This window comes from Lycium barbarum, chromosome 9 (assembly GCF_019175385.1).
Source record: "Lycium barbarum isolate Lr01 chromosome 9, ASM1917538v2, whole genome shotgun sequence".
Classification (NCBI taxonomy): domain Eukaryota; kingdom Viridiplantae; phylum Streptophyta; class Magnoliopsida; order Solanales; family Solanaceae; genus Lycium; species Lycium barbarum.
In genome coordinates this window covers 5,988,050-6,060,138 of record NC_083345.1, presented here as the reverse complement: position 1 = coordinate 6,060,138, position 72,089 = coordinate 5,988,050, and the positions used below count along the sequence as shown (strand labels likewise).

Below are 72,089 nucleotides of genomic sequence, written 5' to 3'. Positions count from 1 at the left end.
TTGTAGGAATTAAAAATCTGAAGAAAGTTTATAACTTATACAATTGCAACTAATAAATAAATAAACGGAATTAAGAAAAAAAAAAGTTTAGCGTATATGTTCATACTCCATTTTAAAAAGAAAAAAAGATTTGCACGTTTTAATTAAATTATTGAAAGCATACTACAACCATTGGCTCCTCCAAAGGTCTAATGATTTAGGATCCAATTAATTAATGTAAATTGAGTCTATTTTTTTTTTCTCTTTCCTCTTCTATAATTTTTTTTTAGCAAAATTAAGTTTAAAAAATGATTTATCTAATAATGAGAGCGGATGTTATATGGGGCTATAATGTTCGAATTCATAATTCCATAAATACAATATATTTAGTGACAATAATTGTAAAATTGAACTCATCAAGTTTAAATTTTAGATTCGTCTTTCATTAAAATAGTACTCGGAGAGCCGGAGTTAATATTTCACTGCACCGTTGTGGCGATCCAAGCCAGTTAGTTCTGCTTAATCCGTTATGTAGATAACTTATATACTCGATCAACATATCTAATATTATATGAGTACTTTTTGTTTTGTTTTGTTTTTGTGAAGGAGGTGTAATCCACGATTTGGAGAAGGGGTAGAAAGTAGGAAATAGCAAGTGTGCTAAAATTTTCAAGAATATAGAAACTGAGAAAAGCCATCGTCTCTGACTCATAATTATTATGTTGAATAATTGAATGGTGTAGTACATGTTTTTCTCTTATTTTGTAGCTGGAATTTAATTATTTGCTTCGGTTGATCGAAGAACTCGATTGTTAAATGGGCTTTCTTTTAGGTTTCCTATGAAATACCCTTGATGTTAACACCTAAATATATGATAGATTGCTGACAACTAAGCAAATAGAATCAGAAAAAATGAAAGAAAGAAGGACCAAGTTTGTACCGTCACAATAAGTTGAATTGATGAACGGGTTATGATTCAATTGACTTAATATTTGACACGAGATAAGTTAAAGAACTGATCATAAATATTTAAAAATAGTCCCTTTTGTCATTTTGTTAAGGCCATAGTGTATGATTATTGATTAACTTCAGTCATATTATTGTGTGGTCTGCATTGCAGCAGATCTACAAACCGTATCCGTATGTATCAATGTCTTTATGGATAGTGGAATTTTAATTATATATTGTTGAGAGGTGTTTTGGTCCGCAAGTTTATAAGTGGTTATACATTGACACTACGATTGATGTGAGAGCCAACTTTAATTATTCCAACAACTTCAATATTACTATTTGCGTATAGCGCTAATTATATTTAGTAGTAGTAGTATTTAAAAAAGAAATGGAACTGTTAAGCTCAAGAGTCAAGAGTGTTTGCCGATATTATTGAAGACCTGAGTGACTGTGATAATTGAAGTGCTTTAATTCTCTCTCTCACACACACTGTATTCGTATATATAAAAGTCAAAATTTTATCTAGATAAAATTGATTATTTGAACAATTTGAGGTTCCTTGGCAGTTCTCCTTTCGTTGTAACTTCTATAATATGTACTCTTTTTATTTTTGACACGATCCAAAATACTTGACAGTGATTTAAGACTAATGTTATTTTAAACGGCAAAGGGTCATACATACCCCCGTACTATCTCAAAAAAGTTGTAACTGTCCTCCGTTTGTTTTTTCGATAATATATACCCCCACCGTTATCTTTTTTAGCATATATACTCCTACGTTTAACGGTCCCGTTTTCAGAAACACATGGCATGATCTGAAATACCCCCACCGTTATCTTTTTTAGCATATATACCCCTACGTTTAACGGTCCCGTTTTCAGAGACACATGGCATGATCTGAATGCCCCAACCTTTTTTTATTTAATAATTAATAATTCTAATACCCAAATTAAACCCCCAATTCTAATACTCAAAAAAAATATTGACCCATAACCGTAACCCACTAGAAACCCATTCTTCTTCTTCTTAACCACTGGTATTGCTACAAGCTATGCAAAAATTGTTCAAACACAATCTTCTTCTACAACATTATTAACAGACCCACCACCTTCACCACCCCTCCACCGCGATACAGATGCAGAGAATTGAGCCAAAATTAACAGTAGTAGGAATTATAACAATGATTTTTTCAATCACATTCTTGCTCCTCTTACACGCAAAAAAGGGTAACAAGGGTCCTCTCGGAACCAACGCCTCCGGCAGCTGAGTTCCACTGCATTTGTTGAGCTTACAGTAAAACTCCGGCACTAGCCGGATGGTGATTAAATTTTTTCCTGTTTGATTTCACGTGAAAATGGTCCTTGTTATCCTTCTGATTTCACATGAAAATGGTCCCCAATTAGAAAGAAAATCTATTTCGGGTATGGGTTTCTAATGGGTTACGGGTAGGGGTCAATATTGGGTATTAGAATTGGGGGTTTAATTTGGGTATTAGAATTATTAATTATTAAATAAAAATAAAAAACGTTAGGGCATTCAGCTCATGCCACGTGTCTCTGAAAACGGGACCGTTAAACGCAGGGGTATATATGCTAAAAAAAGATAACGGTGGGGTATATATCATCGAAAAAGCAAACGGAGGACGACTACAACTTTTTTGGGATAGTACAGAGGTATATATGACCTTTTGCCGTATTTTAAGTAGGTTTTCATAAATTCAAATTTATTGTTATATAGCAAACTAAACTCTTAACTATTACGGTTAAAAAAGAATATGACTGACGGAATAATAAACATTTATCATTGCATAAAATCATTTAGTAGAAGGCAAGTTAGTCTCATGAAACCTAAAGTTAATGGTGTATGAATCAGACGAAGTAAGAAAATCAGTACATAACACACACACATAGAGTGCATTAACTGAGGCAAAAAGAGAAGGTGAGGAGAAGAATTGTAGAGAGAGTATTTCTTATTAGATTGTATTGAATTCAATGATGTAGAATACACTATATATACAAGATGCTAATCTACTAACTTCTCTTAACAGTCTAATTAACTTTTGGAGGGAAATAACTAAATAACTCACTCTAGGAAGTGCAGTCAAGTCTCTTAACCGCTTTTGTATATTTCAGGTATATCCGTGTATATCTCAGGTATATTTTCATTATTCTACACTCCTCCCCAAGCTAAGTGGAGGGAAGATATTCAATACACCTAGTTTGGACACTAAGTACTCATGTTGTACTTTACTGAGTCCTTTAGTTAGAATATTTGCAGGCTGGTCTTTTGTAGGCAAGTACTGAGTTGTGATCAGTCCTAGTTGTAGTTTTTCTCTCACAAAATGAAAATCGATTTCTATATGTTTTGTCCTTTCATGGTAGACAAGATTTGCAACAATTTGAATTGCTGCTTTGCTGTCATTATAGATCTTTATAGGCAATGTAACTTCTGTGTTTATTTCTTTAAGCAATCCAGTGAGCCAAACTAGTTCAGATACTCTTATTGCCATACTTCTGTACTCAGCTTTAGCTGAGCTTTTTGGGTCAGTTGTTTGTTTCTTAGCTTTCCAAGACACTAAGGAGTCACCAATCTTCACAATAAATCCTGTTACTGATTTTCTAGTTAGAGGACAGGCAGCTCAGTGAGCATCACAATATGCTGAAATTGTAGTATCTGATTTGCTAGATAGTAAGGTACCTTGCTCTAGTTAAGATTCACATATCTTACGACTCTTAGAGCTGCTTCTAGATGAGATGCTTTAGGTTGTTGTAAAAATTGGCTTAGTGTCTGAACTACAAAGGCAATATTTAGTCTAGTCATAGCTAGGTAGAGTAACTTGCCTATTAGCCTTTGATATTGTGTTTGATCAGTTAGAGGATCATTAAAGGTTTGGTTTTATGTAATAATGTGATCATCATACTGTTTTGAGGTTAGTTTCACATTGATGTCAATAGGTGTTTTAGCTGGTTTGGCTGCTGCTAATCCTGCTTCTGAGATTAGTTCTAATGCATACTTTCTTTGATGCATAGTGATTCCTTTACTTGATTTGGCAAACTCTATCCCCAAGAATTATTTCAATTCTCCCAAGTCTTTTATCTTGAAAGCCTTTTGTAATTCTTGTTTGGTTTCCATGATCAGATCAAGGGTACTTCCCCTTTTTAACATATCATCAACTTACACCAATACTATGGTTATTCCTTGATTAGTTTTCCTGATGAATAAGGAGTAGCCATATTATCTTTGATGAAACTGTAGTTTGATCAGTGCTTTTGAGAGTTTAGCATTCCATTCTCTAAGAGATTGTTTTAAGCCATACAAGGATTTAGTTAGTCTACATACTTTCTCCCCTTGACTAGCAAATCCCTGAGGCATAGTCATGTAAATTTCATCATGTATATCACCATGTAAGAAGGCATCATATACATCCATTTGATGTATATGCCATAGTTTAGAAGCATCCAATGCTAGGATGGATCTTACAATGACCATTTTCACTACTGGAGGGAAAGTTTCTTTGTAATCTATTTCTTCCTTTTGGCTATACCCTTTAGCTACTAAGCTAGCGTTAAATCTTTCAACTTCTCCTGAAGCTTTATATTTAATTTTGTAAATCTATTTGCAACCAATATATTTTTTCCTTGTGGTAGTGTGAATACTTCCCAAATGTTGTTGTTTTCTAAAGTATCTATTTCAGTTTTCATTGCATCCATCCATCTAGGATCTTTGCTTTCTTCACCAAAGCTTACTGGTTCTGTTAGACATGAAGTAACAACTATATATGCTTGATAGGTAAAAGATATATGATCATAACTGATATAGTTAGCTATATGATATAGTATATCTTTATGCACATTCAAGGATATAAAGTATTTCATCCACACAGGTGGTTGCTTGCCCCTACTAGATTTCCATGGTTCTTGTACTGAGGGATTTATAGGTGGAATTTCTTGTTGAACTAAAGTGTGAGTTGGATTCTCTATAGTTTGTGGTATATCAAGAACATTATGCTCACTTTCATCATGATCATGCTCATGATACTCTATATCTATAAGTGTGGTCTCAGCTGAGTTTGTACATCAGTCTAAGCCTAATCAATCACAGAGGGGTCAGTTGTAGATTGCATCAGTGGTCCTGATCTAAATTGATAGTTTTCATGCAGTTGCTGATATAACATATTTCTTAATTCAGTATCAGCTAAAGGATCTAGGAAGATATAGTCTTTCTTGGATTTCCACAATGAGAACGGAAATACATTCTCCATAAAAATAGCATCTCTACTTACAAATACTGTCATTTGATTTGGATCATATAGGACATTACCTTTTTGAGTTTCTAAGTATCCAAGTAACGCATACATTTTTGCTTTTGGTTTTAGTTTATCAGTTTCTGTCAGTGATTTTGCAAAACACAAACAACCTATTACTCTTAGATGAGTTAACATAGAATTTCTTTTATATGATCTTTCATTTGGTATTTGATCATTAAGTACAGAATTAGGCATTATGTTAATCAAATACACAGCAGCTAAGACACAACATCCCTAGAATTTGATAGGAATCTGTACTTGAAATCTAATTGCTCTAGTCACTTCCAAAATATGTCTATGTTTTCTTTCTGCAACCCTCATTTTGTTGGGGTGTTTTAACACAAGATCTTTGGTGCATAATGCCTATTTGTTTGAATAAAGAGTCACACACTGAATTGACAAACTCTGTGCCATTGTCTGATCTGATAATTCTCAATTTCTCACAGTTTTATCAAATTGTGTTTTCACAAATGTAATGAACTGTTGCAAAGCAATACACACATGAGATTTTTGTTTAAATAAAAAGATCCAACATATTCTACTGAAATCATCTACTGTAGAAATAAAATATCTATTACCATCAATAGTAGGTGTTTTGTAAGGACCCCATAGGTTTACATGAATCAAATCGAAGCATGCAACACTTCTATGTTGGAAATTTAACTCTAGTCTATTTAGCATGAAGACAGACTGTACATTGATCTATATGAGTAGTAATCTGTTGTAAGCTTGCTGACAATACTTTCTTTAGAACTATAGATGATACATGGCCTAATATTTGATGCCACAACTCTACATTTGCTGAATTTAAACTTCCTTGTTGATTTGGCAAATTCTGCATATTCAGAGAGGTGCTTCTTTCCAACTGTTCAGTTAACTTGTTTAGTAATAGGTATAAACCTCCTTGTTTTTTGTTACACCTCGTAAAATCTTCCGTTGGTACGCAAGTGAATAATCTAGTGAAGAGTACGAGTAGCGGGTTAATGACGACTTAATGATGCTGTGGGAAAGAGTTATAACGTCCCTTAGATTGATAGTGAAGTGCTAAACAAGTTATAAGAAGGTTCCATGAAGATTAGAGACCAAACGAAGTGTCGAGAACAAGTTCAGCGGACTGATGGGTTATACGGCTCATTATACGGACCGTATAATGGACCGTAGAACCATCACTGTGAAGATTGCTCACTGGTGACATTATACAGTCCGTATAATGGTCACAGTGAAGTGAAGGGTGCAGGAAAGGCTCATTTCACGGTCAATTATACGGACCGTATAATGAACCCAACAGATCAGTGATGGGTTATTAAATAAGGGGCCAAGTTCATGAAATCATTCCCACATTTCATCCTTCTCTCTAAAACATCTCTCTACATTTATTATACAAGTTTTCAAGGATTATTAGTCATCAACAACATAAATCAAGTGAATCGAGAGTAAGGAAACCCATTAAAGACCATCCAAGTCAAGAAATCCAAATGGAGGAAAACTAGGGTTTTGCTCAAAGTGGAGTATTATCAACTAAGGCTCATTCCTACAATATCTAAGGTAAGATTCATGATATTTATATGTTGTTTAAGGTATTTGAGAGTTGAAATGCTTGGTCATTAGAAGAGTATAGCAAAATGGGTCATGAATGATGAATAATGACATTTTGAGAAATAGTTTGAATTGAATCATGATTGTTGTTGTGTTGTGATATGAATGGGTTATAAACGTCGTTAAGATCATGAAATAGACATTGTATATGAATGGACGAGGTCGGGGGTTATGACCATGAATATGGGTGAATTAGGAGAAAATTGAGAAATCTAGATAATGTGAATAATGTGGATGATTAATGGCTATTGTTATGATATTGTGAGTGTATTGTTGACGTTTGGGAGTTGAATTACGATATGGGAAAATGTTGTATAAATAAAGGAGATGCTGCCCGATTTTCTCTAGCTTTAGTCATGTGTGCTATTTATCGATTCTAATGATAGTATGACCTTAATGAAGGTAGAAACCTGAGCATCAGAGGAGTACGTGCAAGTGTAGAATAGTTCAACAAAAAAGTATGTAAGGCTAACCCTTCTTTCATAAGGCATGGTTCTTTGGCCAATCATTTATCCTTCTATGAGCTCATGATGTGCTCCATATGATTTTATTATCAAAAGCTACTGAGCCTATGATCCTTGCTGTGTACTACGATTGTACTATGTTTCTCATATGACGAGTAAGCCTATAATATAGACGTAACAATAATGATGATGATAGAAATGAGGATGAGAGTAAAATAATGCTAGAGATGCTTATGAGTTATTATATGTATGTGTGCCTATGAAGGGGTATGATGAAACCCCGAGTGTATAATCCCGGGTAGAATATATGTATATGACTATGTATAGAATATGTATATGATTACGTAACGCGCGTACACATCTGCAGATGGTACGGATAACCCTGATGCCTTGGTAGGGCCAGGTAGATATAACCTTGAGCCTTGGTTGGCCAAGTATGTATGAAACACCGAACCTTCATGGTCGGGCACACTATGTATATATGTGTATATATGTATATGACATCATTAAGAGTACGAATATGTTATGTATATGAGATGTAAATGATTGTGAGGGAAATTAAGTACGGATATGGATGTATGTATGCGGATACGTAATAGAAACGAAATGTCCATATGCAAAGCAAGTAAGTGCCATGATGATGATATTATTGTCTCCCCTCCTATGCTACTTCATATGTTGTCTATTATGTTTCTATATCGATGTTGATCATGCTTTACATATCCAGTACATTCTTCGTACTGACGTCCTTTTGTTTGTGGACGCTGCGTCATGCCCGCAGGTGCGCAGGGAGATAGGCTTGATCCATAGCAGCTTTCTCAGAGATTACATAGCAGAGCTCCATTTCATTCGGAGCCATAGCTTTTGGGTACTTATTCTTTTGTGTACATAATTATGGGCATAGCGGGGCCCTGTCCCGCTCATGTGATATGTTATACTCTTCTTAGACGCTCGTAGACATGTGTATGTGGTTAGACGTAGTTGGCCTTGTCGGCCTATATTTTTGTATGTCATTTTGTTGGCCTTGTCGGCCCATGTACATTGATGTGGCATAGCTGCCTATGATGATATAAAGATGTCGTTGTCCAAATGGGACTAGTTTGATGGATTAAAGGTAATGTATGTGTAATGGTGTGGCTCACCTAAATGTAAGCATATGTGTAAGTTAAGGGGGTGCATGGGTGGGCTAGCATCGGGTGCTCGTCGCGGCCCCCTAGTCGGGTCGTGACATTTTTACTAACCTCCTTCACCTTTCCAGTGTAAAGTTCCTTCCACGTTGTGCATTTGCTGAGCTTGCATCAGTTTGAGTTGAATTGTTTCCTAGCAAAGATAAGATCTGCTCATACTGGTCCTTATTGAAAGTGCAGTTTCTCAGTTGGGCAGCTATATTTTCATTATTCTGCCCTTGTGCTCCAGCATTTGCACTAGTACTTGGCACGTTTTTATTCATGCCAAAGTTGAAATTAGTATCTTGAGGTGTGCTAGTGTTAACTTCAGACACATTGTAAGAAACACCACTATTGTGATGCACATAAGGCCTCTTCTTTGACTCAGAGTCAAGTGGATATCCCACAATCTTGTAGCAATTCTCTTTGGTATGCCCCTTATACTTGCAGAACTCACACACAACAACATTATAGTTAGAATTATAAGGTCTTTTGTTGTTGTTGAATCTTGAACCACTTCCAAATGAACCTGCATCATTTGAGTGCATTGCATAGACTCAAGACTGTTATTAGACTGACTTATATTCATGCTTAAGGCTCCAGTATTTGCAAAGGAAGCCTTTTGCCCCTCATCACCTACTACCATGGCAAAGGCTTGGTTAATGGTAGGAAGAGGGGTCATCAATAAGATTTGACTTCTTGCTTGTAAGTAAGAGTCATTAAGCCCCACAAGGAACTGAAACAACTTTAATCTCTGCAAGAAAGCTACAAAATCTCTTGACTTTTCATAGTTGCAACCTGGTGAGGGAACCAGTAGTTCAAACTCATCATATAGTTCCTTGATTCAACAAAGCAATCTCTCTATGAAGATTAAAAGTCCTAAAACCATCTACCCTATTAAATCTTTCTTTAGGATCTGCCCAGACTTCGGCAGCTTCTGATGCAAGTGCAATTCCTCTTAGCAAATTTTTGTCTATTGCATTCATCAAACAAGAAAACACCATTACATTCACTCTTTTCCATTGAAACCACAGAGTTTCTGGATATCTTTCCTTCTTACATGAACCATCTACCAATCCCATCTTATTTCTACCTAATAGTGCGAAGCTCATTGATCTACTCCATACAGTATAGTTCTCAGAACAAACCAATTGAAAGGAGATTAGGCTAATGCCACTAATATTAGCAGGACTTAAAAAGGGTGGATGATTGTAATCAATACCCTATCCTCGTCCAGAATTCTGACCTAGATTTCCATTGGCATTGTCAAAGGAATTAGCAGTTTGATAATTTTATCCATTGTTCATATTGTTGTTGACATATGTTACTAATTCACACCAATGTTGTTAAGCCCTTGGTTCAAATCAACAGCTGCATTTTCTCCATTTGTCCCTATTTTCTTGATCTTGAGGTGAAGTTTATCAAGAACTGTTAACTTGACTAACTACCAAGATTATTATTGTGGAAGCTATGAGATTGTTTAATCCACATGATCAAGCTCTGATACCATGAAATTAATGATGTATGAATCAAACGAAGTAAGAAAATCAGTACATAACACACACAGAGAATGCATTAATTGAGACATAAAGAGAAGGTGAGGAGAAGAATTGTAGAGAGAATATTTCTTATTAGGTTGTATTGAATTCAATGATTACAATGATATAGAATACACTATATATAAAAGATGTTAATCTTCTGACTTCTCTTAACATCGTAACTAACTTTTGGAGGGAAATAACTAACTAACTCTAGTGCAGTCAAGTTTCTTAACTGCTTTTGTATATTTCCTGTATATCCGTGTATATCTCAGGTATATTTTCATTATTCTATAGAGCCAACAGTAAAACTATTACTACCTCGTCAATTTATGTGACCACTTTTGGATTTCAAAAGTCAAATGATTTTTTCTTTGATCGTGATTTTTTCATATGTCTTTTAAATATTTTAAATTATCAATATTGTTACTTATAATATTTTTTACGTAGTTTCAAACTAAATAAATTTTATTTAAAAGGAATTAAAGATTTCATGTCCAAATTTACAGTCAGAATTAAAAAGTTTGACCCTTCAAATCCAACGTTGCATCATAAATTGCCATAGAAGGAATATCTAATTAACCCACCACAATTTTTTTTGTTTTTTTGGTATCATTACACAACAAATAATTATTAGTGGTGGAGGTTTAGTAATAGTAGCTAGTGGCCCCCAGTGGTTGAGTAATAAACAAGAAACACTAATTTCTTCTTCAAACTAGTGCAGCAAGGTGGAGGGGCCAGTTGGGCCAATAAACATATATAATTTGATTTCATGTCAATTTCAAGGTCTTTTAATCACAGTTTGGTGTGATTGGTAATATAACAACCAAAGTGGAGACTAAGATTATGACTAAACTTGTCTAACTATGGTTTCTTCAGTAGTGGTCATTGAAATAGCAGTTAAAGTTGCTCTGCCGAAAATTGTTTTTTTACAACAAAACAAAGTTTTAATTGTTATCAACCCCCCCCCCCCCCCCCCCCCCCCCCGAAAAAAAAAAACCTATTTTGGGTGAAGAAGTTTTCTGAGTTTAGTCTACTCGCAATGCTACTGTTATAAAAACAAGTCTCTTTAGCAAAACCGTTTTTGCAAAAAACCTTTTCCTAAATTATCCAGCGATATAGCATGCCATGAGTTAACATATACACTAAAAAATAAATACACAACCAAGTTTGGCCTGTTATCACCCCTCTTATTTATCAATTCGATCAGATTGGAATTGGAATACCACTTAAACCGACCTGTCAAAATTTCCATTAGAAGTTACATGAACATGGTTTAATTTTGGTATCCTTATTTATAATTAATCGTACCAATTAAATAATTGGGAAGTTCTTTTCACCGTGAAATTAAAGTAATTATCTTACTTGTTGGTCAATATGAGTTACAAAATTCAAAATTTAGAAATGAAAGGCTAAGAACCAAGCAATTAATGAAAAATGCGACTATGCGATTCCAGTATCTCAGAGGAATATTACTATTGTTTTCATCGAATGTCAATTCTATTTTCACTAAAAGCCAACTTAATAGTTCAGACAGATTAATAGTTCTTGGACAAATATATATTACTACTTATTAGAAGCACGAGTTTGGGGCACTTTCGTCATCCGTTGATGGGCCCCATAAAAAAATTATGGGCCCCATATATATTAAACAACAAATGTAAGAAAAAATTATGAGCTCCATATATATTAAACAATAATTAATATTAAAAAAATAGTGCAAATTAATAATGTCAAAAAGAAAAGTACACCCCATATTAAATAATCAAACAATATTCATGTAATTTTCAAGGTATCTCATTGAGTCAATAATGATGGATTCATTGGCACGTGCGCATTCGTAGCAAACACTAATATAATAAAGTTTTAAATACGAAACATAAACACAATGTTATATTAGTAGTAATATATATGCACGAGTTTGGGGCACTTTCGTCATCCGTTGATGGGCCCCATAAAAAATATTATGGGCCCTATATATTAAACAACAACAAATGTATTAAAAAAAATTGTGGGCCCATATATATTAAACAACAACTAATATTAAAAAAATAGTGCAAATTAAAAATGTAAAAAAAAAAGTGCACATCATATTAAAAAATCAAACAATATTCATGTATTTTTCAAAGTATCTCATTAAGTCAATAATGATGGATTCATTGCCACGTGCGTTTTCGTAGCAAACACTAATATAATAAAGTTTTAAATACGGAGCACAAACTACAATGTTATATTAGTAGTAATATATATATATATATATATATATATTATATATGCATAAAAATAGTGCAAATTAATAATGTCCAAAAAAAAGTGCACCCCGTATTAAAAAATCAAATAATATTCATGTAATTTTCAAAGTATCTCATTAAGTCAATAATGATGGATTCATTGCCACGTGCGTTTGCTACGTGAATCCCATATTAAAAAAAGTGAATCCCATATTAAAAAAATAAACAATGTAAAAAAAAATGCAGACTTTATATTCATAGCAAACACTAATATAATAAAGTTTTAGATGCGGAGCATAAATTACAATGTTATATCAATCGTGTTTTGAACATAGTATATATATATATATATATATTATATGCATAAAAATAGTGCAAACTAATAATGTCCAAAAGGGTGGGCCCCATACTAAATAACACCAAGCAATATAAAAAAAAACTATATAAAACATGGGCTTAGACCCATGCTTTGTCATCCGTTGTCCCTTAAAAAAAAGGGGTGGGCCCTATACTAAATAACACCGAGCAATAAAAAAAAGGAAAAAAAAAAAGTGGAACTCACCATCTCAGAACTCATGGGAAAAAAAATAAAGTGCACCCTATATTATCAAAATCAAGCAATATCCAAAAAAAAAAAAAGTGAACCCCATATTAAAAAAAATATAATGTTAAAAAAAAAGTGCCGGTTTTGTGTTCGTAGCAAACACTAATATAATAAATTCTTAGATACGGAGTACAAACTACAATGTTATATTAATCGTATTTTGAACATAATATATGTATATATATTATATGCATAAAAATAGTATAAACTAATAATATAAAAAAAAAAGGGTGCACCTCATAAAGGGTGGACCACATACTAAACAACATCAAACAATATAATAAAAAAAAATTTGAACCCACCATCTCCAAACTCACTGTAAAAAAAAAGTGGACCTCATGTGAACAAAATTAAGCAATATAAAAAAAATAGTATTTCTTCGTTTAAATAGAAAATCAATTTCTACTTTGTTTCGTTTTAAACATGTAAAATTAATTTAATATATTGTTATATTAATCGTGTTTTGAACATAATATATATATATATAATCACTATTTAAAGACAACTACATATATATAGATGCACTATAATTCGAAGTGTTGGGCCCGTACACAGCACGGGCATAAGCCGTCTAGTATATATATATATATATATATATATATATGAAGGGGTAGTTAAAAGTTAAAATTATTACTGTATATAGTTTGGTTTTGCATGTTGTAGTTTAGCTATAGTCCATGTCACAGTTTCCAAGAGAAAAATAGAATATAATTGGTTGTTGGCATATCAGTGTAGGTCCATATATTACATATAGCCTTCCATTATTGGATTTAACAAGATTTGAGAGTACTTAATAGAAGAGTTAAAGATTTGCATTATACTTCAATACTAACAGCTCCTTCCATGTTATCAATTTTGGACAGTGATAATTTGTAGCTTAATTTTGAATATTATTATGCCTTAGGGAGATCTTATGTATGGCCTAGCTAGAAAAATTGTATAAAATTTGGACAACCATTAGATATTTTTTGAAATGGATCGAAAATCATAAATTCAAGTGGAGACAGGCAAACAAAATCATATTCAATTTTAGAGCGCCTTATAGAATTTTCAAAAGTATTTAAATTTGATCTTAAGATTTGAATATTTTTTCATGATGGCTAAGTGAAATCATCAATTTCTTAAACATAAGAAGTAGATTGAACATATATGAACACGGAAGAGATAGGTGCGTTTACTCAACTCATAAATGTTCATTTCTAGTTAATAAGGATAAGAAAGCTAGCAAAGATAGATTTTTTTTGATAATATACCGGCCATTTGCGATTCAATCATATATCTCACATGAAAAAGAAACAAAAAACGTTTACATTTCTTTTTGCAATTAAATAGATTATCCCGATAAAAGATAAAGTGAGATGAAGGCGATAAGTGAGTAGTGCTAGTCAAAATCAACTTTTTAAAGTAAACGTTTACTATTACTTGTTGCTTAGCCCTTCTAAAAACCACTAAACAGTAATCAATAAGGTTCAGCAATAGTATGGCATTATTGGATTGGGACTATATATTATCACCACAAGAAAAGCATCAAAGATCAAAATCTTTCTTTAATGTCATTCCCTTTATCTTTTTCCTTTTCATCAGTAACAAAACTATACACTACATTAAGTGCTATTTCAGATATTTTGAGATGTTAATCTCAAAGTAACTTCGTCTTTATCTTAGTGCTAAAGGACAAAGTGAGAGGAAACAGACAACTCTTTAGTTATTCTGAGATGATGAGATGAATTCAAAATTTTTATGACATGACTATAATGTGCCAATACACTTATTATCTGTTAATTTACTTTTGTTATTTCTTTTTTCGGATTGTTTTTGTTTGTTTTTGTTTGAGTCAAAGGTCTATCAGAAACAAACTAGATCTCTACCTCCTAAGATAGGGGTAAAGTCTGTGTACACTGTACCTTCCCTAGACCCTATTTGTGGAATTACACTAGATATGTTGTTGTTGTTGTTACTTTATATAAGTGTGAACTTACTACAAAAATATATACATATAAAGTTTTAATTATGTATTCATTTGGAGTTGAAAACAAGAAGTATGTTTGTACCTACTATCATAAACATGCATATATTTGTTCATGTGGTTAAGAGTTTTATCACATTGTGGACTCCCGACGGTTGACACCGCTAAAATGAAACTATTAAACAAACTAACATTTGTGTAAGATTTTCATCATACAACTGTTTATTTTTATAATACAATAAAATATATCTATGACTGAGTTACATTATTTAATATAATTAACTGTTTACAAATAGATGAATAATTTGATATCAACTAAAAATATACATGGAGGTATTTATGGGTGCAAAGTGCAATGTAGGGCACTTTGAATTTGCATGCCTCTTGCTATCAATGAAAGGACACAAAAGATTAGGCACAAGCTGGGAACAATCTTTGCCGAATTTTCTTAAATACTATTTTGGTGTATGCCTATAGGGAGCGAGATCTTGGCCAATACAGGGATCAACATTCACCAAGGACAAAAAATATGGTCCCAGGGCCATACATGCATGTTCATATTTCTGATTTAAGTAACTGCTAGTTAAAAAATATATAAGCAAATACTTATATCCTTTTGTTTTACAATGCTTTTGTACTTTTCTCACTTTCTAAATTAGTAGCACTACTACTAGCTAGTATTCCTTCCATTTCAATATTTGTTTGTCTTAGTTTAACTGCGCACGAAGTTTCAGAGAATAAAAAAGAGTTTTGAATCTTGTGTCTGAAATTAAAGATTTGTATAATATACAAATTAAAATGCCTTTTAATCTTGTGTTATTAAACTTGTCCTATGAAATGTAGAAATTAAGGAGTTATCAAATTAGGAAAGACACATTTTTTTGAAATAGACTAAAACAAAAAGTAAGACAAACAAATAGAAACGGAGAGAGTATTTATATTTGTTGACAAACAACTTTAATTTTCACAATTATTCTATATATTTTCAAGGATAAATAAACAAATTAAAGATCAGAGAGTGAGGAGAAATTATAAATGGTTAAAAAGAAGAAGAAAAATGGAGCTCACTTGTGCACTATTTAGTATTTAACACCATATATAGTTGTAATATATTACCTCTTTCATCCCACAATCTCAAAAAGGCTTCTAATCGTTGATATTCGGACAATTTAACTAATCAAGAATAAGCATGGTCATTCAACTTAATAATGCATCAATTCGCCTCTGAATATGACTTGTTTTTTGGGCAGAATCCATGCATAATATATACTACAATTATATATGAGAATTATACATCATAAGAAAAGGCAAGATAACTACAAAAAAAAAAAAACATGAATTAACGACAAACAATTAGTTTTATAGCTAAACACAAAAACCGGCCACTAATCCTCTGTAGCGACAGATTATCACAAAATTTTGTTAGCATCGGATTTGTAGCTAGCAAAAGGATTAGGACAATTCGAAAATTTCGAACAAAAGTAGTTCCTAAGCATGTCATTCATATAAACCTCATAGGTTAACGCGGAAGGAACTGCTAAAAGATATTGTGCTATCATACACCTGCTTCTTTCGCTCTTTTTAAGCTAATAGTTTCCCTTATTTTTCATAATTATTTTTAACTTTTTTCCTGTCTTTTTATGTATAGGAAACATGTTCTCTTGTCTGGATTCCTATTCCCAGAAGGAGAACGATAGAATTGTGAATTAAAAGTCTCGTATTCCCACCTAAATCCAGAAAAGTAAGGCAAACTAATCCCCATTGTTTGATAAACAAGTAAATTCAAAACTTCCTTTTATTCTACGGAGAAAAGAAAAATTAGACGTAGTTTGTTTGAAATGGAATCTCATCAGCGTACGTTAGACACGTACGATACTCAGTATAATGATACAATTAATAAGAAAGTAAAAAAGATAACACGATCATGTAAAAATTATCATTATTCTTAGTATGGACTAAACACCATAAAAAATAAAGAGACAATAATCCAAACATAAACGACCACTATATATGGAGAAATCAAAGAATTTATGTTGGCGTTTCGGGAGAAATTTCAAGCTCCTCACACTTGAGCTTTACTAGACGTACCAAGAATTTATGTTGGCGTTATAGATGATCTACATTAATACATGAATTTTAACCTACACAGACTTGAGCTTTAGCATGCATACCAAGAATTTATGTTGGCGTTCTAGATGATCTACAACATACAAAGGACTTAGAGTCCATATCCAAGTCGTGCGCATCGTCGTTTGATCCCTTCATCAATTTCATAATCTTCCCCTAGTTTAAAAGAGGAGCAACAAACTGCAACTATTGATATGGTGATCATAAGGAGACAAATGATGACCATATGCTTGTCATTTCTAATTCTCATGATAATTATTTTCGAGTGAGAGAGGACAGGAAAAACTTTAGGTTAAGTTAATTTTTGGATTATATTTTTTGACGTTAATATGACCTATAATTTTCCAGTGCCCAAAAAGTAGAAAAACTTGACTAATTTTGGGCCGGGCTTGGCTTCATACGGACTAGTCTTTAATTTTTGTCCCTCAAAGCGATGGTCTTTAATTTTTGCTGCTGCTTCTTATGTAATGGAAGTTTGTGAGCTAAAATATTCTTATTCGCTGGTTTACAAAATCAGAGATCTGGGTTCGATTCCCAGCAAAGGCAATGAATTCGCTGTTTCCTTACCCAAAAAAATAAATAAATCGCAAGGCATAAGTTTAGAGAACCTTTGCTTTGTTCAACATAAGTTCTATAGGAATTAAATTATCCTGCATGAGTAGTTTAGTAACTAATTCGCAAGACATAAGTTTATAGAAATTTAATTTTACCTTGTCCGACATAATTTCTGCAGGAACTAAATTTTCAGACATAAGTTGTGTAGTTCCGAGCGAATTAGTTAGTACACAACTTATGCCGAAAAATTTAATTCCTACAAAAATTATGCAGGACAAGGTAAAGTTTCTATAAACTTATGCCTCGCGAAATTAGGTGGATAGACTGATTTTTTTTTTTTTTCATTTTTTTGATGTCAGGGATATTTTCTATCACTTTTTTGTTACTTAAAGTGCTGAAGGAAAAAAAAAAATTAAAGACCAGCGATTTGAGGACCAAAAATTAAAGACTACCCCAAGTTAGGGCATTCGTGCAAATGACCCGATAGAAAACCCATATTGGAAGAAATTGCACGGTTTTTAATTTTTCCCTTCAAATGAGTTGGTTTTTAACTTTTGCTCCTCGAAACAGAACTTATGCGTAGTAAGGCATAAGTTGTTTTACAAACTGAAGGCACGTGGGCATAACTTGTGAAATATTATGATGTGAAAATATAAGCTAATACCTCTTGAAAATTTGTTTGTTATGAGGACAAAAATTAAATATCAGCACAAAAGAAAGACAAGAGTGCAAATTACGCCCTATATTACAAAAGTATCACATTTTAAAAGCCCATTCAGTCAAATATACAATGGTAATATACAAACAAATACTACCCCAAAGTTGCACGCAGCTAAATTCTCATCCTTTTGTTTATCTCTGCAAATCAAAAGGGGTTTCTTTTTGGCATCAAAAAATCATATTGAAGTTACCAGAATTTCAGTATAAAAAGATGTCGTCTATTGGAACATCAAAGGGTGTTTTAGAAATAGTAAAATTCGGAGTATACGTATCAGTTCCAATTGGTCTCATGTATGTCTTCGCTAACAACAACAAGAATCTTCAGAAAATTATGGGACATGTAATTTTTCTCCTCTCTCTCTCTTTTTTTTTTTTTTTTCATTTAAATTGTGAAGTTTGTTTCTTTATGCTTATATTTTTATGGGTTTTTAGTTTTCTTGGTGTTTATTTTTCAGCTTAAGTCAAATTGCTTATATGTACATTTTTTAAAATTCAAGATTTGTGGTCTGCTTTGTAAAAATGTATATATTGAAGCTTAAAAATTCAACCCTTTTTTTTTTTTTTTTTTTATAGAGAGAATCTGAGGGATTTTTGATTATTTGAATGAAATGGTTCTGAATAGATACATATGATTTATATTACTGATCTGAACTAGTTTGAGATTGAGGCTGAGCTGATTGATTGAATAGAATCTGAGGGAGATATGGAAATGTGCTATGAAATACTCCCTCCCTTTCGATTGATGTGAGTATTTCCTTTTTAGTTGGTGCCAAAAAGAATGACTTCTTTCCATGTTTGGAAACAATTTACGTTGATGCAATCATTTATAGCCACACAAAATATTTGTGCCTCATTTTACACCACAAGTTCAAAAATCTTTATCTTTTTTCTTAAACTCTGTCTAGTCAAACAGATTCACATAAATTGAAACGGAGGGAGTCGATATTTCTGCTTTCTAGGTTTTTTCAAAAGAAGGATTGGTGGGGGTTGGGTTTTTGTGGGGCGCCGGGGGGGGGGGGGGGTGGTGTTACTGTTCATGTATCAGTTAAGTTAAGTAAGGTGAAATTTTGATCTTTGTTGACAGTTGAAGATTACATAAAGTGGAATGTTTTGCACGATCCGCATTTAGTAATCTTATAGATGTGAGGCAAAGCGCTTGCACAAAATGTGGAGAAAGGTGGATGAGTACCCTGGATTGAGGAGTGTATAATGCAGAAATGATGGGTAATTTATGCATTGTTCAGATTTAGAAAACCAAGCACTAAGCTAGTGCTTGGGCATCGCAAACGGGGAACGGGCATTGTACAAGAGTATAAAAAAAAAAAAGGGCAGCCCGGTGCACTAAGTTCCCGCTATGCGCGGGGTCCGGGGAAGGGCCGGACCACAAGGGTCTATTGTACGCAGCCTTACCTTGCATTTCTGCAAGAGGCTGTTTCCACAGCTTGAACCCGTGACCTCCTGGTCACATGGCAACAACTTTACCAGTTACGCCAAGGCTCCTCTTCGCATTGTACAAGAGTATATAATGCAGAATTGAGCGATGAAGAAACTGTGAAAGATACTAGGAAGGATATACTTCCTCTGTCCAAATTTATGTGATGCCACTTCCTATTTCAGTCTGTCGCAGAAAATATGATATCGTAATTTTTCCTAAAAGGAATGATACTTTTTGTAGTTAGAAACAATTTAACTTTAAACTTCTTATGTTACCCATAATGAGATGATTTATAGCTACACGAATATCTATGACTTGTTTTAACCGCAAGTTTCAAAGTCTTTCGTTCTTTCTTAAACTACGTGTCCAATCAAACACTAACATATAAAATGGTACGAAGGGAATATAACAATGTGAAAGAGCAGAACAAAGAGGAGAGAATGTGCTATGCTGCTAAAATTAAAATAGCAATAAGATAGCAAAGAAGATGACTAGAATTGTGGCAAAGAGAGAGTTGTTGCTCCATAGAGGATTGGCCCTTCTGACATAGATTTTCTGGATATAACTACAGCTTAGATCTTTCTTATGTTTTTGATTTGGATAGACTAAAGGCTCATAGAAGATCTCTACATGTATTAGCATCTCTATACAGTTTGACACGTGAGATGTATGTCTGAGATTCCGGGGTAAAAAGTTTACTTGAATGTTTTTCTTTAGGTCTCCACTGGTTAAACGGAAAGGAAAGGAATACACAGGAAATAGTAAGCCAGATCATTTAATTTAACTGAAATGAATTATCTTACCTTCCCATTCCTTTCTTTTCCATGAAAACATTAAAAACCTCTAAAGAGGCCACTAGAAGTGTGGCTTTGCTAAGGATACTAAGCATGCAACTTGCCTGATCCTCAAATGCGAAATAAGTCCAGGCCAAATATGTTACAAGATGTTAAGATACCCGGAGTTATGAGGCTTAAAGACGATCATAATGAATAAGATTTATCTTCTATTTTTGGCGGGCGGTATAGTTGGATCATCTATGCGCTAAGATCAACTATTTCTTTGTATTGAAAATATAAACTAATTTGTCTAAGCCGTATAGCACTATGAAGATATGCATTCAGAAGTATGTTTCTGGTGTCAAACTGATGATACAGCCCATCTTTAGTGCTTCCAAACTTCCGAATTTTGGAATATTTTCTTCCAAACTGCTGATGCGCTCATAAACATTTTGCATTTTTTTTGTTGGTTGGCTCATAGGTTAGCCTATGATATCTGAAATTTTCTCTAGGTATGTTCGTCAGGGTTGTAATCACAAATGTTTTCCCTTGGGCATCAGTAGCTTCTCTTTCAGGTTTAATTTGTTTTCCCAGACCCCACACTGTGGGATTTCACTGGGTATGTTGTTGTTGTTGTATTTCCTTGAAGTTAATAGTTATTATAAGCCCGTGTGATTCCCCAAGTCATGTGAGCGAAGAAGTTTCAACTGCTTTGGTGGTTTTGATCCCCATTGGATGCTGTTTTGACATTGCAATGGCTTCTAAAGGAATACAACAGTACAAACACCCTGTTGTTGATAGACAAAGTGCTTCGTTTTAGATCAATTCTTCACTGCAATCGGTTTGACGAGTGGTGGCAAATTGACTGTTGAAGTTTGTCTCTCTCTATTCCTCCTCTGTCTCTGGTCTAATTCTAAGCTAATCGTAAGTTGTTTAAAAACTGGGAAACCTTGAGTAAGCCTTTGAGTTAAATAGGGAAATTACTTGACTAATAATGAATTCCTAAACTGACAAAAACCTATTATACCTCCTATATTCTGGAAAGCTTACAATGAATTCCTTAAATAGATTAATGAAATTACTATCCCTTTCCACATTCTATCAGCTTCCTGCATATTTTAGTCATAGTTACCACAACTGAAAATTTAGGAGCTGATAGAAAACACCTCTCTGAGCATTTTATTTAAAGGGAAAAAAGAGGAAGAGAGGAAAATGATGTTCATAAGAGACCTAGTTATGTTCTACAAGCAAAGCTATTCTTGTGGTCTTGACTAGATCCATGGGATGATGGGGATAGTTCAGATGCCATAAGGGTTATGATGTCTTTTAAATATCAAAACCATTTGAAATTTGATTGATGACTCAAACCCCCCTCCCTACTCTCACACACACAGAGACGCAAAAACAAAAAAACAAAAAAAAAAGAAAAAAGGGGAAAGAAAAGAAATGAAGTAGAAGATAGTTTGGTGGATAAGTTTTTTCACAATAGAAAGCTTTTATTGTAATCCTTAGCTTTTCTAATATCTCCTTGCAACAGGTAGTATACATTTTTCTGAACTTTGTCTTATTGCCTATATGTTCAATTTCGAGTCCAGTTCAATTTCAGTGCAGATCATATTAATTCATTCACTTAATGGTCATCTTCAAAGCATACATGATATCTGAATGAATTCATACCATGACTGATTTTTTATAACTTTTTGCAACATGGTTCCAATAGATATCTTTGGCTTACAAAATGATATAATCCATCTAAACCTTCCATGTTTTTTTGCTTGTGAAGCGTGAATATGTAGTTTATCCTGCAGAAGCAGTAACGCCCCAAACGCCCGAGGAACTGAGGGAGATGGCAAAGGAAATAGCTCGAAAGAGAGAGCGGGACCAAGCAATGAGGAACTGAGGAAACTGGAACAAGAATGACTCGCAACCCAAGAAACAAAGAAGCGTAGAAGAATTTGTAGGTCTGTAAGTAATGCTTGCAGAAAGGAACAGCCAGAGGTCCTTTTTTATCAGCCAAGAGATGGATGTGTGCTTACTACTTGTCTGTCACCAATAAGTGAGTGTAAGAATAAAACAGTGTGGCAAAGCCAGGGACTCTGTACTGTCATTTCTGTGCTTGATGTATCTTCCTTCTAGATCCTTATAGCAGTCAAACACTTTTACTGTGTGTGGAAATCAAAATCAAACAGTTTTTTCTTTGATTATACGTTCTTCAAACATTTTAAATATTTCTTATGTAGTTTTCAAATACATAAATTTGGTTTAAAAAAATTGAGTAATCGATGTCTGAATTCACACTGTAGATGTGTTAATCCTCATACTTTGAATACGATAATTATTTTTGCAGGTATAGAAGACAAATTAAAAGGCCCAGTGTATGTTTAGGTGCAAAAGGGCAATATTCTCTTGTCCCTCTTCAAGGGGCAGACCCCTCTTTAATTTTGACTAGGCATGATTCAAGTCAAGATCTATATTGTGCATTATTACATAATTAGATGCATGGGTTCCACAAGTGGAAATTTCAGCTAATTCTTTCCCATTTAGAGCCTCCTTTTTGTCTTTTCATCCCAAAAATATTTGTCACTTATCCCTTCGCCTCCAGAAAGTAAAATTTGCGAATTGTAACAAATGTATGGAAAAACTCATGTTACCCTTTAACTCTTCCTTTTTCAAGACCCTTTAACTCCTAAAAAGATGCAAAAAGCTGTGTCCATACACATTAGCATATAGAAGAATCAAAGTGGGAACTTGAAAATTTCCAACTTTTTAAGTTGTTAAATATGAAAGGGCATGGTGGGCGGTGAAGGAGGAAGTTGTCAGTGGATTTTTTCAGCAGAAAAGGCTCAAACATGCCATCGAATTATCGGAAATGACTCATTTATTTCACTCATCAATAGTTTGGCTCATTTATGCCATCGAACTATCGGAAATGGTTCATTTATGCCACTGATTAATAGTTTGGTTTATTTATGCCATTGCCGTGAGCCTGAAAAGAATATTGGACATTGCACCGGGGCTAAGCAAGAAAATGATAGCTTCGTACACAAAGCATCTTGCGTTCACACAAAATCTGATAAAAGCAACACTCCGAGACTTAAAACAAACATAAAGAAATGATTTAGATTTTTTTTTTTTTTGGGGTCGGAATTTGAACTATACTCAATACTTAATTTACAAGAATTGTATTGACAAGAAAAAAATAGAGGTGGAAAAAGCATCCACAAGGAAACAATTTCAATTATAATAACTTGAGGTTGTAAAATTAAACTGTCAACATATTATGGCATGCTTCTTCCAAGAAAATGAGATGAATAATTTAATTTGGTGTGTTATTTTCGTGGTAACCATTGACTTGCATGAGTCAATGGGTATTTCCATTATACTTAAAATAATGAATCTTTTCTGAACAAATGGAAATTCTGGTCATCATAAGAATTTCCTTGAAGCTTGGAGTAGCAGAAAAGGCAGGTAACTTCTGCTTCTATCTTTTAGTTCTTTCTTCCATTACACTGAATTTTTGAGAATCTTTAGGATAAATTGATCTGCAAAATGTTTTAATGTTCAAGTGATAAGTTTCTGGTAAACTCATACCTTAATCAGCAATGGGATTCTTCATTCTAGCTATCAACAATTATAAGAGGTGCATTTCCTCTTGTTTTTGTATTAACTTGCTTGAGTCCAAGATTCTTGAAAGATTATTAATCATCTTAGCTTCATACAGAATTGTTACAGCTTTGCTTCATTAGCTTTATTTGAAAGATTATTAATCATCTTCAAAGTGTATAATTTGCAATCACTCAGCTCTTAGCTTTTCTTGAAAGAATAAAAATCCATTTTTTTCAGGTATAATGGAATTTTATACACATTTTACAAAAAAAAAAAAAAAAAAAAAATTGGCTTTTTTGCTTCCTCCTCTTCTTTCTTATATACAACTCTCAAACTTTCATGAGGAATATTAGGCGTTCGGACATGAATTGGTTGATATTTGAAAAAAAAAAAAAAAGTAATATTTGAAGTTGAAGTAGTGTTTGGACATGAAAATATAGTTGAAGTTTCGTGAGTGAAAACTTTAAAAACTACTAAAACCTGTTTTTCAAACTTCAAATTCCATATTTCAAGTTTGAAGTTGAAATAACGGGCCAATTTGATAAACAAACACTTATTTGAAATAATCTCCAAATATTATTTCAAATTTTTGAAATAAAATCTATGGACAAAAAGCTAGAATATTCACCTCCGGACATCTTTGTTGGTTTATGTTGAATCTCAGGTTGGGAAAACTGCTTAATTAGGCTGAGCATAGAATTCAGTCTTCCAAGAATTTGTCGAAATCTGAAATAGCGAATAGATTGTTGGAGTAGAGAAAATATGTTGATTGAAAAATAACTTGCCGTGATCAAGCCAGCAGAAGTGGAGAACAAGTTCCACTAGAATTTGATAGTTTTATTCTAATGGCGGAGTTAGTTCCAATAGGGACTATTTTGGCTGTGATTAGTAGTCAAGTAACGAAAACAGCTCTAGCTGCCAATGATCTATTATTCGAGAAGGAGAGTTTTAAGGTTCTTGGGAACTACCTCTTGGACATTGAGCCTGTCTTGAAAGAATTACAGCTACAAAAGTTAAACGATTCCCCGGCTGCAAGGCAAGCTTTGGAATCCCTTGAAGCTGATTTAAAGAAGGCTAATAACTTGGTTGAGAAGTACAAAAACCGAGCCCGTTTTTACTTACTGGTCAAGTGTAGGAACATTGTCAAGGAGGTACAGGAAGTCACTAGGGACATTGGAAAATCTTTAGCCGCACTTTCCCTTGTCAACATTGAAGTCTTGTCGGGGATTTCAGAAGAAGTAAATAGGCTGCAGAATGAGATGCAAAGAGCCAACTTCGAGGCATCTCAGTCTCGCCTCCAAATTGTTAACAAGTTAAACCAAGGTCTATCGGATCAGATACACGACCAGCAATTTGCTAACAATATCCTCAAGGAAATAGCAAGGGCTGCTGGTGTCCCAGAGGAGCCTGCAGAGATACTGAAAGAGCTAAACAATTTCAAAAAAGAGAAAGAAGATGCTGCTTACCGGAAAGAGAGAGCTGAAGTCTTGTTTCTGAATCAAGTTATTGAGCTGCTCTCACGAGCGGATGCTGCAAGAGATTATGAGGAAGTCAGAAGTCAATATTTTCAGAGGGTTAGTATTATCGAGGGATACGACCCTAGAGAAGAATACATTCAGCCATTTAAAGCTTTTATTTGTTGTATAACCGGAACTATAATGGTAGATCCTGTTAGCCTTTGCACCGGTACTGCCTGTGAGAGAGCTTCTCTCCAAGCTTGGTTCAATTCGGGGGAGAAAACGGATCCCGAGACAGGCGAAGAGCTGCAGGATTTGTCATTCAGGCCAAACCTCCAATTAAGACAGTTAATCCAGGAGTGGAAAGAGCTCAATTATTGCATCATAATTAGAGCTTGCAAGGGGAAATTGCTTTCTGAAATGGATGCATTAATTGAGGAAGCTCTTGCACAAATGCAAGAACTTATGAAAGTAAATTCGATAAATAAAGAGTGGGTGACAATTGGGGGACTCACTGAAATTGTCACCTTCAAGCTTGGCAGCTTGCGTAGCGGATATCTGCAAGATAAAGTAATGATTACGTTGAAGGATGTTGTAGAAGGGCATGCTAGAAACAAGGTGAGTGGACTTCTTTTAAGTATGAAACAAGTAAATGTGAAAGTAATTAGTGTAGATACTCAAAAATTGCTTACTCCTGAATTTACTCATTCAAGTAATTCTACTTTCACCTAGAATCCTATAGCTGTATCAAATGTATATTTCATACAGGACTTTAGTATTCTATCTGAAGAAATGAACAGTGTGCATTTCGTTTATTTTCTCATTTAACTGTTTCCACTCTAGAACTGTTAATTAGTTTACACATTGTGTCGTGCCTTCGTTGTTGCTTGTTGTTACTAACATACGCTTGGTCTTATTTTCCATGCTTAGTTGTTTCAAGTATATGACACCAGGATAGTCAAGATCAGGACGCCAAGGGGTGGGATAATATTCGGCTTATCATGTAGATCATTTCATATCTATCTGATATTGGGCTAACATGAGTTAAATGTTATTGACTTAATGATGTAGAACTTATTTATTGTTAGAATATTGTTTTCTCGAAGTTGTTTTAGTATTTGAGGTCACGCGTCCAAAAAAAAAAAAAAAAAAAAAACAGAACTACAATATCTTTCTAGTTTTCCTGAATATGCCTCTTTCATTAAGCCCGGGGCCAGTGGCGGAACTAGGTTTTCAGTACGGGATTCAAAATATAAAGAAACAAACATATGAAGAAGCCAACGAGATTCAAAATCTACTATATATACATAATTAATTAATTTTAACCGTGTATATAGTGCGATTTTCCGATGAAGGAGATTCGGATGAATCTCCCACTGGTAACCTAGCTCTGACCATGCCCAGGCCTAGGATCAGGCAATATGAAGCAAATATGCATCCAACTCTTTTTAGACATGCAAAATCCTGATTTGATTTATTTCTAAACAAACTGCTTTTCCCATATAATTTACAGGACGTATTTGTTGAGAACCAGGGGCTTGAGAATGTTGTAGCATGCTTCGGAATAGACTATACCATTTCAGCCGCTGCAATTGAGCTGATATATGAGGTTCTCCAAGATCAGCCGGGTTGGAATTTGCCTTATTGTCAGAAGCTTTCGCAGCAGTCCAATTCAATCTTGCTTCTCGTCTCCTTTCTCAAAAGTCAGATCAGTCCATCAGCAGAGAAAGCAGAAGGAATCCTGGCTAAGCTTTGTGATGAGGAAGAGGAGAACATTGTTAAGGCTGCTCGAGAGGGATGGTATGGACCACTTATCGATAGGCTGCACAATGGTAAGCCTAGCTGCAACATTCTTGTATGTTACAGTTGCACATGATATAGATACAGTCAAACCTCTCTGTAACAACATCGTTTGTTAATTGATATTTTTTGGCTACTACAGTGAAATGTTGTTATAGAGAATATATAATATAACATAACATAAAAGATCGGTTCCACAAGAAACACGGCTATTATAGTGAAATGTTGTTATAGAGGTCTGACTGTAGTCATCTTGATACATTAACCCATTCTTCTATATTGAATTATTTTATCAGCCTATGTATATACATGCGGCGTTAATTTCTTTTTCGACTTAACCAAATGATTGCTTTTTGGTTCTTCTATTGCTTTTCATGATATATTCTTAAAAGAGATGTCAGTCTTCTGACCATATACAAAATATCCTAGAAAAGGGTAAAAAGTAAAAGACGCCAAATGAAATGTATAAACAGAAACCGGATGCCTTTCAAGTAATTGAGGCACAATGAGAGAATTTTCTTACATATAATCACCAATGCATAAACTTGTGCTTACTGTATGAGAGTTTGCAAACATTCGCGTTGATTCATTTGATGAATCTGGCATATTTGATAGAATTCCAGCGTCTTTCTGGGATTCAGGTCTCAAAACACAAATAGTTCTGCTAAAATGCAAAGGTATGGGAAAGGAGTCCGTCAAGCACATACTTGAAACCATTTACCTTCATGTTGGTCAGTGTGTAATTGCAGCATTTGATTTATTGCTTGTTTGAGTTCTAGGTTTAGTTATATCATTCAATATTTTCAGGATCAGCATCTTCAAGAATGTCAAATGTTAGAGCAATTCTCAGTTTGGAACTCAGGGATGAAGATATGAAGCTCCTCGGGGAGAAAGCGGTTATCCCTCCTCTGCTTGAGATGACATCTGGAAGTATTGAATCAAAAGAACTATCATTATCTGCACTTGTGAAGCTATCAAGTTTTTATGACAATAAGATACTTATAGCTGCGGCTGGAGGGGTTTCTATAGTATTAAAGCTAATGATTTCATCCCATGTACGTTCAGTTATCATTGCTAAGTGCTGTGAAATTCTCGCTAATCTTTCTGGCAATGGTGATGGAGTTAAGTTCTTGATCGATGAAACTGGAAACCAACTTGTACTAGAGCCAGTAATCGCGTACTTGCTAGCTTTTCAACAGAATCTCACATCCTCGGACATTGTTCGTAGGCATGCTTTACGTGCATTGTTAGGAATCTGTCAATCTCAAGCTGATCTTATCAAATCAGCAGTTCTCTCTGCTGGAGGTGTTTCAGTGGTCTTACCCCTTCTTGATGATCCGAACCAGGAAATAAGAGAATCAGCAATAAATCTACTTTTCCTGTTCTCACAGCACGAGCCAGAAGGTGTCGTTGAGTATCTTCTTAAGCCAAGAAGGCTGGAGGCTTTAGTTGGGTTTCTTGAGAATGACAACAAAGGTGATGTGCAAATGGCTGCAGCCGGTTTACTAGCTAACCTTCCTAAATCAGAAACTTCTCTCGGAGAGAAACTCATAGAATTAGGTGGACTAAAGGCAATCATTAACATCTTAAAATCCGGAACCATGGAAGCTAAGGAAAATGCTCTTAGTGCCTTCTTCAGGTTCACAGATCCAACAAATCTCGAGTCCCAACGCAACGTGGTTGAACTTGGAGCATATCCTATACTGGTAAATTTTCTCAAAGCTGATTCAATAACTGCACAAGCAAGAGCAGCTGCACTATTGACGGATCTATCAATGCGAAGTCATGAACTCAGTGCATTATCCAGGAAAGCTTCTTGTTTCTTTATTGGCCGAGCACGTGCCCCTATATGTCCTGCACATGGGGGCGCATGCAGCGTGAGCAAAACATTTTGTCTGTTGGAGGCGAATGCATTGCCTGATTTGGTTAAACTCTTAAGAGAAAAGATACATGCCACGTCTTATGAGGCGATTCAAGCACTCTCAACTTTGGTTCGTGAAGATTCGCCTCATAAAGGAGCCAATGTGCTGCACAAGGACGATGCGATTTCACCAATAATAGAAGTTCTAAACTGGGGATCAGAAGCTTTAAAGGGAGAAACTTTAGGACTCCTGGAGAAAGTGTTTATGTCAAGGGAAATGGTGGATTTGTATGGGCTAACAGCTAGGCTACATCTCGCTCGTTTAACAGGAGGTAGAATTTATGAAGATGGACATCTACAAAGAAAAGCTGCTAGAGTCTTGTTACTTATCGAACGCCAATCTAGATCATCTAGATCTCTTGTTGCAGGAATATCTGGTTGAAGAGAATTGCCTTAAGTCAAAAAGTGTGCCCTTCAATCAAAATGCCATATTTTCTGATAGTTTAGGCTACACTTTTCTGGTGTGCTTTAAGGCTTATTATGTTGTGAATTTTCTTGATTTCTCTTTACCAATTAGTATATGTAATTATGTTTTTGTGTGGTATGTATGGAAGGAATTCATATGATGAGACCTATGATAGAGGTATATTGATCTTGAATATTCTAGACTTGAGAACCATCTTAAGGATAATTTGCTCTTTTTTGCTTCATATACTTTTTTAGATCGCTCACTGCAAAACCTCCAGAAGTGGATGTCTGTGCACACCAACCTCAACATCTCAAAGTTTATCTAACTTGGACGAAAGGCCCATTAATCGAACAACGTCCACAAAATGGAGTTCTAGTAATGTACCTGTTTTTTCCACAAAAAAGATGATCTTGTTACTGTGATCTATTATGTATTTATTTTTTAAATGTCGATACTGCTTACAAAAAGTTCTTCATACGCCACTAAGGCGTGTAGTCGAACAAGCTACGGAAGACTACTTCTATTTCGTTATGATGGCACGATTCGTTGTGTTGATCAATCCGGGGAAAAAAGGTACAAGAAGCACAATTTTTGGTTATAACTTGAGTGTGAAACTAAAATAGAAATTTTAGCTGATCTGCAATTAATTAACTCATAGGAATAGGGAACAAGTACCTGTCTGCTCAATCACTCCAATCTGTGGGGTATATGACTTATCAATTTGAACAAATTTCTTAAACAAGTAGTTGTAAATCAATTATTTTATTAACGGTAGGAGCAGGTAAAGGTTGCTTTAGCTAAGGAGATGATATTAATTTCCTTGCTGTTATTGCCTTGTGAAAGTAATATATGCATTCACATATTGACTATGTTGAACTTCGTGATGTTACACTATAGTGATTTAAATTGCAATAACATGATCAAGCCACCCATTTTTCTAGCTTAAATAAAACTAATTAGCCCTCGATGATTGCCTATTTCTAGATCCAATAATGAAAGCTTGCAAAACAAGCCCCCCCCCCCCCCCCCCCCCACAACACCTTTTTCTTTTTAATTTAATTTTAGGATAGACAGAACATGTCTATATTAGAGTGGAAGAAGATAGAAGATGGGAGGACCTTTGTGAAATAGGAAACCTACACCTAAGTAGTTTAGGATAGAATATTGTAACAAAAAAAAAAAAAAAAACTTTAATTTCTCATTTATATCTAGAGTTCCCTATCACAATATGAACATAATGAAAATTTGCCACATTATGGGACAGAGGAGCATATATGACCATCAAATCTAAGTCTAATTATTTTTAGAAATGGGCTGTGTAACAAATTGGACCAAGGAAACATGTAATAAATAATGAGTGCAAGTGTGTCACTAGTTACCTACTTGTGCACACGGAGAGGGATGGATACTTATGTCAAAACTTGTAAGTAAATTTTGTGGCCCCACAATATTGTGCTCTTTTTTTTTTTTTTTTCGGGTTGGGGGTGAGCTGGTTAAGCTATACTCCGATCCCTCCGGATAAAAAAGAGTATCCACTTAATTATTTGTATACCCATTAAGAAAATACTAATTTATAGTGAAAAATAATCAACATGCAATGTGAAAGCAAATAACTTAAAATTAAAAAATATAACCTAAATTCAAAATCCAAAAGAGAAAGTTTAACATAATACTCTTATGTCAAATTTCAACATTACATAAGTAAGTTCCAACGTTACTTTAGTAAATAATTCAAAAGAAAGGAAAAATATAAGTCTATAACCTCATTCACAACTAAATTCTACTTTAATAACATCGCTTGTTATATGCCAAGATTGTTAATGACTCATTCTTTCCAATATTAAGAGGTGTAGTTTCAAAAATTAGAATAATAACACGGTTATACTGAATGAATAAAAAAAAATACAAGCAATTATATGGAACCACAAGAAGTAAAGGTTGTAAATGAGAAGAAAGGAAATGAAAAAGAAATAATATAAAAAGAAAAATGCATTTTAAAAAATAAAATAATTAAAAAGCAAAAATAAAAAAGAAATTAAAATAATATAAATAAAAAATAAATTAAAAATCAAAAGAAATAAAAATAATAGAAATTAAAATAAATTAAAATAAACAAAAAAGAAACAAACTAAAAAGTACCTGTAATTACAGGGTGTAATTACACCCAATTCTCAACCCCCACCCCCCACCCCTTGAGAATTGGAGAGTGTAATTACAACTTCTCAATACACCCAATTCCCACCTAAATGTGTAATTTCTTGATCAAACAAACAGATCAAACTGAGTAATTATACCCAGTTACAATTACGTGGGTGGCTTTCCAAACAGGCCCTAAGAAAAGTTTAGGAAAAGACGTAGAATAGTTTAGTCAGATGACCATTGAGTTAATGTCATTAATTGTATTTCTTAATGGATGAGTCACACCTCAAAAAATCAATTATAATGGAAGGAAGGGAGTACTCTTTTAAGGCTTTTCCAATCACACGTTTTACACAAGTCTAAGCAAGTCTTTCATCTAGAAAGTGTTTTGTGAGAAGTTACACTTTGTATATGCTTCAGAGAAAAGAAAAAAAAAAAAAAACAGCGACTAACAATTTTTATCGCTAAATTATAAGAATTTGTCATTAATCCTATTTAACAATACATTAAAGATAAATTATCAAAAGATTCTGTTAACTATGGACTATTTAGTGACATATTTGAAACGAATTCCAAAGCTAATGTTTTTTTCTTTTTCGTAGAGAGATAGTTATTTTGAAGACACTCCTGCATATGGTCTAATGCTATAAAATCTCAATAATCTTCTTATTTACAGTTGGTATCCACGGACAACTCTTATGCAATGAAACTTTCCATGCCATATTAAAAGGTTGTAAATTTAATGATCTTAGGGTTTTTAAAACATGCATTATTTTCGGTATCAACGGCCAACTCTTATGCAATGAAACTTTCCATGCCATATTAAAAGGTTGTAAATTTAATGATCTTAGGGTTATCAAAACATGCATTATTTTCAATACCTTCTTATTTAAGGATAGTTGGTTAGGTAGCCTTTTTCTGAAGATGGAGTGAGCAAAATATTGTCATCTAAACAATGATACAAGAAAATGTAGTGTAAACTGAAAATGTCCAAAATTTTGGTGGCAGTGAAGTGCTAGGGTTACTAACTTTAATTTTAGAACATATTTGTATATTATTCCAAGTCCTCGTAAGTCGTATGTTCTATATCAAATTTACGGGCTATTGACTTTGGCATTTTCAGAATCTCCTATAAAGTAGTTTATCAATTTGACTTCAAATTGTAAGCAATTGACTTGTTAATGGAATATAAAAACATTTAAAGTACCTCGTTAGTTTCAAAGAATGGCAATTATCCCTAAAATTGAAAAAATAGCCTAAGAAGTCCATATTACTTCCTACACCTTACTAGTATATATGAAATAAATTTAAAGAAAACAAAAATCTATAACTTAATATAACTAGTATCGTATACTGGTCCTGAAGACCTCAACCAGCTAAGTCATACCATGACAAATATAAAAAATAGATAAAAATTAGTTCGCTTACGAATATTCATGATGCATATTCATTAGTAAAGTATTAAAATATGTAAATCATTAGACAAATTAAATGCATAACTCATGACGATTGACCAAAGATGGATATAAAACCTCAAAAACCTTGTTAAAATGGACAAGAAATTAAGAACGTTGTATAGATTGTAAATTTGACAGTAATGATAAGAAGACAAAATAATATCATTGCTACAAAAAGGATGAATTTGTACTTTTTGGAAAGAATAATTTGTCAAAAACACATATGAACTATCATTTTTCCTCGAATTTCACACTTCAGCTATTTGTTATTTGCTTCTACCTGTAATATCAGCATATTTCCTTTTCCTACCTGAACTATCACCATCTATTAAAACACACCTCGAAGCTGACTGAGCCAACTATCAGTTGTTTCTTTTTCCTATTTGAACTACCACCATCTACTCAACTAGATGTGTTTTAATACACAGATAGTGATAGTTTAGGTAGGAAAAATAAACAATTGATCGTTGAGGTATGAAACTTGCGAAAAAGTGATAGCTTAGGTTTTTCCCTTTTTTTTTTTTTTTTTTTTTTTTTTTACCATTATTGGAAAAGAAACGAAAACCTCTAGAACTTTCTTGAAGTTGCCAAGAAACTCAAATGGTACTCTCCGGTCTTACTAGACAAATATATACGCAATGGTCTTCCTTAACATACATAATAAATAATAAATAATGATATAAGAATACTATAACAAATGAATAGTAAATTCTTACCCAAAAAAGAAAAATATTCCGTGTGGATCTTAATTTCTTGTCTACCTTTCCAAACAAAACCTAGATAATCCATAAAGTCTTATCGTTTTAGGTTTTGGGCCTCACCAAAGTGTAGCACAATTTATCACCATTCCATCTTCCTACTCCCAACTGCAAAATGATACGCAATATTCCCAATTAATTAATGCTATCCCCATACTCTCTGTACGTAGCACATAGTCAACTTTAATTAAGAAGCCAAACTTGGATAGCCAGTTGAGTGATTTTTATTGTTTGAGGCTTTTCTATCAGCATTTAAAGCAGCGTGGGAACCCAGCGTGTTATATCTGTCAACTTTTCCCCTATTTATCACAAATCGATTATCGTGGTGGGTGGATAGAAATTTTTAGCCTTGATAAGAGGTTTCAGGTTCAATCCTAATTGAGAATGAAAAAAAGGGATAATTTCATAGGCCTTTACGGGGTATGTATCAAAAAATGGAAGAAGTCTCTGAAATAATCGAAAAATAGTAATCTAATAGAGTGTAGTTTTCCTTTTAATTGAGCTTACTTGGCACAAAATCTGAATTAGTGGTTTGTTGCCTTGGATGAAGCCTTATAATGCCGGTTCATCCGAAGTCAATACTTTTGATGCTGAGTATAAATTTATGTTGGAAAAATTACTAAGATTGCAATAAATAGCAGGTTTGAACTCATAATTTTAAAATTATATAGATTTAACGCTAAGAATTTTAAAAGTTGAACACATAGAGATTAAGGCCCCGTTTGTCCATAGATATAAAAAAAAAATCACTTTTTTTGGAATTTTGGAGTTGGAGTTGGAGTTGTGTTTGGCCATAGTTTTTGAAATTGTTGTTTTTGGGTAAAATATAGTTGTAAAAAAGTGATTTTTTTTTCTGAAAAATAAGTTTTTTGAGTTTTTGATATTTCGGAATACAACTTCAAGTTGTATTCGGAATTCTCATGGCCAAACGCTAATTTCGAAAAAAAGTGGAAAAAAAAATTCGGAATAAAGTGCATAATTCTTATGGCCAAACGGGAGCTAAATTTTGGATCCGCTTCTAACTAAAGGATATAACTGAGCGGGGAAAAAGAAAAAAAAAACTCGCCGTTCGATAATTTTAAACCCCTAAAGAAACTTACCTGGACGGGGCGATCACTAAGACCCATGGCCTAGGTTGGTGACCTCCATTGCACCTTGGAGGGGTATAAAAAAAAAAAAAAACCCTAAAGAAAGAAAAGGAAAAATAATAAAAAAAAAAACTTTAAACATAGAAAGAAAGGATTTGCAGTTGACTTACTTTTCTTGTGGTGCTTACAAAAAACTATTAAGTCGACAAGTGTATGAATGAAATATAAATGAACTTTAACTTATCAACTTGGCGGGGGTTTGGGGGCCGGGGGTGGGGGTGGGGGGGAGAGGATAATTCAAAATATGTTTACCTCTTTGAAGTTTAGTAGTCAAAGGCTGCCAGCTGCAGGACCACAAGTTGAATTTCATACGCTACCGTTATTAAGCTCGGCTTCTCCATTAATAATCGCTTGTGCCATCAGAAATATGATTAAATTATACTCCCTCTCGCAGAGCATGCACAAGTAATAATTTTTTTGATATTGAAAATTCAATAATACTAATTTACTGTGTGATTTTTCTAATTACCATTTAGATGTTACTTTAGCTTGTCAGTTCTTATCTACAGGTAGAGTTAGAAAAAACTAGTCAATTTTTATGTCTTAATTTCATAAGATGACACTTATTATGAGACAAAATTTATTGGCTAGAGCGACACTTATTATGGGACGGAGGGAGTACAAAGTAACAGTGTATATATTCGATTTTTTACGACAGACTATAGTTCTGCTATTCTACATGTTGTAACATGTCATATAGTGTCAGGTTTTGTAGGTTATCAGATCAGTTTTTAATTGACTTATAAACAATGTGATAAATGACACTTCTTTATAATCTAGTCATTAATTTTTATAAGTACTATAATACTATGTATCATTCACATGGCCCGAACTCAAGATTTCTAGTTTAAAATGGAGAAAATCTAGTCTATTTCACATTCTTTAAGGGTCCATCGAGTATTTTGAGGTATTGTATAGAAGGAGTAGTAAAACAATCAATGACCAGGGTTAATTGGCTAAGTTTGGCTTTAACTATATATGAGGAACCAAGATGCTATTGGTGAAAGAGGTAATGAAAATGAATCCAATTTATGTATGGTTCAAGTCTAGTGACATGATTTGATTATGTTTAACTATGTGAATGGGGTAATTTTAAAGATATATTAAAGTGTCACTTTTGAAAGAAGACTCAAGTGTAGTAATATTGAATGAAAATGTGAATATATATGTAGAGAGATTTATATATATGTAGCCATATAGGTGAGCTACCAAAAAACATTGATGCGGTGTAGTTTTGGAATTAGGAAGTTTGGTGTACAGATTATCACAAAATGGACATTGGTTTGGAAACAAATTCCGACCTGTGCGGTCTAGGTAATCTCACTCTACATTATTTGGTTTTCAAGTTGGACCACCGAGAAGCGGTGGTTTACCCTGCAACCAAGGTCGATTTTATGTAGTAATTTTGGGTCACGTGAACATATGGCCTCTTTATAAAATAAGGTAAAAATTGCTGCAACACATATTACAAGAAGGCTAAATGGTGTATTTGGTTGAAGATTGAGTCATATACCTAAGGATCAATTCTCACTTAATACATTTATCCTTTTTTTTTAGTGGTGAACCCATGCTCTAGAAATCCTAGATTTACCTCTGCCTGCAACAGATATCAGTAGTTCGAAGCTTTAATTAAGTCAATACAAAACTTCTGATACCAACTAATTAAAAGAACAAGAACGGATTGCTCGGATGGTACGCATCCTCCACCTCTAAGATTGTGAGTTAACTAAGAAAACAAAATGATATATAGGTAACTCCTAGGAAGGGGTAAAAAAGACCTAATCAAAAGAAGAAAAACACCATGCTAATTACATATAGAAGATTTGTCGCAAGTGCCCAATTTGGAAAGGGTGCATAACTTCAATGTCTCGAACGTCAATTCGTGGTATTATTATTTTCACATGTCCTATACTTGGATAAAAAAATTCTTCACTCGCCTTTGCTTATTTCAATCCAGCACTGATCATTCTCAATTTCCCAATAATAGCTTTAAGTGTTAAGACTATTTGCAATCAAAGAACTCCAAATTTAATCACATAGAAAAACTTTTACTGAAAGAAAAAAAAAACTGACATTACACTCTCACCTTGTTTGATTTTAATACATATTCAAATAATTGAAAATAATATAAGTGATTTGATGTTAGATATTTTTAACCCCACCAGTGTGAAGAACTTAAACTCTTGCAAAATCAGAATAACTCATGGATTAATATTTTAATTCCATTTACCAAAAGGGTGTTGGGAGTAATTAAAACAAGAGCTGAGGCTTGCCGTTACTTCAACATTTATAACCTAGATACATAAAAGGTAGGACACTCAAAAGGACCAATCTACTCTCTTAAAAAATGCTATACTTTGGTAATGTCGCCTAATTAATTGCTCGGACAATTAAGTTATATTTGCTAGTTTTGTTTCAAAAAGAATATATAGTGTTTTTTCTTTTTTCAGATTTAAAAATAATTTAATTTAAACTCTCATTTACCATTAATGAGAAGTAATTATTAACACACAAATGTTATGATATATTTAAGATCACAACTATCAAAACACAAATATTATGACATGTTTAAGACCACGAATTTTAATTTTTTTTTTCTTAATTAAATTTTGTGTTCAATCAAATAAATTCACATAAACTGACTGAGCATGGGGTTTAATTTATGTGACAAGGCAAGTGCAACTTATGGCTACAAGTTTTAGGGTGGCCAAGAAGAAATTATAGTTGGTGAGTGTGAGTCAAATTTCAAATATAAAATCATATACAGGAAAATGCCTCTAGTTTTCCTTCTGGCAAATTGAATGTTACGCTAGTACAATTAAAAGTTCATTGGGGTAGCTGCACCCCCACCCCTACGCGTTTAAATTCTCGTACAACCCGTTTTTCTTCCTCCACACCTGTCCTTCCATCTACCATTCTTCCTTAGTCGTCTTATTCTCTTTAAGCTAAAAACTCATTATTTTTCTCACTTTGAGTACTTCTTGTTTTCATTTGAAAAAAATCCAAGAAAGTCACTTATTTCTCTAGTTATAGTTCATTGATTTGTGGGGTTGGTTCCATTCTTGTGAATAAATTTTACAATGGGAGATGAGTCAACTGGAAGAGTTTCAATTGATGCTCATGAACAAACAAGTAGTAACAAACTTCCAAATTTTCTCCTATCAGTTAAGCTCAAATATGTGAAACTTGGCTACCATTATTTGATTAGCCATGCTATGTATTTGTGCCTTGTTCCAATTTTGTTTGTTGTACCTGTTCATCTTTCTACAATAACTGTGGAAGACGTGGTCCAATTATGGGACCAACTCAAATTCAATCTTGTGACAGTTATTTTGTGCTCAGCCCTCATGGTTTTCTTGGCTACACTTTATTTTATGACTAGACCACGAAAAGTGTACCTAGTCGATTTTTCATGCTACAAGCCTAAACCTGATGTTATGTGTCCTAAGGAGTTATTCATGGATAGGTCAAAACAAGCCGGGACTTTCACTGAGGAGAATTTGGCCTTCCAGAAGAAAATACTGGAGAGGTCTGGTTTAGGTCAAAAGACGTATTTTCCGGAAGCACTTTTGAGGTTGCCACCAAATCCTAATATGGCTGAGGCAAGAAAAGAAGCTGAGATGATTATGTTTGGTGCAATTGATGAATTATTGGAGAAAACTGGTGTGAAGGCTAAGGATATTGGGATTCTTGTGGTGAATTGCAGTTTGTTTAATCCAACTCCATCACTTTCTGCCATGATTGTTAATCACTATAAGCTAAGAGGCAATATTATGAGTTACAATCTTGGTGGTATGGGCTGTAGTGCTGGATTAATTTCAATTGACCTTGCCAAGCAGATGCTACAGGTTTGTTCCCTTGGAAGACACCTTTTCTAAGTTCAGTAGTAGTGTAAACATTTTTCATCATCAAGTTACCTGCCATAACGGGGTAACTGTTTATAACAGACATGATTTGAAAACTCGAATAATAAAATAAAGAACTAATTATAATACATTAATTATATTGATAGTGTAAAAAAATATTTGCACTATATATAATGTAAACTCTTTTTTTCCCCTTTGCAAGGGTAAGTTACTTTTGAGTGTGTTTTGGTATTATCCGGTCAAACCTCGTCTTTTCTTGTTCTTTTTGTATCCTTTTAATTTTTGGTTAAAGACTTGTAGTATGATATTTAGAGAACTTGTAGTTTAAAGAATTCGGATTTGCTTTAATTAAAGAGAAAAAAATGGACTTGAATATAGTGAAATGATACAAAGAATTCATATATCTGATTTCAACTAATTTGAGATGTCGACGTAGTTGATTAATTAACTTGCATTCGACCATAACGATGAAGATGTGACATGATTTTGCTGAATTCAGTAGTAAAGAATTAGCCCATCATATCTAAAGGTTCAAGTGGACATAGCCAATTTAATGTCGAATATCTACTAACTGCCAGCTTTTAATGCTGTACTAAAAAAGGTCTTCCATATTAACTTCCTCCCATGTGGGAACCTGAACTGATCAGCTTTCAATTGTGCTTTAAATTCCTTTCTAAAAATAGTTACATTATAAAAACTATTTCTAGGAATTAATAATTTGTCACTACTAACTTTTCATATGTTATATCACACGTTGTAACAGGTGAACCCCAACTCTTATGCACTAGTAGTCAGCATGGAGAACATAACACTCAATTGGTATTTTGGCAACAACAGATCAATGCTTGTCTCAAATTGCATCTTCCGAATGGGAGGTGCTGCAATTTTACTATCGAATAAATCATCCGATCGTCGCCGTTCAAAGTACCAACTCGTCCACACAGTACGCACACACAAGGGTGCAGATGACAAGAGCTACGGCTGTGTGTTCCAAGAAGAAGACGACAACAAAAAAGTCGGTGTTTCGTTGTCCAAAGACCTAATGGCTGTAGCAGGGGAGGCCTTAAAAACCAACATCACGACTCTCGGACCAATAGTACTCCCAATGTCCGAACAACTACTATTTTTCGTCACATTAGTGGCGAGGAAAGTGTTCAAGATGAAAATTAAACCGTATATTCCTGATTTTAAGTTGGCGTTCGAGCATTTTTGCATTCATGCTGGTGGAAGGGCGGTGTTGGATGAGTTAGAGAAGAATCTTGAACTTAGTGAATGGCATATGGAGCCGTCAAGAATGACACTTTATAGATTTGGAAATACTTCGAGTAGTTCATTGTGGTATGAATTGGCATATACTGAAGCTACAGGGAGGATCAAGAAAGGTGATAGGACATGGCAAATTGCATTTGGTTCAGGATTTAAGTGTAACAGTGCTGTGTGGCGTGCACTAAGGACAATTAATCCTGCTAAGGAGAAGAATCCTTGGATGGATGAAATTGATGAATTCCCAGTTCAAGTGCCTAGAATTGCAACTATTAATGATTCTTGAAGAATTAATTATTTTCAACCCCCCAGAAAAGGGGAAGAAATAAATTATGTGATCATTGTTATTATTACTAGCTACTAGGTGGATATGTACTTTGGTTATGAGTTAAGAAAGCAATACAATTACTTCTATTTTATAAGTTACGTTGTTATATGCCTATTGATCATGATTATAAACCATATATATAAGTCAAAATACTTTACCTCATATAATGTCATATTGTTAATTTATTACATATGATCTTCCAGAACGTACACAGGAAAAATAACGAGAGGTTGTGGTCCAAGAGCAAAAAGCATCTCACTTTTCAAATTTAGAACTTACAAATCACATAAAAGTACTGCTATGAATCATAACTTTATAAGGGTGAAAATGATTTACTTTACTTTAAAAAATTAAACTTTCTTTTCAAATATGAACAATAGACATTCTCTTTTCTTTATTCTATGCAATATCTATTTTATCTTTAATATTTTCAATCCTCCTATGTAATTTTTTTTTAACCTAGGTCTTTATAGATTTGTATTTAAATTCTATTATAAGTAGAATGATCCTTTTATGAATTTATTACAAAAATATAATGTTACTTTTTATTATTGATATTTTAATATTACATGCATTTTTTAAAAAATATTTTGAATTATCTGCATTGAAATATATTTATAAAGTTATTTTACCTGTTATTTTTACTTGTATAAATAGATATAAAAGTTTTGATTATTAATAAAAACATTCTTATTCTTCTCATTTATTTCATTATAGAATGACATTAATTTATATACTCAACTAGTATTTCTCACTTTTTTTCTGTCTCGAAAATAACATTTATTTTTTATAGAAAAATTTGTTACATAGATTAAAGAGATTTAAAAGAATCATAATTTTAAAGAAGTAAAAGAAAAGAAGACAAGTTGATAATGTAAGGGTACAATAGGAATTTAAAGAACTCAATTAGGATAAAAGAGGAAGAAAGTCTATTATTCAAAGTTGAAGGGAGAGTTTGATTTTAAAGCAAAGTTAAAGGGTGAAAATCATTTTCACCCTAACTTTTTATAGTCAACAATATCACGTCCTTAGTCTTCAACTAAGCGCACGTGCGACACTTGACAACTCGCTCACGTTCTTGCACAACTTGCTCACGATCTTGCTATGCCAAGTCAGCCTAGATTACTACACTCAAGATCGCTAAGGGAATAGTAATTGAGAAAGACAAGAGAAATTTGCTAGAAGGAAGCTTTTTATTATAGAAGACTTAATTGATTTTGCTTGATGATTTACAAATGAATGATCTTCCTATTTATACTACTCACCTAGGGACTAGTATGTAAATAATAATTATTAAACAAATCCCTACATATTTACTAATAAGCCCCTATTCTAGAAATCTCTACACATCTAGAGTATTCCAAGGACTTTCCGTGCAAATCTATGAAATTCTAGGGTCTTCCAAGAGAAACCTCTCTATATCTCTAGAATCTTCCCATAATATCTACTCTTCCTCTTATGTAATCATTCCACATGGCAAATATATGTGCTAAGTGTCACCTATGTGGTATGATGACATGGTGGGTCCTCACAACAATATCTAAAATTCTGATTTAAAAAATTGTTGGACTCGAATAGTAATTCACGCTAATATTCTTTTGAGTCAGAAGTATTTAAGCGCCCATTTAATTTGGGTCATTTGTTATTCCAGTACTACAAATATTAATGGAACAGCTTGATATTGGTTTGGCCAATAATACAAAAACCTAATCTTCGATATTTAAAATTTTCAAAATACTTGTTTGGAGAATATTTCAAGTTAAATAGTGGCTTCTACTAAAAAAAAAATCTATTTCGCCAATTTTTTTTTTCAAGTGAAGTCCTATCCAAAAAGAAAAAAAACAATTTGCAAATACTCTTCTTTAATGTCAGTTTCAAATAACAAGGGGCAAGACTACATCCCGCGAAGAGTAGTCAGTTAAATAGCTTTTGCTGGAAAACTATATATAGTATATGGATATATTTCAAATCTTGCATGTTCTTGACAAAATTTCTGACTTCTTCACTGGTCCAAACACCTATACTAATAAATGCTGCTATATGAATATGAAAGATGGTAGGCAAGTTGGAAATCAGCTGGGCCAAGTCTGAAAACTCGAAGGACTCGAAAATTTGCTGGAAATTTAAATGCTGAGACCACTTGACCTAAATTGGCTGTCACAATTAATTGAGAACAAAGAAAACAACGTTGCATAAAATCAACGGTGCATACCGTTGGAGATGTATAGACTAAATTTAGTCGGTCGAATTATTATTTTTGGCTGCTAATTGTAATCTACTAAGTTTTGATTTTGTCTAGTTTTGTTAAATTATGTACAGACACCATAGGCGACTAACAAAAACTTTCCGAACCATGTGCTTATCCAATGAGGAAAAGTGCAACATCATTTATTGTCAAAGAAGAAAATAGCAGGCAAACAAAAAAACAGGGGAACCCTTTTGTTATTGACTTAACACAAGGCCTAACAAAAACAGTTAACCTATTAAATGAATTAAATGAAAGAGTTCATTTAATCTATAAACTCATTATCAATATTCTTTTTAATTTGAGTTGCAGAGTCAAATTGATCACTCTGCTTTGATATTAATTGTTACTATAAGATTGAATAGAAGAACCCAATACATAATAAAAAAGACTAAACTATAAATGGGAAAAATTGCAGTAAGAGTGTTTGGGATGCCGATCGTAAACTCTAAATTGAATACTGCTAATCAAGTAAAAGGAGAAGAATAAATGAGAGTGATAAGATTGAGGATATATTCTCAGTTCAGGTGTTCCCAAAGTGGTGCCTCTTTTCTTGTTGAAAATTAACTTCTCTAATTCTATTTTTCAATTGAGAAGTTATACATCAATAATGTATGTACGTTTGCTTGCGATATTTAGAGAATTCAAGAAAACCTTATTTTAAATTTAGAGTGAAAAAAGACTTTGTGTTCCATTTTTTTTTTATTTTTTTTTTTTTGGTGGTAAAAAAGGCTTCTGTGCTTGCTTAAAAAAGCTGAATAGACAAGGTTGAGAGAAGAGAGAACGTCGTATAATTCAATGTTTTTGCTTTTACACTTTCCTTAATTTTGGTTTAATTATAGAGCTAATTAACGACATCCAATATTTCCGCTAACTTTTTATGATAAATCGGCATTATAGATAATGGCTTAATAGCACACAATGCATATTTCCTGGATCATGTGCTAAACTTAGTTAAAATAATACTAACTAAAACATAAAAATAAAAATTAAACAAATTTGGTTTGGCAACCTTAAAAAGAGCACTCAATGATCTCTTGTTATAAAAAACAAAAGAATTTGTAACAAATTTGGATTGGCAAAACGACTAAAATTTGAGACCTGAGGATACATACCATTTTGCAAATCTGTAAGGGTCATTGGCAATGACGGCCCTTTGTGCCGGTTTTTAGTTTTAGCCCCTCATAATGTCCTATAAGTTATGCTCCTCATGACTAAAAAATTTATGACTCATGGCATTAGTTCGATTGTTGAAGGTAAAAAGTTAAAACCAGCCCATTTGAAGGGCAAAAATTAAAGAGATCATTTCCTCATTTTTTAAAGTGCAATTTCTTTAATCTGTAACACCAATGGAGATCTTGATTTTAGTCGATTAGCCTTAACTCTCTTCAAGGTTCCTCATTTCTTGCTCTACGAAAAGGAAAAAACTGTATCAATAATAGGAATACGGTATTAAAAACTTTAATTCAATGAACCACCAAAATTAAAATGATAGAGAGAAACTAAGCTCGACTCCTACTAGTTTCGAGATGGAAGAAGAAACGTATCGACGTGTGACAATGTAAAGGCTCCAACTGCTAATTAATATGACTCAGAAACTTGTTTTAAAGTTGAAATTAACTCCTCTATATATAGTATATAACTAGATTTCCCAACTACTCCAATTGATAAACAAGAAGATATAATATGCATATGATGAAAGTTGATCCAGCGGGAGGACATGGTGGAACAAGTTGGGATGAGAAGGGACGAGACCAAGTTGCTGGAATTTATGTTTTCTACAAAGAAGAACAAGTTGTTGCACTTCAGTTCGTGTTCTATGAAAATGGCAACTTTGTTCAGTCAAAGAGACATGGTGTTTTTGATGAACGTGAAAACTACGCTGCAGTTATCTTTGATTATCCGTCAGAGTATCCTACTTCGATAATTGGTTCTGTGAGACCCTGGATGCCAGAATTGAGCTCAATAACATTTGTTACCAACAAGGGTTCCTATGGACCATTTGGGACACTTTCAACTGAGTACAAACACTTCAACTTTCCGGTAGGACGAGGTATATTCGGGGGTCTATATGAAGCTGAACATCACATCCGGCATGACTACGTGAAGGTTAAAAACGAAAAAAGAAGAAGAAGATTAACTTACCAATTAAAAATTTCCAAATTATGTAGGGATTATCTTTTGAGTTTTACATTATTAAGAAGTTAATCGTGAAGCCCCGTTTCTTCTATGATGTATAGCGAGGTAATTAAATCATCTGCAATTTTTATTCCCAAATGTCATCTTCTTTACTAGCATTTTGCTTTCGGAGAAGGGTATAATTGAATGATTTGCACACTAACTTCCTTAGTTTCTTGCAAATCATAAACGTCACTTTTTCTATACTGTAATACATGGCTAAAAGGCCCAAACTTAATTTGACGGACGATCGCAAGTCTTAGGTAGAACGCCACCACTTATAACGTCAGCTATTGTACTTTAAAAGTTGTCAACTTTTGCACCAAAAGTCTTGTAAAATACAAAATTGTCCTCATCCGCCCCAGTCAAATGAGAAGTATACTCACTCCATCTGGTGTGCCCTGAACTCTAAATATTGTTACTCCAGTCAAATGACACCTATACTCCCTCGTTTCTTTTTTTGGGAGTCAAAACTAGTTACATGAATTTTGACCAATATCTTAATATTTTTTCACCATATTGATATAGCAGGAATTGCAATTAGTACGTTTCATATTTTCAGTTATCTAATTTTAGTTCCAAATGTTTGAGTTAGTCTAATCTTAATTTATGTCCTTAAATTAGCTAAACCGACTATTTTGTTGCGGAATGCATAAATGGGAGGGACCATCAAATCGAGTGATAGAGAATATTAGATTGTTGTTTCAATGTCACCTTTTGCTTGTGATATGTAGTGAGTTAACGACAGAGGAGATTTTACGTTAACTCTTGCCACTAAATGTTTACTCAAACTATTGTGTCATTCCATTATTCATTATTGACATTAGTATTATGTAAATGCAAATCTGTGGAGTCTGTAAATGCATTCAGCGGAGTATATGCAATTGCCAATGATATTAAGAAGGCTGACCTCTTGTTTGTAGTTGAATAAGAGTAATAACACCTCATAATCAAAGGAGTCTGAAGTTTTCAAGAAAAATTCTACAAAGGGTCAAATGAGAAAAAAATAGTAATTAGTTTTGTTTAACTCTTAAAACGACAAATAATTTGAGACAGTCATTTTTAAATAACCACGATATACAATTTGAGACCAAGGAGTAAGATGTAAAGAGTCATCTCATCCGAAGGAGTAAGATGTAAAGAGTCATCTCATCCGTTAATTTCCATTTATAAAAGTGTAAATGCAGTTTTGTAAGGAAATATGAATTTTTATTAAGATGAGAGATCTCTATATGTAAAGAGCCATCTCATCCGAGCCTATCTTGATTTCGGTCGCGAGTTAAATTAGCCATAAAACTTTCGAGCTTATCTTGCACTATACATAATGCTTTCACTTAATCAACGGGGATAATTTCGATTTATCCAAAAAAGAAAAACAGTAATAGGAACACAGTATAGAAAACTGATTCAATTAATGACCACGAATATTAAATTGAAACAGAGAAAACAAGCTTGACTCCCTAGTTTCGAGATGGAAAAAGAAACGTATCGACGTGTTTTAGTGAACAGGCTTCGATCCGAGTGCTAATCTATATGACCAAAAAAGTTCTTTAGAAGTTGGAATTAACTCCTCTATATATAACTAGATTTTCCAACACTCCAATTATTCATAAACAAGAGAATATAATATGGATATGACTAAAGTTGGGGCAGAGAAGGTAGCAAGTGGTGGATACAATTGGGATGAAAAGGGACGAGACCAAGTTGTTGGGATTTATGTTTACTACAACAACCACACAGTTATTTCACTTCAGTTTCTTTTCTATGAAAATGGCAACTTAGTTTAGACAAACGGGCATGGTCTTTCTGAAACTGCTTACAGCTACGCTGCAGTTATCTTTGATTATCCGTCCGAGTATGTTACTTCCAACCCGCGACTTTTGTAGGTTAAAAAAAAAAAAAGTTGAACCAAAATAGCACAAAAATAAAATAAAATAGAAAACTAAGTTTCACGCACGAAAAGAGGGCAACAAAATCTGCCCCCCGCCTTTGTTCTTTGGCCAATTTTTTTTAAAAATTGACGTTTTTTCCGTACTTTGCTTGAAGATTAGTCATAATTCAAAATGCTGGAATATCAATATTTTATATAGAACTTGATATCTTTTTTTGCGTATAATAATGTCGGCTCATTACATCAAGTACACCTAAACGTTTGGATCGTCGTTTTAGGGGTTCTAAAGTGCCCCGAAGTAAGCTTTTTTTGTTTGGAAACTTGTTATATATAGGTTTAAGTGTCATATTTTATAGGGTTTTTATTTATTTAGGATGTCGCACGAGTTATTATTAATCAACAATAAAGACTAAGATAACTAATTATCATTAAGAAAATAATAACCAAAAATATATATAATATAAACATAAAATGTATACTTTATTTACAAATACACAATCTCAGGTCCCACATCTGGGAGCCTTTAGAGTACGGCTAGGCCTAAGGCCAACCCTACCACCCCCACCACCCTTACCATCATCTTCATCCCTTCCTCCTCTTAATCTGTACATGCTCTATGGTATGATCATCCTTGCTTCTCTTCCTTCCCTTCTTTCGACCCGGACCCTGGTTTATAACTTGCTTCCTATGGGAGATGACGGTGGGCGGTGGCAGTGGGACAACAACATCAGGAGTCTCGTCAATCTCATTAGGAGACCCGTCCACAGGCGCGGAAGAATGAACCTGAAATAACATATAAATAATTTAGCTTAGATTTATTCTAAACTAAACATGAAATAAACAATTAATTAATAAATTATTTTATTTTATTGTAAAAATCAAACCTATGTGTCGACGGCCTCCTGATATGACTAGTGAGAGGGCTCCTGAGCTAATTCCTGAACGGTCTCCTCAGTGGACCCCGGAGCTGTAACTAGAGCCCGAGCCGGAGAAGGGTCCGCAGGCGTAGAAAAATGAACCTGAAATAACATATAAATAATTTAGTTTAGATTTATTCTAAACTAAACATGAAATAACACATAAAAAAATAATTAATAAATTATTTTATTCTAAAAATCAAACATGTGTGTCGACGGCCTCCTGAGATGCCTGGTGAGAGGGCTCCTAAGCTGCCTCTGGAGCAGGAGATGCAGATGGTGCCAAAGCTACAGATGGTGCCGTATCAAACACAAAGTCCTCGAATATGGCGTCAAAGGCCAGATGTAGGTCACCTTGTAGATCACGAACCGGCCGCTCACCCTGTGGATCACGAAGTGGTGGATGTGGAAATGAAGGCCAGGACACATAATCTGACAAAGGGTCCGGCGTATACAGAGGTGTCCGTGAAGTCGACAGCCGGGAAGAAGAAGTCAATAGGATATCTGTAGTCGACTCTCGGTAAGAACTCGACGAGATCTCTGAAGTCGACGGAGCCTCATCACCTCTGCGAGCCCTACCAACTCTGCGACGGCCACCAGCTCCTCGGCGACCACGACCACCTGCTGCCTGAGGTGGGGCACCGGGAACACGCTCACCGAGACTCTCAAAGTCATGTGCCTGTCGCATACGAGTCTCGGCAGGCTCAATCATCTGTGCTGCATACTCCGCTGTCTCGGGCGCCTGCGTACGGGCAGTGCTCTCATAGCGCATGATCTGGACGGTCCGTACTTGATATGTTTGCAAATATTAACAATTGAATAAATTTGTAAAGTTGTACATAAGACGATGGATTAAGTTTAAGACAAATAAAACTTACCAGCGCCTCATACGCTCCTGCGAGAGCTACATATCCTAGGCCATCTGGACGACGCCTAGAGGTGTGTCTAACAATGATGTGAGTGATCCACATGTACCACTCCATGTACACATGGATCGGAGTGTCATGTCCAACCGCCCCTAGGCTCTTCATCCTCGCATCCCAACTCTGGACCTGCTGCTGCACATGGAGCCGTCATGCATTATCGACGCCCGCACGCTCGTCCCTCACATAGTGGTCATGCGCCCAATCCGTGGCCGCGGGTATATTTTGTACATACCCAAACTGCCGTAACACGCGGTCGGGCGCGTGATACTCAACGATATTCATATGTATCAATGGATACCGCGATATTCACATGTACTGACCAGCCCTACAAAACACTGGCAGCTCATCCAAAATATGATCATATGGCGTCCATATAAAAGCTTGTAAAGAGAATTGAACTAGTTAACAATAAAAAACTAAAATAGTAGCTATGTGGTCTAGCGTGTGGATCTAAAATACGAACATACCGTCTGCGGCGTCATGCGATCTAGTTGATCCCTAAACGGGAGAAGGCTGTGGTGTGTCTCCGCACATCGACGTACGCTTCGCGACCATCTCCGTGCGTATGGCATCGGTACAGCAAGATAGTCAGCAGGAGGGTGAGCTAGTGTGGGCTGAAAAGGTCTCAACCTAGTCCACATCCATATCTGATATAGTCATTAAAAAAATTTCTTATCAGTCATCGTTTTAAAAAAATATATTTGTATTTAATTCCACGCACTTAAATATATTACCTGAAGGAGCGAACAAAATGCAGGGACCTCAACCCTCGTGCGCATAGAACATCGGCAGAATCCTCGATACATGTAGCCCAGCACAGCAGCGCCCTAACTATAACATCCTAACTCGGCGAAATCATCGATATACCGAAGATACCTCAAGCTCACATGCGAAACGGAGTGTTCGGGAACAGGATGGCGCCGAATATAATGAGTAGGTATAGACACGCACGTCGATCAATATCAGCCTGAGGTGTGTCCTCTTCATTCGAATGCTGCATGTCTATGAGGCGCAAGTGAACATAAAGGGCTGCAACAAAAGCCGACTGTGGCCCGAAATATCACCACCCGGCGCCGCGAAACCGGTGATCCTAGTCAACTCATCTCGGTAAGGCGGCAGAACCTGAGGCTCCTCAATATACAATGGGCGTCCCACAACCTGTAGCCCATAAATGACCTCCACATCCTGGAGGGTAATGGTAGCCTCACCGGTGCGGAGATGAAATATGTGCATCTCCGGTTGCCACCTCTCAACCAAGGCCGTCACTAGTGACCTATCGTGCTGTACCCAACCAAATTCGACGCACCGATAGATACCGCCCCGACGTAGTATATCCAGGACGCGAGGATGTAAGGGGCAAGCAGTTAAGATCTCCCATGTTGAGTCCCTTAACTGGGTACGAACCTAAGCCTCAGGCTTTAGGTTGGATGTCCATATATGCTGCGACCTATGCTCCGGCTGAAGATATAGTACCTCTCGGTCGAAAGGCCCCGGATCAAGAGGGTGGTGATCCATCTATTTTACACATTTTAAATCAATCATTAACAAGTAATATTAGTTATGTAATCTTTTATCGAAAATTATATTACGGATTGTGGTGATCCATCTATTTTACGCATTTTAAATCAATCATTCACAAGTAATATTAGTTATGTAATCTTTTATCGAAAATTATATTAAGGATTGGGTGATCCATCTGTTTTACGCATTTTAAATCAATCATTAACAAGTAATATTAGTTATGTAATCTCTAATCGAAAATTATATTAAGGATTGTGGTGATCCATCTGTTTTACGCATTTTAAATCAATTATTAACAAGTAGTATTGGTTATTTAATCTTTTATCAAAAATTATATTAAGGGATTTCAATCATAAACTGCGGGTTTTCAATCCTAAACTACGGGTTATGAATCCTAAACTAAGGGTTTTCAATCATAAAATAAGTGTTTTCAATTATTAACAAGTAATATTAGTTATGTAATCTTTTATCGAAAATTATATTAACGATTGTGGTGATCCATTTGTTTTATGCATTTTAAATCAATTATTAACAAGTAGTACTAGTTATGTAATCTTTTATCGAAAATTATATTAAGGGTTTTCAATCCTAAATTATGAGTTGTCAATCCTAAACTAACAGCCTGGTTGGATGGGCTTAAAAAAGCTACTTATAAGCTGAAAACAGCTTATAAGTAAAAAAAAAAAAAAATAGTGTACCTCAACTTATTTTTTTTGGGCCTATAAGCTGTTTTAGATAAACTAAGTCAAACGGGTCAAATTATTTTTTTGGGCTTATTTTAACACAAAATGACTTATAAGCTGGTCAGTCAAACACTCAAAAAAACTGAAAACAACTTATAAGCAACTTATAAGCCAATCCAAACAGGCTCTAAGGGTTTTCAATCCTAAAATATAAAGATTAATAATTAATAAGTCAAATAATTAACAACTCTCTAGCAAACAATTAACTAACTAATCAAACAATTAACAAATTATTATCATATATTTAATAAATAAACAATTAATTAACTAATCAAAAAATTAACAAATGATTATCATATATTTAATAAATATACAATTAACTAACTAATCAAAATAGTAACAAATTATTGACAAATAAATAATTGGCTTAACAAAAACTAAATAAATAATTAGCTAATCTAACTTAACAAATACTAAATAAACAATTAATAAATAGTTAACTAGTTAACAACAAATAAACAAATAAAAAAAATTAAACAAAAAAAAAAGGGGCAGCCCCAAAAACACAAAAAAAAAATGCGCAAAAGTTTTTTTTTTCCGCAACAATTACATAATGATCATGCTTAGGGTAATAATAAATTTAACAATGTAATAGAAAATTCGTAGTGAAATACTTAGATTGAAGCTTTTTTTTGAGTTTTCCAAATGAGTCCTACACTGCTCTATTCCAAAATCCAACCTTAGAAATTTGTTTCTACACTTCAATATATCAAGAATATTGACTTTCGGATTGAAAAACAACACGAATATTGACTTTCGGATTGAAAAACAACACGAAAACGACATTTTGGGGGTTGGGGACCACTTAAATCGCCCTTTAATGGTGTTTTTTTTTTTTTTTGAAACTGGGGAAGGAGGTTGGGCGACTTTTGTTGCCTTCTTTCACGTTCGTATGTGAAACTTAGTTATATATATTTTGTGCTATTTTGGTTTAACTTTTTTTTTTTTTTACCAACAAAAGTAGCGGACTCATGTTACTTCGGTAAGTGGTTCTGTGAGCCTACCATATATGACCACTATAAAATTTGGTACCAACAAGGGTTCCTATGGACCATTTGGGACCCCGTCAAGAGATGATAGATACTTTAACCTTCACATTGGAATAAGGGGTTTATTTGGCGGGTTTCACGGCAGAGCAAATAGTTTTGGCATTGACAGTATTGGGGTCTATATGAAGAACAATCATATCCTCCATGATTAATTTGAAAGATCCTAAAGTGAAGGATGAAAAGGAAGAAGATTAACTCGCCTTCTACATATTTCCAAATTATGTAGTTCGTCTTATAGTACTCTATGCTTATTTATGGTTTTAATTACATGTGCACAATCGATCTACTGATTGATGCTTGGTTTTTATTATGTAATTTGAGGATTATCTTTTGAGTTTCTTCATTACTTAATGAAGTTAATGGTGAAGCCCCGTTTCCTCTAGTGAGGTGAGGTGAGTCATCTGCCTTTTTGATTCCCAAATGTCAATCTTCATTTTGATTCCCAAATGCCATCTTCATTTTTGGTTCCCAAATGTCATCTTCATTTTGATTACTAGAATTTTGCTCTCGGAGAAGTGTATATTTATACCTATACTAGTAAATATAACCACGTTTCGCGCGGTCTTGAAATACCTCATTTAAATTTATCAAATGATCTTTTCCTAAACCGTAAATATTAAAAGTAACCCAAAAAGTAGATTCTGCAAAAACTAATAATGTTGAGTAGTGACCCTTGATCAATTTTATCGCTATCTCCCAGATGCACGCAGTGCCCAAACTAAAAATTTATCGTAAAAATGGTCCGGGATAAACATTGTGAAGGTAAGTTTTCCATGTAGAACATGGTTACCAGTAACGGTTAATTATATGTCAAAGATTTTCTACTAACATTCAAACTAGAGTTGGCTGCAATAGAGTTTTGTTTTACTTCAAATTGGATTCTGCTCCAATAGACTTTTGTTTATGCAAATGGGTTATATTAGTATGATATGAAGTATACTCTTTATGCAGGTATTAGTGAAATAAACCATTTGATTAAAGAGGAAAACAGCATGCTGAGCATAGTATAAATGTTCTGGTTGTTAATACCATCATTAAAAACAATATTTTTCAATGCAGATGACTTTGGACAGCTTGAAGTACCCAACAGCCAGACGATATTCGATAAGAACCAACTACACAAATGAACATCTATTGCAGAATCTAGGCCTGTGCACGGATCGGTTCGGTTCGGTTTTGGTCATCATCGAGTTGAAACTTTGAATTTCGACTTTCTAAAATTCTCAACCAAACTCGATCCATTCTAGGTTCAATTCGATTCGTTTTTTATCATTTCGGTTCAGTTACACAAATCGATTTGTTTGGTTTGTTCGAAATTTAAACAAGCAACTATTTTCATTTCAGTTTTAGAGTAAACATAACAAAAAATAATGAGATCCTAAATTTGCAGCCTTATAACCTAGACATTAATCAAGAAAAAACCATAAACTTGCAAGCATAATAGCATATAAGTAGCAAAACAAGAGCTTGACAACTTGACCAAGCGTACAAATCCGCCAACACCACATTATATATACCAAATTAATAATCCAGCATCTTGCAATTTGCAAGCAGACAAGCATAATAACTCAGTTTGCATCCTCCAGAAAACCAAAAAAAAAACAAAAAAAAAAAATCTAATTTGTACAGGCTAAGATCAAAGAACAAACAAAGTCATGGGTGGAGGCAATAGCCAAAAGGCAAAGATGGCTTGTGAGAAGAACGCTGAAAAGATGAAAGACCAAAAGGGAAGTCAGCTTGAGGCCAACAAGAAGGCCATGAATATCCAGTGCAAATTGTGCATGCAGACATTCATTTGCACCACTTCTGAAGTTAAATAAATATTACTTCACTATTAAGTATTAAACATATATATAGTTAGACTATTAGAGTATTAGTCATAGCCATATTATTCATTAATGGCATATAAATTCGGTTTGTTCGGGTCGGTTCGATTGATAATTGAAGTCAACTATATCCGAACCGTTAAACCGTAATATTTTACAATTGCATTTGTAAATCGAAATCGAATTGTATTATCCGAATTGTTTCGAATCGGTTCGAAAATTCGGGTTGAACCAATTTGTGCACCAGCCTAGCAGAATCTAATCAATAATAAAGCTATAGTAACAACATTTTTAGCAAATTAAAACTACACATAGCAGGAATCAAGCATATGGCACCTCATATATACAAAACTGATACGTGTCTAATTCGTTATTACATGAGAATCAACAAAAGTAGCAATTAATGCTTTTACTGTGTCGAAGTCGTAGAATATTAGAGAGATATAACTACATGACAGATGAAACTCCTACCAAGCTAGCCTTGAATCATTCGAACTCTCTTCATTATAATTTAAGTACACAGGAAAGTAAGAAATTTCTTTTTACAGCCCAACTGGCCCGGAATGGAAAAAATTCCGGCGCTTACCAGAACTCAAGCAGAGGTATTTACAACAATTGTTAAACCGATTGAACTCCCACAATGATGCATTGTTCTTGAGGTTTTCATCACCTTATTGCCAGATATCAAGGAAATAGAGTGGTGGTGTCAGTCCTAGTCTTCTTTGTCAAAAGATTGATTGGCTTTGATGTTTCTATAAATCCTCCTTACAAGCATATTTCATTCCAATAATCCAACTTTAAAACTAAATGACAAAATGGACATGGTTAGTTAGAAACAACATGAAGAAGCAATTGTGTATATTGAGCACAAGTAGGGCCCCGTTTGGACATGGTTTGAAACAATGTTTGGACATACAATTTAGACATTTTAAGTTATATTTTCTCTTATAGATATAAAAAACCCCACAAATTGTGAAAACGATCAAAACATTTTCAATTCTTATACAATCTTACCAAATGGGCAAATCATAGTTTATAACAAAATTAGTACACTACTAGAAGACTTTTCTAAAAAATGCAACATCAATTAATCAAACTTTACTTCAATAAAATCAAAATTTTAACATGAATAGTAGTGTAACTACTATTTAATATAATCTTCCCACATAAATTAAAGGTTGGTAGACATAAATAAAGATTGGTGGAAGTTAATGAGATTGGTAAATGATTGATGGGGGTAATTGTTAAAAATATTTACCAACTTATGAGTCTTTTTTTTACAAAATATTAACTTATGAGTTAAATTTTGTATTTAAAAAAGTTGAAATCATGGTTGAATTATATTTGGCGAATATATTACGTGCACGCGATACAACTTATTATGATAAATTAGACACCCAGGATATTAGGTTGATTCTACACTTGAATAATATGATAGACATATTCTACATAAATTACAAATCAAACATAACATTTTATTCCATCCCTGACGCATCTGAGAATAATGAGATTTGCTAGACAAATCATTTTGAATAAATAAAACTAAAATATATCAATATTTCTTTTACCAGTATTAACAAAATATTTATCATTTTCTTTACATATCATTTTCTTTTTCTTCCACATGCATTGTAGGATGCTGCATGTTCAAAAGAGAGAGAAAAGCGTAAGAGAATCTAGAAGCTAAACATGACCATTACCCATTTGATAAAAGAAATAAAAATGGTGAATAATTAAATATAAGACTATAAAGAAGTATGTGAATAATTAAACATAAGACTATAATGCAACTCGACATTGTTTGGCTGGCTGCCATTAAAGGTGTTAACCGGTTGGAACCGGAACCGGTTATGGAACCGGTTAGGAAACCGGCCGGTTCCGGTTCCAAAACCGGAACCGCCTAACCGGTTCCGGTTTACCGGTTTTAAACCTCAAACCGGAACCGGTCCGGTTTGGAGTGATTAAAATCTATTTTTTTTTTGTTTTTTGTATTATATATATATATTATAGTATTTATTTGTATATTGTAGCTATATTTTCATATGTTATACAACTTTATAATTAAAGTTTAAATATTTACTGACTAACAGCCTAACAGCAAGTCAGCAATACAGAATAGTGTTTTTCGTATACATATATATGTATAACTTACATATACTTATATATATGTATAACTTAATATATATACTATATATACATATCTGCTATATATACTATATAGTAGATATGTATATATAGTATATATATTAAGTTATACATATATTTAATATATATGTACTATATACTAAATATATGTATAACTTAATATATATACTATATATATGTATATATATGTATAACTTAATATATATACTAAATATATGTATAACTTAATATATATATACTATATATATGTATATATATGTACTATATACTATATATACTTATATATATGTATAACTTAATATATATACTATATATACATATCTACTATATATACTATATAGTAGATATGTATATATAGTATATATATTAAGTTATACATATATTTAATATATATGTACTAACTTAATATATATACTAAATATATGTATAACTTAATATATATACTATATATATGTAAATATATGTATAACTTAATATATATACTATATATATGTATATATGTACTATATACTATATATACTTATATATATGTATAACTTAATATATATACTATATATACATATCTACTATATATACTATATATACTTAGTATATATGTACATACATATCTACTATATATACTATATATACTTAATATATATGTACTATATACTCTATATACTTATATATATGTATAACTTAATATATATACTATATATATATATATACATATCTACTATATATACTATATATACTTAGTATATATGTACATACATATCTACTATATATACTTAATATATATGTACTATATACTCTATATACTTATATATATGTATAACTTAATATATATACTATATATATATATATATATATATATATATATATATACTTAATATATATACTATATATATACTGTTGACACCCAATTTTGTCCCTCTCCTATTTAATTTACTCGGGTCTCTAAATTTACTGACGAGCTGAATATCTTATTTTTCACAATATTTTATTGCTACTACTATTAATATCGCTACTTTTATTTTCAACACTATAAGTATTACTTTATCATAAGTTTTAAATGGTTCGTCATCGTTTCATTTTCGGGTTTGGAATCGTTAAATTAATTACAACACTTTATAAAATCCTTACTTTACTACATATTAATTACTATTCGTCTTTACATAATATATATTATACCAGTTATTAAATTGGAAGCCCGAAAATAATTAAATAGCGGAGGAAGGACCAATATTTTTTAGCCAAATTAATGGCCCAAAATACAAATACAATATCATTTTCATACCCAAATAATTAGGCCACATCTTTAATACTTAACCCACATTTTCAACCCACATTTAAATTAATAGGCCAGCCCAAACGGACCAGCCCATTCTTTTGACCCGGTCCGGCCCAATCCCCCATTTTTCCCCCTAAATCCAATCCCTTTCTCTTTCTCTTTCTTTTTCCCTTTCTCCGCGTCCCTCACCTCCCTCTCTCTACCCACCTCTCCTTCATCGTCCTCTGCACCTCCACTCACCATCGTCTCCACCACGCCTCTGCACCTCCACTCACTGTTGTCTCCCCACGCACCTGCCACTTCCACTCGCCACTGTCCCCTCACGCCTGTCCGTTTCGTCTCTCTCATACGCTCCTCCCCTTTATTTAATACAAACAAAACCCTATAAATGGGATTGGGAAGTCGAATCGAAAAAGGGGAGATTCTTCACCTTTCCACTACGGTTTTAGTCTTATTTTGTGCCATCTCTATTGGTTTTCGAGTTCTTGGGAGGGATTTTTGGTCTTAGAACAGAGGGGATTTTTGGGAGCAAAAAGCCGAATCAACTTTAGACGAACAAGATCAAAAACCACGAAAATCCCACAAAACACAAGTTTTAATCAACAAAGACAGCGAACGATTACTCTATTTTCTTTCATTTTCTGTTTAAAATTTTAGTTTCTTTAATCGATTTCGAGCTCGTCGTGTCGAGTAGATTCGAGACTTCGTCGCCCAGTTCACTGTACCAACAAAAGGTAATAACCGAGACTATTGCATTTTTTAGTTCTTGAAATGTATAGAAGTGATGCTTATTTAGACTATTGAAAGCCATGGTTTAGAATTTTGTTTCATCAGGTTTTTAGTTTTTTTTTGTTTTGTTTAGTCAGTCTTTTATGGCCAAATATTATGTCGAAGTTCGGTTCAGTCATTTTCATATAACCATGATATTAGGATCTAGGTAATAGCTCGTTTGTACTTAGTTTATGATAGTTCATACATGATAGGTTGTTATCTGGTCTGTTTCTTGAGTGTTGTTTGAACCGCTTTATACTGGTTTTGACTCTTCGATAACTCACTTGGGACTGAACATCGAAGTTTTATGTGCTAGTATACTCATTTGAAAATATGTAATGGTCTGTGGTGCATTGCACTGACCATAGTTGTTTAGTTTTATATATGTGTTTGTTTGAGCATGTTCACGTATTAATTTAGTTTGCTAAGTTGAGGTTACTTTGCATAAAAATTTAGGCAGTTGGTTTGAAATAATCAAGACATAGACATTTCCAGATCTTGTAGTTTTAAGACTAGTTTCCTTTGTTCCTTGAGTCACCTGGGCGTGTCATTTACTTTCTATTTGTTAGATGTGTTTTCTGATCAGTTTCAATGCTTAAGGGTTGTTTGAACACTGCTATTAGTTAAATGAAGTGACAATCTGCCCATATCATGTATGAGTTTGGTTTTAATTTAATCTTGTCTTATTTTGATTCTACAGCCATTTAGCTTTATGTGTGCTTGGAGGGTTAGTCATGTAGATTTAAAACTCGTTTGTGTATTCTAATTAAAGTATGAGTTAGCTTTAGGTTAGCAGTCCTTCATTCTCTTCTGTCTAATTGCATTTCTATATTCTTCTGTGTGTTTAGTGTTTCATTCGTTCGACTTGGTTTTGCTACATTTTTTTGTTGCAGTTTGATCTAGTTGCCAGGTTTTAGGATCATGTTTATCTTCTTTTGGTTTAGTTATCGGTTTAGTATGGTTTAGTTGGCTATCACATGTAATTCGTTAGCTCAGTTGTCACAGTATGAATCACCCATCTTTATGTTTGATTTGGTCTTGGCCATGATTATGACAATGCTTGTTTCTAGTTGTTGGTTCAGAGTTTCCTGGATTAAGTTTGGTTCTCAATTAGTGGATGTTCCGTGCCTCAAATACCATGCTTAACTCGTTTGACTTCGTTTGGATAAATGCTACCTTACCTGGATGATAATTAGTGTCTGTTGGTTTATTAGCACTCTTTAGTTAGTATCAGTCTTGATACCATCATAGATGCCTTGTCATATAATTGTTTCCCATATAGTATGCTATGCAGCTGCTTGAGAGTATATCCCCTGTTATTTTAGTAGTTGTTGTCTCCCCTTTATTTTCGAGACCCTTTTTCGGTCACCTTCAGTTACTCCTCTGCTCAATCCAGCTGTTAGGAACATGTTTTGATTAAAGTAGGTATTTTATGGCTGGCGAGAAACATGGTTTCTGCTGCTGTTTGACAGCAACAACCCTCTCGATAGGTCTAAAATCTGTTCTCCCTGGTCGCTTTATGTGTAATAAGGTTTACAATTCTGCTTTAAAGTTCTATTTGTCGTGTGCATGCTTTCGACTGGGTGATCCAAATACTTATAAGGGGTTTTTTGAATATCATGAGAATTTTCGGCCCACCATGCTAATGTATTGTGTAGTTGCTGAGTGAGACCATCTGTTTTTTCATAGCATGTGTTGAATATATACTCAAAAAAATGAAACAGAATATAGCAGTTAGGCATCAAATCGATTTTTCTCTTTCATTGCAACATTCTGCTTGTTATTAATATACTCTCTTTAATTCATATTACGCATGTTTAACTTTGTTTGTTGATTGCATAATAATCTTTTCTTCCTCTTTGATGCATGATCACCGCCTATGAGGCCAAAGATTCCACATCCTCCACATTCGGTGTTGAGCCAAAGCTCAACAAAATCTTCTCTCGAGTCAGCCCATCCACAGCAAATCTGTTAAATTTCGCTGGGCCGAAGCCCATTAGCAACAGCAGCGGATAAAGACACTCTTAAATGGGCAGAGCCCATTTAAATCATCTTACTCCTCCATTTTATTTCTTTTTTTTTTACATTTAACTTGTATTGTATGACTGATACTGTGTTTGTTAATTTAGACGCATTAGTGGAATTAGCGAGATTTAGTTTTAGTAATAGGTAGTTAATTTAAAAGCAACTAACAATCAGTTCCATAGGTTTCATTTCCCTTTTATGTTAAGATTATTTATAGTATCTATAGTATTTCTTTTAAAAGAATGGATTTTCAAAACAGCATGACAATATATTTTGGCTAAAATAACCATAATTTATTATTACCATCTTAGAAGTCTAGAACGTCACAAATTTTATACCAATATTAGCGTATTTTGAGATAAACTAGTTTTACGGATGATTAGTTTAACTTTAGTTCTTTCTCGATATTTGAAACACTTACTTGTTAAAACAATCTTTCCATAATCAAACATTGAGCTAATAGTCTTTTTTATAAAATCTTAAACTTTACCGGTATTAATATTACAATAACGCTTTTAAATTTGGTAGTCAGTATAACCTACTACATGTTAACATGACACATCCCACTTTTTTTTCAGTTTATTCATAATTAAGATTTTACGCACATCGTTATTTTCCACAAGTTTTATTTGAGATAGCATGTTTATGTTATAACCTTAGTAATACTTTATGAAACGTTTTTCTTAAATATTATAAAACATTACATCTACATTCTAAGCCTAATTAATTTTAAGTCCGGTCGGTTAACCATTGTTAATGGGTCTTAGAGGATGCCTAATACCTTCCCTTTAGACTAATTGAACCCTTACCTAGAATCTTAAGTTTCGCAGACCTTAAACAGAATTAACTTTAAATATAACTTTAATAAACTTTAGGTGTCCTAATTCACCATAAATAATTAGGTGGCGACTCCTTAAAACAAACAAACAAAAACAGGAATCTCCAATATGTCGTACTTCTAACTTTAACCCGGGTTAAAATGGGGTGTGACATATCTACTATATATATACTATATATACATATCTACTATATATACTATATATACTTAATATATATATACTATATATATTTATATACTATATATACTTATATATGTGTATAACTTAATATATATACTATATATACTTATATATATGTACTATATACTATATATACTATATATACTATATATACTTATATATGTGTATAACTTAATATATATACTATATATACTTATATATATGTACTATATACTATATATACTTACTTATATACTTTAGTTTTTTTTTTTTTTTTAATTTTTTGCCGGTTTAACCGGTTTAACCGGTTCCGGTTCCGGTTTAACCGGTTCCGGTTCCCAAAATATTGGAATCGGACCGGTAAACCATTAAACGGTTAACCGGTTCTACCGGTTCCGGTTCCGGTTCCGGTTTAACCGGTCCGGTTACCGGTTAAAACCGGTAAGACCAAACCGGTTACCACCCTTAGCTGCCATGTCTATCGAATAAAGGTAGACCTCTACAAAATTTTCAATTCCTCCAAATGCTACTGGGCACTTCTTATCATTAAAGTTTTTCAAATAATTTAATAGATCATATTTCAGAGGCTCATGCAATATTTGGCTTAGGTTTTTCTATTTCCATCTTTTACTTTTTCTTCTGATTGCACATGATATTTTGAACTTGCCAATCATGATATTTTGAACTTGCCAATCATCTTCTTCACCTGATATGTGTTTGCTCATAGGCTAGAACCTGTAAATATGCATGATTGATTAAGATACTTTTATTACATCCTCATAATTTCATTCAACACAAAATATCAAATACAAAAAAACTTGATAATATAAATAAATGGAGCTAATAAACATCAACAAAAAGAGGGAGAAGAAACAACTCTTGAAATAAGTCATGCTGGCAAAAGCAGTAAACAAATATTGATTTATGTGTTATTGAAAGCTAGGGGTGTATATATAAGAGGTTAAGAAACTCCAACTTATTCCAATTCAAATTTGAAAATCATACCAATTGATAAGCTTATTTGAAAATATATGATTTTAAGATCATAGTAATCCTTATCTTCAAATTAAGGATTATGGCTAATGTTATCAAAAAGAGGAATGGGTATATATACGTATTTCACTAATTTGTTTAATTAATGAATAATAATTAGAATATTTCCTTACATAGAAAGAGAAAGAAAGAAACAAAATATAGGGAAAAGAAAATCAGTCATAAGGTTACATTGGCATTCTATATACTATTGGGTACAATAAATATATCTACCAAAAAAAATTGGGTTTTACCCTTGAAAAAAATATTTTATCCTCAATTCAAATTCAAAGTACTTGTATCACCTCATTCAATATACCACGTTTTAAACTTATAAGAATTATACATATCATGTTGGAGATGTTATTTAAATAATTCAAATTATAGATACTTTTTTTTAATCATTTTGTTCATTTTCAAAATAATTTTGTCACTTTATTCCTCCTAACCACTGTTTAAATTTATTAAAACAATGAATGTATCTTCTCATTCAAATTCATTTTATTCTTAATCAAATATTTTTATCTTTCAAACTTAATTCAATTTAAAACTCTTTTCGCTCAATTGATCAAATATGTAATTCAATTTCCAACTTATATGTAACCTTGAAAAAATATATAAAAAATTCCAACTCATTCTTTTTAATTTTCAACTCATTTCTTTTAATGATTCATAAAATTTAGACAAAAAAAAACTATGATATTATAAATATTAAATAACCCATTTAATATAATACTGCATTTTAGTTTTGATAAGTGGATTTGTTAAGATAAATTTAGATGAGCTCGATATATTTAGGCTTAGATAAGCTCGATATATTTAAGTTTAGATAAGCTTTATTGCTGAAATTTTCAGATTTATGTTTTTATTCAATTCAAAACTTATTTTTATCTTTCATTCAAATTCAAAATTGTTATTACAACTTTTATTAACTTTGTCTTAAAATTGCCAAGTAGCTTCTTATTAGCTTGTCACTTGGCTTAACCACATTGCTTGTATCTCTCCTATTTTATACACTAGTATCCGTACCACCAGCGCGATGCGCGGCAAAGTGTAAGTGAAATTAATTGTAAAAAATATTTAATTTGAAAATAAGAAAATCTTTTTGTCATATCGCATTGATATATTTAAAATTAACAAATTTGTAAAATGATAAATATAACTATCAGTAATATATACTAAGTTTAGGTCATCAATGAGAAACCAAAAAAGACGTTCTTATCATATCCCATTGATATATTTTAGAAAACATTTTTTTTTTTGAATTTGATATCTACTAAACTAATTCGAATTGTACTGGAAAACTTACAAAACGGATAACACACTCACTATCAAAAGCTTTTCCATTCGAACCCAATTAAAAAGAGAGAAATTTCAACTATTCCACCACATCCTAAAATGAGGGCATGAGTAAATGAGCATCAAATCAATGCGTGAGAAAGTACATATAGTTTAAAATATGGATTCATAAATGTTCGACAAACAACAAATACTTGTCCACGTCAAATGTTTAAACCAATTCATAGGCTATATCAATCCAAAAGAAATCTTTAAAGCTTGACATTAGATCTCTCCTCCACATGAAAACATTAAGTTATACTATTGTAAAGCAACAGTCAATTTGAGTTGTAGCCTTGTAGGCCTCATAACATAATAATACAGAAAAACGAATTCCCGTGATTTCTCAAACATACATATAAGTATACTGAACTAAATAGTGACTAAGAGGTGTTCCATTGTCTTGGAATAAAAATTAAAAAAAAACTCTTGCAAGGGATCCTGCTAAAAGCCATATGTCCTCACAAATAGTATTGATCTCCAAGACTAAGAAATCACTTTGTTAAAGAACCTGGATGACTGCAAATAAATCCTGTCAACAAAACTTGCATCACATTCTAAAGGCATACAAAATACAGATAAAATACATCCTCTAAAAGCTTTTCTACCAATATTTCCGATTACTTTATCAAATAGTTTTTTCAATTTTCTATTCAAAGCCTTGTTGAAAGCATTCTCTGGCAGTGACAACTCTGGTTCAGTAACAAATAAAAAGCCACCAATCTGCGGATAAATGTAAATTTTCTTTCAGCAAAATGATCATCGACTTCTCTTCCTCCTGCTACGAATTACATCAAGTGTTACAACTTAATGACGTTAAGCCTTGGTGAAGCAACAAAAGGCAACATCTTCTGTTGAATATTTATTTCTTTTTGCCAATATCACATCTTCTCTCTACAAAGAAGAGGGAGCATCTAAAGACTAAGGTAAAGTTATTAAGAGATCTACAGATGAGCATATAACTTAATGGAAAGGAGTTATATGTGCAGTGATGGAGATGTTTCTGGAACGTGGAAAGCAAACCTCAATGACCATTTTAATAGATAAAGAATCTGAAAGGCGGAAGGATTGTAATGGTTGCAATGGTGACGGGTATGAGATATTAAGCACCTGAAATACACCCAGACAATGCAAGTCACCTCTATTGTTAGTCATATGTTCGTAAATTGCGCCCAACAAATGACTGAAAACTTGAAATATATATATGAAAACATAGGCAGATATAAGATTGACACTAACTCACCTAATACTCCCAGATTTTTTCCCTTCTCAGATTCTTGACCTCTCATTATAAGCGTAAAGGCTTGAGTTATAAACATCATAAGAGAAGAGAATAGAAGTTATATTAATTAGAAGAGTAGAAAGAACACTTAGTGTTGAACACTAAGAGGACGGGTAAGGGACCAGTGAGCCAAAACCCATTATCTTCAGCTAGAGAGTTTCCAGTAGCTAAATTTTCAAACAAAGCAATTGAGTACATAACAGTTACTTTTAGCACATTACCAATGTACAGTTACTCTAAATTAGTTCTTTTCACTTCCACCCAAGACGTAATAGAAGGAGCTCTTCTTCTTTCTCCATTTCAGCCTCAACTTCATCTCTAGTGTCATGATCGAACCCCAAATGATTTAGCAAACCATGAATCTGCAGGGGAGTTGAACAATGGTTATCTCATTTATAACTCAACTATTAAGACTTGAAATTTTCTTCTCCTATTTCGTCTACTTCAACATCAACATCAACCTCAAGCTTGCAGTTGATCAGTCTGAATTGGTGCATATTATTATACTGTTGGACAAACATTCTGAGGGCCTACACAACTTATATAGCAAGAGCTATAGGTTACTTATGCACTACATTTAGGATAAACTGCAATTCACCCTGTGAAAAATGCAACAGCATCATTTACCATGGAAAACATTATGAATTAAACATGTCTAGTATTACCTATTCTGATTAATCAAGCTAATTTTCACTCTGCCCCAAAACCTTCAACTCAAGTTTTCACCAACTCTTCGTCTATTAGAAAATTCCAAATTCATCAACCCATTATTTTCTTTAAAATGAAACCTAACTCTAAAAATAGTAGTAAGAAGCACACATTTAAATTTAGTAATAAGAAGCAAGGCACATCTAGTTAACCATAAAGAAGATAAAAATCACGCAAGATATCATCTACAAATGATTAATTATGAAAAGAAAAAAGTGGCACACATGGTATCAGCCATTTCTGCAGATACCAAAATCTTTAAGAACAGAAATATCCTGGAAAATCTTTCCAGAAAACTTTTCTCGAAATAGATTAAAGTCCCGCCTTTTAGCCAATCAATTCTCTTCCGTTTCAAATCCCAAAAACATCAACCGGCACTCTCGCTGATTCACAGTCAATCATTCTATACTCCAACATCCAAGGAATTCCAAGAATTTGCAGGATCCATTGGAACATTAAAACGAAGCCTTTCGGCAATATCCTGCAGAGCTCGACTTGGGAATGAATAAGATATAATGAAACGAAATTACAAATTAGAGTTTCTGCGTAGTAGTGCCTAAAACTTTGTTGATAGAAATTTTTATTTGGAAATTTTCAGCTAGCTCAAAAGAAGTTAGTTTAGTGTACTTAAAAAGCATATATCTTCCTGCCTATTTTACTGATTTTGGCATATAAGATACCAAAGTTCTTGCAATTTCAATAGAAGTTATCTGCTGTGATAGTATTTTTTTGGTTGTATCGCTTCTCCGGCCCGTGAAACTCGTTTGGGCTATTTTCACATCGCATTGTCTTCTATATATCTTGATTTCTTCTCTTAAAAAGCTAGTTTGCTTTAAAAATGTTAAAGAACACACATTGAAAATAGTTAAATCATCTTATACGCACATTGAAAAGTTGCGGTTTATCGTTTATGGTAATGAAATATATACATAGTTTTAGAACTAATTTTAAAAGTCGAATTGGTTCGCCTTTTCGTAACTCAATGGAGAATGGATTATCGATCTGAAACTTGTTACAGTCGCACAACACGAACCATCAAGTTGCATGCATCTTTGTTGTTGGATTTTGCTGATGAAATTAACTTTAGTGGAATCTGTCGTCAAACTCGTTGATTTTTCATGTGTAGCATCGCTTGCTGAACTTGATAAATTGGATACTGTGAATCTAAAATAAAACTTTAAAGTTGGAAAACTATTTGGAATGGAGTTTTTGGTAAGTCATTTATTTTGGAATGTTAATGGAATTTACCTGTAGATGAATTGAAAGACCAATTGCAGTGTAAATAGCGCCTTGAATTTCATCTTGTTGCTGCAATGATGAATTGTCTTGCCGTAAAGTTTCGGGATGTGAATATACAGACGTTTCAGCTTTTTTTTAATTGTTGCAGTTTTTTTTTTTTTTTTTTTTTATATATTTTTAAATTCTAATTTTTGTGGTGATGACTCTTTTGCCTCTCCTATTATATAGAGATAGATATAGATAATAAATATATAGATTCTTTTTGACTTTTTTTCTTTTATTGATTATTTTCTTCACCTTAATTGATTCGTCCCGACAAAATGACAAAAATGATTTCTTATGTTTGAGCCTTGAGGGTAATCTTAATATAGTTCCTTAAGTGTGCACTGAACAATTTTGATCTTTCAAATTTGTCAAAAGTTAATATTTTTAATCTTTGCCGGATATTTAACAATTTATATTCTTTAGATTTGATAAAAATAATGATTTTTTTAACCATAAATACCGAGAAAGCCTCGTCAAATTATAAATTATACAACATAAAAAGCTACACTAGATACTAAAAAGATATAAAAAGAGAAATAAAAGAAATTACGTCTCAAAAAAATGAGCATACTTTAGAAATCAATATCTATATATATAAAATAGGAGAGGTATAAGCAACGTGCTTAAGCCAAGTGGCAAGCTAATAACAAGTCATTTGACAATTTTAAGACAAAGTTAATGAGAATTAGGACAAAACTAATTTAAAAGATAAATATGAAAATTAATAGATAAACTCTTTGAATTTTAATTGGCACATATCATTTTAAAATTGAAAGATAACACGTTTTACATTGAAATATGAAAATTCTTTATATTCTAAACATCAAGATAACTAATTACTTATTTTCAAAAAATGGAACATATATACATGAAAGTTATCAACATTTAAATATTTATGTAGTAAGTAAATTTTAATTTAAATCGAATACTTATCTAGAATCTGCATTTACAATTTAAAATAAAATATGTTCCATGTGATCCAAAACTCTTATGATGAGCTTGATCCAAATAAACAACCTTATCCAAGCTTTTGAATTTAAAAGCAAAATTCCAAATTTTAACTGTGTAGTTAAAAATTTGGAATTGAATTTTGGATCTCCGGGCAATCTGCAAAACATTTAAGATATACTTCGTGCTATCCAAAATAACTTATAAGGAGTTTGATCCAAATCAAACTCAATATTTATGTAATCTTTTAAATTCAAAAACAAAATTTCAAATTTTAACCGTGTGGTTAAAAATTTGAATTGATAAAGTAAACCCCCAAGCCTATCTGCATTTAGGTTTTTAAAATGTTAAAATATAAAGCTAAAAGTTTTTGTTGGGAAGCATAAGGGGGGACCTATATATAGATTGTAGGCTTAATACCTAGATGGACCCTTAAACTTGACATGTTTTGTAAGATAGACATATAAACTTATAAGGTGACCAGATAGACACTTAAACTTACTCAAAGTGTATTTTTTAAGTTTTTCAGTTGTTTTGAAAACAAAAACTATATTTTTCAAACACTCCCAATTTTCATGGCCAAACAAGCCCTAAATATATCACAAAATATTTTTTTTTAAATGCAAAAATAAGGCAAACGCATATACATGATGTCACACCCCATTTTAACCGGAGTTAAATTAGAGTACAACATATTGGAGATTCTTGTTTTTTGTTTAATGTTAAGGAGTCGCCACCTAATTATTTACGGTGAATTAGGACACCTAAATTTTATTAAAGTAGTTATCTAAAGTTGATATTATTGTAAAGTCTACGAAACCAAAAGATTCTAGGTAAAGGTTCAATTAGTCTAAAGGGAAGGTATTAGGCATCCTTTAAGACCCATTAACAATGGTTAACCGACCGGACTTATAATTAATTAGGCTAAGTGTAAATATAGTACTGTAGGAAAGAAAATAGCTTTTGTAAATATAGCTAAAGTTACTATATAGATATATAGAAATGTTGTTTGAAAAATAGGATTTGTAGAAGGTAATAATCTGTATAAAAGAATACTTCTAATGCTATTTTAAAATACGACTTATAAATGTTGTTAAGGCTGTAAACGAAAGTATAATAGTATTGTTTAAAATAATACTTGTAGAGGAGATTCAACAAATGTAAACTTTAGATAAAAATTATATTGTATGAATATTGCGATGTAGAGAAATCTAAACTTATTTTATAAATAGGATGCGAAGGAGGTGAGTTTTTTTTTTTTATTTTTATTAACTTATTTAACCAATTCGGCTAAGAATACGTATTAAAAATAATGTTTATAAAGAATACCCGGATTAATACTTACACATTAGTGACGTTTTGAGAATTTTAAGATAGTAAAATAAAGTATGATTCCTTTGACTTGAAATATATAGTCATGCTATTTGAAAATCAATTACTCGAATAAATATTATAGATACCATAAATAGTTTAGAATATAACTAGAAGTGAGTATGAATTTGTGGAATTAACTACCCATTATTAAACTTCACTAATTTGCTAACGTTCATTTAAGTCAGGAAAATAAAATAATACAAAATGTTAGTCACACCAAACACATAAACAAAATATCGAAGAATGAAAATGAGATGACAAAGATGGTATATAAAAAGGTGAAAAAGCCATTTTTTGACTTTCATAAGAGATTGAGATTTTCCGTGATTTTCAACTCAAGCAAGATTGGGCGCAGATAGGCAAACTCCATAAGCGGTGTCGTTGAGTTTCGAAGCGAAACTCTTCGGCTCCGGTTGTACATGCGAAACAAAGAAAAGAAAAATATAAAGGATTAGAAAGAAAACCCGACTAAAATAATTATAGAGGATAAAGAAGAAAATTAAAGACTTATGCTTATGATCAAGTGAAGAACGCAGCATTCTACCCATAAACCCACCACCACAATGGCAGATAATGGATTTTAAGATTAGAAAACAAAGGAATGCATCTATTTAGTATGGACTGTAAATTAAAATGGACAAATATGAGTTCATGATTCCTCTGTATACAAACAGTCGAACACATATCAGTGCATACTTGTGAATTAGCCTCTGGATAACATTCATTCTCGAAATTAAACATATTGCCATGTAAACTAAAGCTGGAAAAAAAAACTACTAATCTTAATTCTGCAAATCTTAACCGAAACAGATCTGAATGACTCTAATGAACAACGACACGGTGATGTGATGATTTCTCAACGAATTAGAGCTAAATCTTAGAGCGATTTGCTAAAAATATGCAGCAGCAGCGAAAGTGGTCTTATCACCTCAAAATGAATTAACGATTTAATTAAAACAGGGGACCTTTCTCAGTTAGCGTATTAACAGTTCAAGAATGTTTCTTTCAACACACATTCTAACATAAAAACCATGATCATAATTTCTAACCTATGTAGAAGATTACGAATGTTCTGTCCATAATATTTTACGCTTAATCATTAACACATTTCACACAAGGAAAGGAAACAAGACTCCAACATGATAGTACTCATACTAAAAATTATCATCCAAAGTAGTACATTCAATTAGATGAAACTGTTTTCATTTTTGCACACATGGAACGACCAGTAGCTAATTTGTTTTCTTATCAGTGCGGAACCAAACAGATCGAATATGCATTGGTTAAGTACCACTGTGGAATTCCATTGAAGAAAAGAATTAAGCACATTAATTTCGTCAAATTAATTCAAAACAAGAGTAGGATATAATCTCCTCATCTATATTCAACAAGTTTTGCTTAAAGCTATTTATCAACAGACCTGAATTTCTTGCAAAGGGACATTCTTTTATGAGTTAACTGAATTGAAATAGGCTAAAGACCCAAACACCATCCTAGACCAAGAATGATAGATCAAACATATTCCTCCTTATTTCAAATAATAAGAAAAGGAAAAATACTAAAACCTCGACAGCCATTTCAAGGAAGACAACAAAGCATATAACAGGTTCAGGTAAGACAAGAATTCAGTTTTTTTTTAGAAAATCAGCGGCTTGAAAGAGTATTCAAATCATTTATCACCTCCAAAGCATTAACACACATGATTCCCCTAATCTTTAATTCTTATAATAAACACTTAATTAGGTCGAAACAAAATTTGTCATTAAGGATATTTTAGGCAGCAAAGCTGCGACGTTGTTTCCTAAATCAGTTCCTACACTAAACAGTGAACAAACCAACTCCTATCCAATCCCACATAACAAAAGCAGAATCATTTTTTAAGTCAAGTACAATCTTGCAGCTTTGAAGTGATAAAGTTTCTTAAAAAAAAAAAAAAAAAAAAAAAAGAGAAACGAAAACTCGACAGGGCATAGATTATATGAAACAGCATATGCATACTAAACTTAAACCAAATATGAACTAAACCAATAACCAACACCAATTCACACAAAACAGCCGTATTCAACAAGGATATTCATATATGTAAATAGACATATTTAACAAACATGGAGATGAAAACAGAACAGGGCAACAGGAAGTCATACTTCGCATATATGTTGAAAGTTGAAACAGAACTAAATATCTAAATTCATAAAACTCAACCATGCTTAATTAATTCCAGATTTCTAATAAACAAGACAGAGCTCGAATGATACACACGATATTCAGAATCTAGAAACTAATAACGAGCAGTCCAAAGAAGCAAACAATTAAGATCCGGATCCAACTTAATACCATCATGACGCACAAACTAATAATACAGAATCCACATAAATGATATACCCGATATATACTCTAATGTATAAATTCTTGTAGCTCAAAGGTATATAGGAACTATATACATCTAATATATTTAGGTATATCTCCCATACTCTCAAACAGAAAATCAACACTTACACAAATAAGACATGCTTGAACATTCTTATTACCAACAAAATGTCTTAGATTATACTAACATACCCGAGTACCGCAGAAAACGACCCGAACACGACGAACGATTCGAACCTCAGATTGAAACAGACCCGAAAGTTAATGTCGAGTAAATGTTCGAGAATAGATGATGATTGGTAAAAACTGTACGAAATGTGAGGGTAAGCTGTGGGAAACGCTGAATAATCGTTTCCTGAAGAACGCTAAAACAAAACTTGTCTAAAAAATGTGAGTAATTCTATTGTCCAAAACACTGAATCAATTTCCAAAAATCTTAAAATCCCTTAAAACGATTTCCCCAAAATACCCCTTTTTTTTTCGATCTGTTTTCTTGTTGATTTGTTTTTGCTTTTTTCTTTCTCCTTTCTTTCTCCCCCTTAAACGTCTCCAGACCATCCCATTTATAGGGTTTCGATTCGGGTTTGAGAAAGAGAGAGAGGAGCGTATAAGAGAATAGTGGGGGACAGAAGGAAGTGGAGCGGAGCGGGTAACGTGGGAAGAGAGAGGAAAGGGTAGGGGT

At 33.3% G+C, this 72,089-nt stretch overlaps 5 protein-coding genes and 1 long non-coding RNA gene across 6 annotated transcripts; 4 read left to right on the top strand and 2 right to left on the bottom strand.

Moving 5' to 3' along the window:
- Positions 1-4,484: 4,484 nt before the first annotated feature.
- Positions 4,485-5,431, bottom strand: LOC132611574 (uncharacterized). The gene is made up of 2 exons (XM_060325989.1): positions 5,251-5,431; positions 4,485-4,993 (listed from the first exon to the last, which is right to left on the bottom strand). Exons 1-2 carry the CDS (start codon positions 5,429-5,431, stop codon positions 4,485-4,487), a joined length of 690 nt encoding a protein of 229 aa, XP_060181972.1.
- A 12,852-nt stretch (positions 5,432-18,283) lies between these two features.
- LOC132609555 (uncharacterized) lies at positions 18,284-22,618 on the top strand. Its single transcript, XM_060323603.1, has 2 exons — positions 18,284-18,543; positions 22,198-22,618. The coding sequence occupies exons 1-2, from the start codon at positions 18,415-18,417 to the stop codon at positions 22,312-22,314; spliced, it is 246 nt and encodes an 81-aa protein (XP_060179586.1). The 5' UTR covers positions 18,284-18,414; the 3' UTR covers positions 22,315-22,618.
- Positions 22,619-23,644: 1,026 nt separating this feature from the next.
- On the top strand, positions 23,645-29,817 carry LOC132609553 (U-box domain-containing protein 24-like). Its single transcript, XM_060323600.1, has 4 exons — positions 23,645-23,882; positions 24,685-26,095; positions 26,991-27,309; positions 28,085-29,817. The coding sequence occupies exons 2-4, from the start codon at positions 24,866-24,868 to the stop codon at positions 29,578-29,580; spliced, it is 3,045 nt and encodes a 1,014-aa protein (XP_060179583.1). The 5' UTR covers positions 23,645-23,882; positions 24,685-24,865; the 3' UTR covers positions 29,581-29,817.
- Positions 29,818-37,952: 8,135 nt separating this feature from the next.
- LOC132609554 (3-ketoacyl-CoA synthase 11-like) lies at positions 37,953-40,660 on the top strand. The gene is made up of 2 exons (XM_060323601.1): positions 37,953-38,957; positions 39,739-40,660. Exons 1-2 carry the CDS (start codon positions 38,190-38,192, stop codon positions 40,522-40,524), a joined length of 1,554 nt encoding a protein of 517 aa, XP_060179584.1. The 5' UTR covers positions 37,953-38,189; the 3' UTR covers positions 40,525-40,660.
- A 3,666-nt stretch (positions 40,661-44,326) lies between these two features.
- LOC132610418 (jacalin-related lectin 24-like) lies at positions 44,327-45,088 on the top strand. Its single transcript, XM_060324712.1, has one exon. It carries the CDS (start codon positions 44,498-44,500, stop codon positions 45,017-45,019), a length of 522 nt encoding a protein of 173 aa, XP_060180695.1. The 5' UTR covers positions 44,327-44,497; the 3' UTR covers positions 45,020-45,088.
- Positions 45,089-64,271: 19,183 nt separating this feature from the next.
- Positions 64,272-67,184, bottom strand: LOC132610170 (uncharacterized). Its single transcript, XR_009571040.1, has 2 exons — positions 66,683-67,184; positions 64,272-65,088 (listed from the first exon to the last, which is right to left on the bottom strand). It is a non-coding gene; the product is annotated as an uncharacterized LOC132610170 (long non-coding RNA).
- Between the last annotated feature and the right edge of the window lie 4,905 nt (positions 67,185-72,089).

Bases quoted from the DNA above. Each gene is read 5' to 3' on its own strand.
- LOC132611574 (XM_060325989.1), bottom strand. From the start codon at position 5,431: ATGCCTAATTCTGTACTTAATGATCAAATACCAAATGAAAGATCATAT. The intron at 4,994-5,250 runs GTAATGTCCTAT...GTACAAACTCAG, and splicing joins ATACTTAGAAACTCAAAAAG to CTGAGACCACACTTATAGAT.
- LOC132609555 (XM_060323603.1), top strand. From the start codon at position 18,415: ATGTCGTCTATTGGAACATCAAAGGGTGTTTTAGAAATAGTAAAATTC. The intron at 18,544-22,197 runs GTAATTTTTCTC...TTGCTTGTGAAG, and splicing joins TTCAGAAAATTATGGGACAT to CGTGAATATGTAGTTTATCC.
- LOC132609553 (XM_060323600.1), top strand. From the start codon at position 24,866: ATGGCGGAGTTAGTTCCAATAGGGACTATTTTGGCTGTGATTAGTAGT. The intron at 26,096-26,990 runs GTGAGTGGACTT...TATAATTTACAG, and splicing joins AAGGGCATGCTAGAAACAAG to GACGTATTTGTTGAGAACCA. The intron at 27,310-28,084 runs GTAAGCCTAGCT...CAATATTTTCAG, and splicing joins TATCGATAGGCTGCACAATG to GATCAGCATCTTCAAGAATG.
- LOC132609554 (XM_060323601.1), top strand. From the start codon at position 38,190: ATGGGAGATGAGTCAACTGGAAGAGTTTCAATTGATGCTCATGAACAA. The intron at 38,958-39,738 runs GTTTGTTCCCTT...ACGTTGTAACAG, and splicing joins TTGCCAAGCAGATGCTACAG to GTGAACCCCAACTCTTATGC.
- LOC132610418 (XM_060324712.1), top strand. From the start codon at position 44,498: ATGCATATGATGAAAGTTGATCCAGCGGGAGGACATGGTGGAACAAGT.